At 39.9% G+C, this 72,089-nt stretch overlaps 1 protein-coding gene across 1 annotated transcript; it reads left to right on the forward strand.

Annotated features, from left to right (window-relative positions):
* Positions 1-16,587: 16,587 nt before the first annotated feature.
* CCDC83 (coiled-coil domain containing 83) lies at positions 16,588-56,539 on the forward strand. Its single transcript, XM_021686474.1, has 10 exons — positions 16,588-16,682; positions 24,265-24,349; positions 30,700-30,862; positions 34,110-34,277; positions 40,986-41,077; positions 43,836-43,904; positions 49,239-49,360; positions 52,891-52,970; positions 53,462-53,658; positions 56,378-56,539. Exons 1-10 carry the CDS (start codon positions 16,588-16,590, stop codon positions 56,537-56,539), a joined length of 1,233 nt encoding a protein of 410 aa, XP_021542149.1.
* The last annotated feature ends 15,550 nt before the right edge of the window (positions 56,540-72,089 follow it).

Below are 72,089 nucleotides of genomic sequence, written 5' to 3' on the forward strand. Positions count from 1 at the left end.
ATCACCACTAGAGTCAAGATACAGAACATGTGAAAAGGAATATTTTCAACTTAAGCAAAGATTTAAGGGAAACACAAAGCTTCTTAGTTTCAGAGAAAGTCATGTGCTGTATGCATGCAACATTCAAGCATCATCCCATGAACACACAAAACTGAATGCCATTTAACCTCACTTTTCAAGTTACACAGCTGTGAGAACTTACATTCTTGATTATTTACAGGGAACTTTTGTGACTGGCTTCTCCCTTTATTTTTTATTTTTTTTACAAATACCTCTTTGGTGCCTTAGGAAATAACTTCAAAGATAAAGTAACAGAAGAGGGCTTGTAAGGGAGTTAGATTAAAACCTAAACTATATTTGCATACTGTTTATACTTTGATTCATTCCCTGCAGTGATTCTTCTGTCTCTGACCAGTCCACTGACCTCCTATGGAAAGTGTCACACAGCCCACAAGTTTCTGTCAGCCATGTTGTCTCAGGGCTCCTCCCTCCCAACTTGTCTCCCAGCCTCCAGTCTCTCCCCATTCCATTCCCACCTAAATATTACTGTTCATTAATCTTTCTGAAGTCTTGCTTTTGTGCTGGGAAACCTTCCACAGCTCCCCAGGCTCACAGGATAAGGTCTGAGTTCCCTAACGCCGCCTTCATCTCTGTGTGCCCCACCTGTTTGGGTTCCAACTGTGGGCAGCTGGGAGCCATCTCCAGACAGTCATGGGGCTGAGCCCAGCTGCTGTTGTGCAGGCTGGGCTGTGTATGTTTTATCTTTCCCTACCCCAGCACAACATGTGGAATGGCCTGGGTCTAGAAAAACAGTGTTAGGACTGTATTTGTTGCAAAGAGAAAAAAATTAACCCCTTAAGCTTTATTTAGAAAGCCGAGTAAGGCTTTTAATCAGCTACTATAAAGAAATTTCAGTGACTTATGTGAATGTGGAGATTTAGGTGTCATAATAACTTAGAGATTTTAGGCTGCACGTGTCATTTATTTGTCAAATACAGAGCATGACATGCCTGGGTTGCTTTCTGAAAAGGATCACATTTATTCATTTATCCAAACATTCATTGAATATCTCTTGAGCACCCCTTACACGTCAGGCTCTGTGCTAGGCATCCGCGGTATACTGTTGAAGCAGAGAGATATTGTCTCTAACCTTACAGAGCTAACACATTAGCTGAATGAGTCATTACGAGAGTTAACAGAGCTACAAAAGGAAGGTAAAGAGGGAGCTGTGGTGGACAACACTGCCCTGCTCACATCCCCTCAGCTCTCACCAGGCAAGCCGAAGGCTTCTTTCTGCAAGAGACTCTTGGGCTGAGTGAAGACTTCTCTGGCCCACAGCCGGCAGGAGCATGCCCAGCCCTCGCATGGTGCAGGCCAACAGTGCCAGGAAGTCAATGTCCTCAGGAACAGTCCTCAACCAATGGAGAGGGAGAATGGAGACTTAACCACCCAGCTTCCTCACCTTGTGGGTGGGACAGCTCTGGGGGTGTTCTACGCCGTCTTAGCCTGGGCTGCCATAACAAAATGCCATCCACTGAGTGGCTTAAACAACAGAAGTGTATTTTCTCACAGTTCCAGAGGCTGGATGGCTGAGATCAGGAGGCCAGTATGGGTGGTTTCTGGTGAAGCCTCTCCTCCTGGCTTGTGGGCGGCCACCATAGCACTGTGTGCTCACATGACCTCTTCTATATGTGCTCTCTCAGAAAGAGAAAGAAAGAATTCAGGGGAGCTCCCTGGTGTCACTTCCTATAAATACACGAATCCTACTGTATCGAGGCCCCACCTTTACAATCTCATTTTAGGTCCTCCTTAATTTTTAATTATCTCCTTATTTCCCTATCTCCAAGTCATACTGAGGGTTAGGCTTCAACATATGAAACACAATTCAGGCTATGGCATATACTGTCTCCCAGGGTTCCCAGTGAAACTGAGCCCGTGACCCATCTCCCAATAGCCTGTGCACTAAGGCACTCTGAATAGGCTTCTTTTTCTTCCCTCCTCATCCCTCCATCTTCCTACCACAGCTTCCTGAGACTACCTCCCAAATAAACCACTTGTACTCAAATCCCAATCTCAGGGAACTGCACCAATGACTGGAGCTCATACCAGGGACCTGACATGTGCCTAGTGGGTCTGGATATTAGAAAGCCTTACCAGCTGTGTTGGGAGTTCTTTCCTAAGGGCTCTGTGGGAAGCCACTTAAGGTCTTAAGCAAAGGAATGAATCTCGGACAGAATGTGGAGGAAGGACTCAAAGAAGTAAAACGCTGATTCAAGGCAACTAACTGGGAAGCTATTTCTTCAGTCAAATCAGGAGAAGACTGTGATCAGTGCTAAGGAGGAGGCAGTGAAGACAGAGCCTGACATGGTGCCTGCCTCGCCCATAGTCACTGCTCAACAAGTATTTTTGGATGAAAATTAATGAGTGGGTTCTGTGTACCAAACCTCTAGATAGACTGACAGAACTTGAAGATTGATTACATCTGGGATTTGAGGAAAAAGAGAGAGTCAAGAACAAGTCCAGGTCTTCAGGCTTGAACAGCTAGGTGGACGCCAGTGCTATTTACTGAATACGGATCATAGCCTTGAGGATCAGCAAGTTGGAAGGGTGGGAGATAATGAGTTCTGGGTATGATGTGCCTGTGAGACATCTAATTGATGCTGAGTAGGCAGCTGAGTATACAGGTTTGAAGCTAGGTCAGAGATGCATATTTGCGTCCCACCAGATACAGATACTGAGTCCCGCAAGCCCTCTCCAGCCACATGGGAAATGTGACCAGAAGAGCTCTGGACTGTCTTAGTCCAAATTTTTGTTAAAGAAAATAAGCATCAGCAAAGCACGGTCTGTATCCTGTGTGTCTTAGACTCCAGACTCCACAATGAGCAATTCCCACAGTCAGGTGCATTCACTAGGAGAGTCTTTCAATTTCAGAGTCCCAAGACTATTCTCTCTGCACATCCCTGTTCAGCTAATCTTCCCTCATTTGGACAACTCTCATTCCAAGTGGTCCCCCTGCTGGTGACCCTCTTCTGGTATAGTCCCAACTGAAGTCTCTCAATTTCTGTCTCTGTAGATTTGCTTTTTTTGGACATATCATTTAAATGGGATCTTATAAGGTGGTCTTTTGCAATGGTTTTCTCAGCTAGTGTGATGAATAAAAGGTAAAATATTTAGTATTTCCTCAACACCCAAAACCTCATTGTTTTTATTTAAAAATATAGCACACCAAAAAAAAAAAAATATATATATATATATAAAACACATGATCTTGGATTTGCTAATACAGATACACAGTCCTGAAAATGCCCTAATTATTTTTCCTTCTGCAAACAGGTATTTTTTTTGCAGATCTGCATTAAACTTATACATTTATTTGGAAAGATTAACATTGACATTATTCAATGTTATATATTTTCAATTCCAGGTACATAGTATTTCCTTTCTAATCCAGTCTGTTAAGTCAGAAGTTTCAAGAACTTTAAAAAAATTATTATTTAGGTTTTGAACATATATTATCTGTATTAAACTCTTTACTGGTGTTATTTTTATATGGCACATTTCCCCACGGTCTATTCTAAATCATTATTTCTGATAGACAGGAAAGCTATTGAATTGTGTACAAAATTTTTGGAAAACAGTATTGAGGCTTTTCAAAAGATTAAAAAATAGGACTGCCATATGATCCAGCAATCCCATTTTGGAGTATTTATCCAAAAGAATGGAAATCAGGATCTCAAAGAGATATCTACACTCCCATGTTCACTGCAGCATTATTTACAATACCCAGAATATTGAAACAACCTAAATGTCCATTGATGGATGAATGGATAAAGAAAACATGGTATATTCATACAATGGAATATTATTTAGCTTTAGAAAAAGAAGAAAATCCTGTCATTTGAAACCATATGGATGATCCTGGAGCACATTATACTAAGTGAAATAAGTCGGTCATAGAAGGACAAATACTGCACGATTCCACTTATATGAGGTGTCTAAAATAGTCAAACTCATAGAAGCAGAGGGTAGATTGGTGGTTGCCTGCGGCTCAGGGGAGGGAGAATGAGGAGTTGCTATTCAACAGGTATAAAGTTTCAGTTACGTCAGATGCATAAATTGTAGAGATCTGCTGTTAAATACAGTGCCTACAGTTAACAACAATGTACACTTATTTTGTGAGAGAGTAGATCTCATGTTGTGTTCTTACCACAGTAAAAAAAAAAAAAAATTAACTGGAAAACAATTATACAAACAGTTCTTCAAAGATAGAAGTCAGAATCTATACTGCCTCATTCTCCAGATGTGAGGTAGTGTCACTCCCTATCTTCTAATTCTTTAATATGTTTGTTGGAGGCAGAGTTTCACAGACCACTTCCTGGTGTGGGGGTGGGCATCTCACCTGAGTCATAGAAAGTTCCAGAGATTGGGCAAGCTGATAACTTGAGCCAGGGAGATGAGGTCATTCTTTTTGCCAACCATTGCAATCTTGCAAAAGGCAGAGGTGGTGACATGTTTCCTGGACCAGAAACTAAACCTGTGTGAGAAGCCCTTAGGCAGAAGAAGATGGAAAGTGTGATCAGTGGAGTTCATTCTGGACCCTGTCCCCACCTTGACCTCTCCCAACCCCTCCATACTGTAGCCAGAGTGAACTTTTGTCATGAAAGATGATTCAGAGGACCCATCACGATCTGTCTCTGCTCACTTCTCTCTAGCCTACTGGCTACCTCCTCTCCTCTCTCTGGGACCCAATTCTCTAAGCATTAGTAAATTTCTTTCAGCTCCACAAGAAATCATCATTTTCATTTTTACCTGTAGGCCTTTGTCCATGCCTATCTCTCTGTTCCAGCCCCTTTCACATCCAACCTTCCAAACTGACTAATGCCTGCTCATTGTCAAGTCGCAATTCAGACCTCAGTTCCTCTAGGAATTTTTCCCTGACCCTCAAGACTGGGTTAGGTTGGGGCACCTGGGTGGCTCAGTCTTTAAGCGTCTGCCTTCGGCTCAGGTCATGATCCCAGGGTCCTGGGATCAAGCCCCGCATCGGGCTCCCTGCTCTGTGGGAAGCCTGCTTCTCCCTCTCCCACTCCCCCTGCCTGTGTTCCCTCTCTTGCTGTGTTTCTCTCTGTCAAATAAATAAATAAAATCTTTAAAAAAAAAAAAAAAACTGGGTTAGGTTTTCCCCTTCCAGGGGTTTTTACTCCTATTCTATGGGTTATCCAACTGTGTTGTGATTGCCTATTAACTTGTCTGCTCCTCACTCCCCCTATACTGAAAGCTCCTTCAGACAGAGACAGAATCTGCCCAACATCTGACCTCATGAGATACCCCAAGTTAGAGCTTCCCAATCAACTTGCTCCCAAACTTCCTGATCCATAGACTCTGTGAGACAATAAGTGATTGTTGTTGTCTTGAATCACTAAATTTTGGAGTCATTTGTTATAGAGTAATGGATAACTAATACACTATCAAAACTTAGCAGCTTTAAACAACCGTATCTCAGATTCTGCAGGATAGTAATTGGCAATCTCTTGGTCCTTGTGGCATCAACTGCGGCACAACTCAGCAATACTCAGCTGATGGGTGGGCTTGTTGGGCAGATCCAAGATAGCTTCACTCACAGGTCAGGCACTTTTTGGGCTAGAAGATAGGCTTAGTTGGAACAGATGACCATAGGGCCTACATTTGGCCTCTCCAGCATGGCTGTCTCAAAGCAGATAGACTTTTTATATGGCAGCTGGCTTCCCTCAGAAAAAGTATCCCAAAAGAACCCAGAAGAAGCTGCATGACTTTTTATGACCTAGCTTTGGAAATAATGTACAGTCATTTCTGCTATCTCTCTTGGTTGAAACAGTCATAAGACCACCTAGACTCAAGAAGAGGAAAGAGACCCCACCTCTTGATAGGAGGAGTATCAAAGAATTTGTAGCTATTTTTTTTTAAAAGCCGACTAATTATTAAGGTATAATTTGCATGCAATAAAATGCACCCATTTAAATATGTAATTTGGCAAGTTTTAACAAATGCCTATATCCTGCAACTACCACCACCATGAAGTTACAGAGCATTTCCTTCATCCCAAAGTTCCCTCCTGCTTCCTTGCAGTCAGGCCCCTCACCTCTCCCTCTCAGCACTAGGCAAGTACTAACCTGCTTTCAGGCTCTTCTAGAATTTTATATGATACAGTATATAGTTTTTCACTTTTTCACTTAGCTAAACTCTTTTGAGACCTGCCCTGTTGTTTATTGCGTGTATCAATAGTTCATCTCTTTTTTATTGCTAAGTAGTTGCTATTGTATGGCTATAAACTTTTTGTTTCAGCAGTTACCTGTTGATGGACATCTGGGTTGTTTCCAGGTTTAGATTATTATGATAAAGCTGCTATGAACAATCATTTTCATTTCTCTTGAACAAATATCTAGGAGTGGGGTTGCTGGGTTGGTCATACAAGAGATATGTGTTTAACTTTATAAGACCACCCAATTGTTTTCCAAAATGGTTGTGCCATCTTACTTTTCCAGCAATAATATATGAAAGTCCTAGCTGCTCCCCATCCTTGCTAACACACGGTATTGTCAGTCTTTTTAAGTTTAGCCACTCTAATGGGTGTGTAGCGGTATCTCATTAGGGATTTAATTTGCATTTCCTAGAGGACTAATGGTGTTGAGCGTGTTTTCATATATTAATTGGCCACTGATATGTCTTCTTTTGTGGAGTGTCTGTTCAAATCTTTGGGCATTTGTAATTGGTTGTTTTATTCTCTCATGATTGAGCTTTAGTTGTTTATAAATTATGGATACCAGCCCTTGGTCAGGTATATGTATTGAAATATTTTCCTCCAGACCGTGGCTTGCCTTTTCATCTTCTTAAAACTAATGAAAGAGCAGAAGTTTTTAATTTTTATGAAGTTCAATTTATTATTTTCTTTTTTAAAATTCCTATTAAAAAAACCTATAAACTGGGGCACCTGGGTGGCTCAGTTGGTTAAGCAACTGCCTTCGGCTCGGGTCATGATCCTCGAGTCCCGGGATCGAGTCCCACATCGGGGGGTCCCTGCTCATCAGGGAGCCTGCTTCTCCCTCTGACCCTCCCCCCCCTCATGCTCTCTCTCTCTCTCTCTCATTCTCTCTCTCAAATAAATAAATAAATAAAATCTTAAAAAAAAAAACCCTATAAACTAAAAACTTTGTCTACCCAAGATCACGAAGATTTTTTCCTATGTTTTACTCCAGGAGTTTTATAGTTTTAGCTTTTCTGTTCAGATCTATGATTAACTTTGAGTTAATTTTTTATAGGTGTATAATCAGGTCAAGATTCGTTTTTTTTTCCAGGCATATGCAATGGTTACAGTAGCATTTGTTGAAAATAGTATCCTTTCCTCATTTATTTACCTTGGCACTTCTGTCTGAAGCAACTGTCTATATATGTGTGTATATATATACATATATATATAAAATCAAATATGATAGTCAAATATATGTAAATATATATGTATATATGTTTTTACATATCTATTTCTGGATGTTTTTGTCACGTTCTATTGATTTGTATTTTTCTCTTATGTAGTCATATTTTAAAACTGCCCAAAGCATGTAGCAACTCACTGGAGCTGAATCGCTCCCATGACATCATACACTAACGCCCTCAGGCACAGTCCGTATTAGCTGGCTCAGGCTTCTGGGAGATGACACTCTGGCTCCAGCTTACCGTTCTGAGCTCCTCTCCCTCAGAGAGCACAAAGAGATTATAAAAGTAATTTCAAAAATTAGTTGGGAGGAGGAGGAGATATGTGGGGGGGGGAAGCGATGTGATCTCTTTTTGCCAGAGTTCTGGTCATTCAAGTTAAACTTCGTTTCAAGAGACAGAGAGATGAAGAGATGGGGTAGATTGCAGAGCCATGTCTCCAGCCTAAAAGAAAAAGTCACAACCCTTATAAATAAGGTGGGAAACAATCCCATTTTTTAATATTGAAACATGCCAATGGATGTTAGATCAAAACATAATCCCCTTTATGAGTCTGTCACAGCGCCTGCTTAAAGGTAGTGTAAACTTTCCCTCTCAAGAGAATATTTTACTTCATGACTTTTTTTTTTTTTTTGCCAAATACCTTTTTAATTGTTTCCTGTTTGTCAGGAACAAAGTTTTTGGATAAGAAGTCATAGCAGGGCTTTTCTGTTTCTCAAAAGCAACTTTGTTGTCAGTAAACTTTCTGATTTACTAGAAATTTGAACTGGTTTACAAAGTCAACAGCTCAGGTCTCTAAAAATTATTGAGATTTAATATTAATACATTTAGTTTGATTGCTTTAGGGTCTGTTTGCAGAAAGAGTGATCCTCAATGAAAACAGGTGAACAATTTGAAAAAGTACAAAATGTTTAGCAACTCTGCATACCAAAGAGGTTATTTGGCATTTTGCCAAATTAGACAATATATTTGGTTTTTTCTACCACAGAAATTCTCCTACCTGCATTTCTTTAGGTGGAGGGGTGGATGTGTAAAGGGAGAAGAAGAGAGAGAATCTTAAGTAGGCTCCACACCCAGAGCAGAGCCTGGGCCAGGCTCGATCTCACGGCCCTGAGATCATGACCTGAGCCGAAATCAAGAGTCAGAATCTTGACTGACTGAGCCACCCAGGCGCCCCTCTCCTGCCTGTATTTCTACATCACTCAACATGGCAAGGCTAACAGAAAATCAAAGTCAAATGAGGAAACTTGGCAAATGCTTATCTGGCTTCACTGTTTAACCACCAACTGGCAAATACCATAAGAAAAACTGTACAGGAGATAAATGATAGGGTAAAAGTACATTTTTGACCCTGGGCCCAGGCTCTCATAAAAGCAGTAGGCTAAGATTTATAGGAAATGATTTGGGAATGATTTCAAAGTGCTGAATAATCACAAAAATTGTTTTTCCATTTAACAGAAATAATCCGCTTGCTTGAAAATTTTGGGTGGTAGCTTTTTTTTTTCCCTCCTGCATCTGTACTCTATTTAATAATTTTACCCCACAATCCCACCTGTTGTTATTCTAGGAAAGACCAAGTACCTAAAAATCCTTTATCAGATGTGTAGATCACAGCAAACTGTGGGCATTTAACAAATACATAACACTGATGGAATAAAGGAAGGTTCAAATGAGCTAGAACACATAAATTATCTCAGACTGGTTATTTTTTGTATGACTTTTTACTGATGAGAAAAACTCAATCAAAAGCTAGTATTTGTATTAACTGCTTCAATTCCTTTCTTTTAAGTTCTTAATTTGTTTATTAATATAACACAGAACTAATCAGAAAATATATGATAACCTATTTTTTAATATCTAATTTTTCTAATTTTTAAAAAAGATTTTATTTATTTATTTGAGAGAGAGACACACACAGAGAGAGCACGAGCAGGGGAGGGGCAGAGGGAGAAGGAGAAGCAGACTCCCAGAGGAGGAGCCCAACATGGGGCTCCATCCCAGGACCCTGGGATCATGACCTGAACCAAAGGCAGACGCTTAACCAACTGAGCCACCCAGGCGACCAGATAATCTATTTTTTAAAAATCAAATTCAAGAATGCCAAACAGGTGACTTATGAAGAGTGGAGGTTCAAGAGAGGGCCTCACTTCTGTCTTCCCGGGACAGAGAGAGAACTATTTGACTAGGGTGTTATTAGCCTAAGTAGGTGCTGCCAGGATGTAAGAAATTGTCTTGAGGCAGAGAACGAGGGAAAAATGCAGGAGAGAAAAGGGGAACTTCAAAGGTTGTAGGGGTCTGATGTATTTTCCCCTCAAAGTAGGACAGAGCTGCAAAACGTAGAAAGTGGGGGAAAGACGGAATCGAAATTTGTGTTGGTTTTCTTGAGGTTAGGAGCAAAAAAGTAAAGCGAGAAGCAAAATAGGATCAAGGATCTTTCAGAGCTGGACGTTATCATATAAACACTTAGTCCAAGGGGTTGCAATTCTGTTTAGAGTCAAACCCAAAGGAAGTCTTACACAAAACAAGAGAAGAGAGAAGAAAAGCCTTGGTGGTTGAAGAGCAGAGTGGGGCAGACCCGTCCATGCGCACAAACCCCGTCCTGCGAGCTTCTGGAAAACCACAGAGCCGTCTCTATGTCTCACTTGAAGCGGAAGAAACAGACACACAGATCCAAGTGTGTCTCACGGTCACAGCGCAGAGCCGGATGTCTCGTCTCCACACAACTCACTACTTACGGGTTTGCCATTGGAGGCAGGCAAGGAGGGGGCGTGAGTTTTGTGCAATCAGCAGGCTGAGCGGTGGCAGTGAAAATCGCTCAGGGAGAAGGCGGGAGGGCGGGATCTCGGGGGCAAAAGGCGGCAGCGCGGCCCCTTCGCCTGGACTCTTCCCCTTGCGGCCACCAGGTGGCGCGCCCGGCCCGCGGGTAGCGGTTGCGCAGGGTGGCGGGAGGGGGAAGCCCTCGCGCGCGCGTCGCCTTGGAAACGGAGGGTGCGGCGGTAGCCGCCGAGTGTGTGGGCCTGGTCCGCGGGCCGCATGCCAGTGCTACTTGTGGGTCCACTGCAGTGCATCCGCATCTGGCAGCCGTCCAGGGGAGGTAGGGAGACCGGCTGGACCCCTCGCTCGGCCGCTGACTCCTTCCAGTCTGACTCTTAAGACTTTACATCTCCGCCCCACCCCCACCAGCCCTGGGGCCTGCTCTGAGCCCAAATGGGCCTGGGGTCGCGCCCTCCTGGCGTCCTCCACCAAGTCCTGCTCCTGGACCGTTGGGAACCGCCAGGAGGGGTTCTCATAGGCCCACCCCTTTTCACGCAGGAGATCGAAAGGGAAGGAGATCTTTTGATCTGATCAAAATACTAACCTCTCTTTCCTCGCAGTTGAATCCCCGGATGCGTTGCTTATTTGCCCTTCTAGATCTTCTGCTCCTGGAGGACAGGATCTGAATTTGACTCAGATTTGTAACTTTCATGGTGCCCTCACAGCCTCTCGTACACAGTAGATGCTCAGTAAACGAATCCTTCCATTTGTATGGAGCTTTCTGCTTGACAGTGTTCCCAAATCATTTGAGCTTTCTTGATAACCCTGCCAGGAGGCAGGAAAGATGGAAGAGAACCCAGGGTCAGAGGGGTTTTGAGGCTTGTTCGAGGTTATAAAACTCATTAGTGGAGGAGCTGGGACTAGACTCAAGTCTTGCTCTGCGTAGTGCTCTTCTCACTGCATTCCCAGTCTTGTGAATGCCTTTTGAGTGAAGGCTCACACATCCTGCATCCTTCTCCGGATGAGCACAATAGCCCTCCCGCGTGGGTAGTGCCCTGAGTGTTGTTGATGGCCTCACCCTCACCCTCCCAATCCACAGATTGGCTTCAGCTCCTTGCCCTGGATGCTGCAACATCCTTCTGAACAGGACACTTAGTTTATTTCTTTTATTAATTTGTTAGATTTGTATAGTACCTTGCTTCTTCACCCCCCTTCTTACTCCATGATTAATTTTCTGCTGGGCAAGAGAGTTGAGGAGGTGGTTGGGAGGTGGAATTCAATGGGAGGTCCCATTGAAGAAAAAAATATGTATACACATATATATTTCTGTGAAGGCAGAGAAGGAAAATAACAAGATTGGGTATTTATCACTACGTGTGTGATAACCCCTCATGGATTTCCTTATTGCCACCCCAAGACCTGGCTCCAATAGATTTTCTTCATATTCACCACTGTTCTTTGAAGCTAGAAGCCTTTTTGTTCTCCTCCACCATCAGAGGATGAAAATACTACCTGTAGTTCCATTATGCTCACAATATTTTTTCACGATGAATGTGAAAATGTGACATTTCTAAGCTTGAAAGACAGCAGGAGTTGGGGGGGAAATGTAGTTCTGGTTGCTAGAGAAGTTAGTATAATATAGTGCTTTTCAAACTATGTCATGAGCAATTCTGGATCAGAAGGCAGACCAATTTTTAAGGTAAGAATCCAGTATAATTTGAGAACTGCAGTTCAGAAATGTGCCACTGACCAAAGGATTTGCATTGGTAAAGAAAATACATGGTCATGTAACATAAATCATCAATTAGGCAAGTGAAAGTTAAAAATATCATTTCTCCAGATATTTTATTTATTTATTTATTTATTATTTTTTAAAATATAAGGTACATTAATAATAGTTAACTTTATTTTTTTTTTATTTTAAGTAGGCTCCATACAACTTTATTTTTTTAATTTTAAGTAGGCTGCATACCATGGGGCTTGAACTCACAACCCTGAGACTGAGCCAACCAGGCACTTTTATCCAAATATTTTTAAATACCTTAATTTGAATATATGGTGGTTTAACATATCTCCAAACTGGCTGTGTTTTACATTTTAAAGCTGCTTTGGGCTGTATATACATAATCGATAAAAAAGGAGAACTGAATTTGTTTTAAGCTAACTCTTAGGTGATATTCTCACTACTGAAAAGCTTTAAATGAATTCAGGGTTTTTTAAGATACACTGAAGAACATTTCTAAAACACTTAAAAATTGTATTAAAAGTATGTTTTACCATAAGTGAGAATTTGAATTTGAAAGTAATTTACTTTCAGGACCCCTGGGTGGCTCAGTCAGTTGAGCATCCGACTCTTGATCTTGGCTTGGGTCTTGAGCCCCACATTGGGCTCCATGTTGGGCTCTGCACTGGGCATGGAGCATACTTTAAATAAATAAATAAATAAATAAATAAATAAATAAATTTTACTTTCTAAATTAAGGGTATATACAATATTATGAGCAAATAAATAGGGCCATTGGTAAAGAAAGTGAGTACACATTACTTGCAAGTCAGTCATTCAAATTAAACATTTATTGAACATCCAGTTTGCATCCATGGGAGATGCTGGCCTATGTGCCAACATATATTTTTGAAAACCCAAAGATGGTTTGTTGAAGTGATTAGTTGTTATTCAGTATTAAAGGAGTTGTGTTTTGTTGAGGATGAATGCCATGAATGTTTTCAAATATATATTGCAATTAACACTATAGTGAGATATTAGACATTATTATTATTATTTATTAGAGTTACACATTTATAGCTAGCTAATGGCAGAGTCAGCACTAGATAGACTTCAAGACTTCCAACACCCATATAGAGATCTTTTAACTAAACCTCTGATGGAATCTTATTCAGAACTTTTGCTATTACTAATGTTATTAAGTAAATATCTTCCATTTTAATCTACATTTTTATGTAAAAACATTGGCTAACAAACATCAGAATTCATTCCAAATGTCCAGAAAGGTATCAGGGCAGAACTGCCATCCCTCCCAGACCCCACAAAATTTGAAAAGAGTCATTAGGAGGCTTCTGGATATTCGTGGCTCCACAAAGTCATGAAAAAAGTCATTAGGACTTTCTAGATATTGAGCCAGGATCCTGACAATGCACTCTTTGTTTTTGGGTGATTTTGCAGAGTCAAGTAAAGCATTATGGGGTAACAGCATATTTGAAGAAGATGGCTATTATATGTCCATTTTATCCAAACAGACTTCTTACTTTTCACTGAGAAGCATTCAGGGAATATATTTTGAAACATTTTCTGATGGAAAGTGATTATGGGGTGGTCTCTGAAAAGGCTGGAGACCTGAGTCTTTCAAACCCAGCCTCCTTGCCTGCCCTCCCTCCATGGCGTATGTTATTGAATGCCCAAACAGAGCTGGGAGAGGAAAAACAGCACAAAAGGTCACACTGTGGGCAGAGATCTCCGGAGCCTTCATTACCTGCACAATCTTGCTAGTCTTTTAAAGTTGCTCATTATTTTCTTAAAGTTCTGCTGGAGTATGCTTCTTTCTTCCCATCTGTCTGAGTAGAGACCTTGTCTCTTCCATATTTTATAATTAAGGGCCAGGTAAAGCCATGCACAGAGCTGGTGCTGAATAGATGTTTGCAGTTACTGATAGACAGATTAGGTGTCCCTCTGTCAAGAATTAGTCTATGTGAAACCTGCCTGGAAGATAATTATGTTACTTTGTGAAATTTTTTTTCTATGATGCTCACCCTTTGCAGAGTTAGAAATCCTCTAGATGGTCAGGAACTGTAAATCCTTGTAAATGTTTATGAAACTCCCACTGCTTGTAGGACCGTATCAAATGTAGAAGTACTTCCTGAAGTAAAGTCATGAGCTCATTGCAAAAATACATCTAATAAGAGGGCAAGCCAATGCTTACTAATTTTCTGGAAAGTATGTGAAACAATGAATATTAATAGAGTTTATGCATCAATCATTTGTGCTTCATGGATCCACATTTTCACTCATATTTTATTAAAGTCCTTTTCCATGAGCTGCAGTTACATAACTAATTATACTTTAGGCAGAGAACTGAAAACCTAAGAGCCAGGTAACTGAGGTAATTGAACAAGATGAGGTCATTTTTCCCCCAGCACCAGATGGGTACTGTAGGTGGAAACTGTAACACTTGATCTCTTCCATATGACTCAGAAAGAAAACGAGAGATCAAGGTTAGAATTTGTTTTAACTTTTAAATGAAATATTTATAATAAAAATCACTGTTAAATAGTAACTTATTGTTGTAAAATGAAACACTGGTCAGCATGTTATCTTTTTGCACAATAGTCAAGTTAAAAAGTCTAATTCTAAAATAGAAAATAATATTAAAATTCAACTCTGCATCTAAAACGAAAGCACTTTTTTTCTCAGCTGATAAGTTTCTGTGAACCGTGATGGTATAATGACACATTTTAGTGTGTCGTTTATGGAATTGTTCACAATACTTTCGTATCTGAGAAGATACCACTTTAATATATTATTCTGTCCTAATGTGCTAAGTCTTTCTGTTGTGTCACCTGTGTGCTTTTCAGTGGGAAGGTGTTATAGTGTGTTTGCATTCAGGTATACTCGAATCTGTTAGAATAGAGAGATGAACACCCTTGGCTGGAAAAGTCTGAGACACAAAGACTGAGCCTGGCTCGAGGTCTCGGAAAATGTATTTCATTTCAGAGAGATTTTCCACTGTGGATCTCAGTGATCTATGTGGATTGCCGATTCAGTGACCCAAATCAATGATGAAGGTTGACAATAGCAGACCGCATGGATTAGTTTTTCCACATATCATCATACTTGGCAGCAAGCAGACATCCTCTGCTTTATAGGTACCTGGAGTTTGAAGAAGCATGATCTGGAGCTTTAACCAAATGGCCATAATACTTAACTAAACTCTTTCTGTATATCAGCCACTATGCTAGGTGCTTAAAATATTAGCTTATTTAATCCTTACAATGGCTTTTAGAGTAAGATTTTTGCTCTCACTTTACAGATAATGAAACTGAAGCTCAAAAAGATTAAGTAACCTACTCAAGGTCACATTGACAATAGGTGGTGGATCTGGGATTAAAACATGTCTCCCTGATTCATCCATCCATTTTTTCATTTGACAAGAATTTATTGTGCATCTACTTGTGCTAGGTGGGGAAATAGATTAATGCACAAGAATTATATCATTCCCACTCTCATGGAGTTTCCAGCCATCAAATAAATCATTAAAAAGGCTAAATTCTTTCTACCATACTCAACTACTAATACATTGATTAAAGTTTAGGCACTCATTTTTTTGAGATTAATGGAAATTAGATAAAAATCTGTTACCGAAGACTATATAATCTGAAAAGAAGTACTTTAGTACCTATACAAAATCCATGAGTTATTCCTGCTTACTATAAAAATAGTGGACCTAATTTTTTACTTTTAAAATATATTATTTTTGATAATTTTTATTATTGATTAAAAAGCAATTAATAGCTGATGAGCAGTTACTGTTAATAATAATTATTATTACTATTATTTTTCATTTGTAAACCTCTTAGCCATTTAAAAAACATTTGAATATGTGCTTTTATTTGCTCTTTATAACAACCCTGGTCAAACCTGATCTTTTGGATTCTAGTTTCTTGGTGCCCATAGAAAGTTGTGCTTTTGTTTTATCTTAATTTAAAAAAAGTAACAGACATTTCCTGAGCTGCTACTACATGCAGTGCACTTTGCCAAACACTGCGGAGAAAAAAATTGCTGAAAAAGTTTAGTCCTTGTTCTTAAAAGATCTCGATAGGGACAACAGTTGTAGATGGATAATATAAGGGGATGAGTCTCTCAGAAAGTTTTGGGTGGGGGGCGCCTGGGTGGCTCAGTTGGTTAAGCGACTGCCTTCGGCTCAGGTCATGATCCTGGAGTCCCAGGATCGAGTCCCGCATCGGGCTCCCTGCTCGGCAGGGAGCCTGCTTCTCCCTCTGACCCTCCCCCCTCTCATGTGCTCTCTCTCTCTCATTCTCTCTGTCTGAAATAAATAAATAAAATCTTTAAAAAAAAAAAAAAAGAAAAAAAAAAAAAAGAAAGTTTTGGGTGGGGAAATGCTGTACCTGGCCAAACATGGAACTTACCAGACTCAAGAATCCATTGATTCGTGATGTCCCAGCATTGTGGTGGATGATAGGTCTGGGGACATGGAAATCTGAATGGAAAAAACAGTTTTAAATTAAGTCCCAGCAGTTCCTCATCTTGAGTAAGCACAAGTAGAGGGGCAAAGACGGAATTTATTTACTTTCCCTGTTTCTTTTCTAAACAGGTATGCTTCTTACTAACTAAGCAATACAATGGATAACACAGCGAAAGCAAATAAAAAGGATATTCAAGATGGGCCACACAAAGAAGTCAAATTGCCTACCAGTGAAGCACTTCTAGACTACCAGTAAGCTTAGATTATGGAATCCAAACATTCCCATATGTAAATGGAAATCACTGTTAAGATTCATGTAACTCCAAATGGAAAGTGATGTACTCAAAAGCTGTCAAGAGAGCTAGACTGGAGTTAGATTGGAAGCATAAATGCACTCTTGTGCTATGTGCATCTTTTTAAAAGTTTCTGAAACTTTGACTATAACATATTCCAAGTAGTAGCAATGAAACAGCATTTGTTAATGTGGTTTTGACTCCCTCTCTCCCTCTACTGGTCACTTTCCCACATGCTGTATACGCAGTTTGTATGTAACAGCTGGCTGACTTACCTCTTAAAGTACAATATAGAATAGTTCATGTACATTTATAGAAGAGCAAACGATTTTTCATTTCTAGACATTCCAATGAGTATTATTTCCAGTGGCTGCAGACCAAATCCAAATGATGCAATTATTTTTAATAAAAATATTTCCTAGTGTCTCACTCCCAGGAGCTGGAGACAAAACTAGAGGTAAGATACTCTATGTTTATGTTTTATCCAATTCATAAACAGTAAATCTCTGGAGAGATCTTGAACCTCAGTTTTTGGCACACGGTAGGTGTTTTAATGTGTAATTCTTAGGGAATGAATGAATTCATTTCAGTCTTTTCCACATAAGAATATACTTCATAACCTTCAACAAAGTAGGTTTAGAAGGAACATCCCTCAATGTCATAAAATCCATCTATGAAAACTGCACAGCTAATATCATACTCAGTGGTGAAAAACTGAGAGCTTTTCCCCTAAGGTCAGGTACAAGACAAGGATGTCCACTCTCACCACTTTTATTCAACAGAGTCCAAGCCACAGCAATCAGAAAAGACAAAGAAATAAAAGTCAACCATATTGGTAAGGAAGAAGTAAAATTTTCACTATTTGCAGATGACATAACACTATATATAGAAAACCCTAAGACTCCACCAAAAACCTGCTAGAAATGATAAATGAAATCAAGAAACCCGCAGGATACAAAGTCAATATACAGAAATCTGTTGCATTTCTATACACTAATAATGAAGTAGCAGAAAGAGAAATTAAGAAAAACAATCCCATTTACAATTGCACCAAAAAGAATAAAATAGCTGGGCGTAATTTTTTCTTTTTTTTAAGATTTTATTTATTTGATAGAGAGAGAGACAGCAAGAGAGGGAACACAAGCAGGGGGAGTGGCAGAGGGAGAAGCAGGCTTCCTGCTGAGCAGAGAGCCTGATGTGGGGCTCGATCCCAGGACCCTGGGATCATGACCTGAGCCGAAGGCAGATGCTTAACAACTAAGCCACCCAGGCGCCCCTAGCTGGGCATAAACTTAACCAAGGAGGTAAAAGACCTGTACTTGGAAAACTATTAAACATTGATGAAAGAAACTGTAGGTGACACAAACAAATGCACATGGATTAGAAGAACAAATATTGTTAAAATGTCCATACAACCTAAAGCAATCTACACATTTAATGTAATCCCTATCCAAATACCAATAGCATTTTCCACAGAACTAGAACAAATAATACTAAACTTTGTATGGAACCACAAAAGACCCCAAATAGCTAAAGCAATCTTAAAAAAGAACCACACTGGAGGTATCACAATCCCAGATTTCAAGATATACTACAAAGCAGTAGTAATCAAAACAATATGGTATTGGCACAAAAATAGACACACAGATCAATAGAACAGAATAGAAAGCCCAGAAATAAACCCATGCTTATATGGTCAACTAATCTTTGACAAAGGAGGCAAGAATATCCAATGGAAAAAAAGCAGTCTCTTCAATAGATGGTGTTGAGAAAACTGCACAGCCACATGCAAAAGAATGACACTGGGCCACTTTCTCACACCGTGCACAAAAATAAACTCAAAATGGATTAAGGACCTAAATGTGAGACCTGAAACCATAAAAATCCTAGAAGAGAGCCGAGACAGTAATTTTTCTGACATCAGCAATAGCAACATTTTTCTGGATATGTCTCCTGAAGGAAAGGAAACAGAAGCAAAAATAAACTATTGGGACTACATCAAAATAAAAAGCTCTGCACAACAAAAGAAACGATGAACAAAACTAAAAGGTAACCTACTAAATGGGAGAAGATATTCACAAATGACATATAGAATAAGATATATAAAGATATATAAAGAACTGATACAACTCAGCGCACGCACACACACACACATCCAGTTGAAAATTGGCAGAAGACTTGAGCAGACATTTCTCCAAAGAAGACATCCAGATGGCCAACAGACACATGAGAAGATGCTCGACATCACTCATCATCAGGGAAATGCAAATCAAAACTACAATGAGGTATCACCTCACACCTGTCAGAATGGCTAAAATCAACAACACAAGAAACAATAAGTGTTGGTGAGGATGTGAAGAAAAAGGAACCTTGTCAACTGTTGGTAGGAATGCAAACTGATCTAGCCATGTAGAAAACAGTATGGAAATTCCCCAAAAAGTTAAAAATAGAACTACCTTACAGACTCAGTAATTACACTACCCAAAAAATACAGAAACACTAATTCAAAGGGATACATGCATCCCTGTTTATTGCAGCATTCTTTACAATAGCAAAACTATGGAAGCAGCCCAGATGTCCATCGATAGATGAATGGATAAAGAGGAATGGATAATATATATAGATATGCATATATATATATTTCATTATACATAATATATATAATTGTATATTTATAAAATTATATAATTATGTATTATTATAACTATATCTCATTATTATATATAAATATAAATAATATATAAATAATTTAATGAAATATTACTCAGCCATAAAAAAGAATGAAATCTTAGCATCTGCAACAACATGGATGGAACTACAGAGTACAATGCTAAGTGAAATGTCAGTCAGAGAAAGACAAATACCATATGATTTCACTCATATGTGAGATTTAAGAAACAAAACAAATGAACAAAGAAAAAAAAACACAAGTCAAAAACAGACTCTTAACTACAAAGAACAAACTGATGGTCACCAGAGGGGAGGTGGGTGGGGGGATGGGTGAAATAGGTTATTGGGATTAAGAGTACACTTACCATGACGAGCACTGAGAATGTATAGAATTGTTGAATCACTATATTGTACACCTGAAACTAATATAACACTGTACGCTAACTATACTGGAATTAACATTTTTAAAAAATAATTTTTTAACAAAAACATGTACTTCATGCATTTACTGAACAAGTGCTTGAATGTTTACCAAGTCCAAGGCAAGTGCTGGGGGACAACAGCAAACAGACCACCCAGTTCCTGCCTTGATGAGGCAGAGGAGACAGACATTAGATAAATACTTGAAGCTTTTTTAAAAAATTGCATAGCTACAGTTAAGACACTACAAAAGAAAAGTATAGGGTCCTGTGTAACAGTTTAACTAAAGGACTTGATATGGTCAGAGAGGTCAGGAAAAGCTTGTTTGAGGGAGGTACTTTTGAGCTGATCCCTGGCAGAGGAACAGGTGTTATGGAGACATAGGGTGGAGGAGAGAAAGGCTTATGGAAAGGACGCTGGGGTGAGGGAGAGCTTTACAGAGTCCAGGAACAGAGAGAAGGCAGAGTGCGGGAGAGAGGGTAAGAGCAGACTGGTGGCATGGGTAAGGGTGAGATAAGCCAAGCCCCGTGAAGCATTTGGGATTTGGGACTGGGAAACTATTTATTGGAGGGGGAAAAGGCTGCATGTGCAGAGCTCGTGATGCTGGTGACGCTGGTCTTTAAGAGATTTATTCTTAACAACATTCAGAGAAAATCCATTTCCTTCTCCTTGAGAAACTCCAAATCTATCTGTCTATTCTTTTCAGTGAGTGAAAGAGTCAGAACACTAAGAGAGAAACACGCATGGGAAGGGAATTTTAACAAAGTTCCCCTTTATTTTCTACTTGAGACATTAAGTTATAACCAGAAACCACCTGCCCTCATTTGTCAGCGTAACCGAAAACTTCCCTCGTCTCATCTTTGGAGAGTAGGACAAAAACTCAGGCTCTGTGAATACAATCTGGTCTCTAATTTGCTCCTATGGTTTACGTTGGTGACATCCAGATACAATTGTTTCTTTCTCTTCTAGGTCAGTCAGAGGCCAGTATTTCTGTTCTTTCACAGAGGTTTACAAAGAGACAAACATTTAAAAATTCTCATGATCTAGTGCAAGATATAAATTGAACATCTCATGCTTTTGTTCTCCCTGTTAAGACTAAATAAATAGTCTTGTGGACTGGAACAGTCAAGGCCTTGCTTTACACTGTCACTCTGTTAGGGACACTTGACTCATTGCATGTGTTCCCAGGTGACAGAACTTTTGTCACATGACCAATAGCCAAAACATCCCCTCACTTTCTGAGAAAGGATTGTCCAAGGATCCCCTGGCAGCATCTTATAATTCTCTTATACAATCTCATCTAACAAAGAGCTGGGAGAACATAGTAGGTAGTCAATGATTTCTGAACAACTAAACATTTTTTTAATCTATCCCCAAAAGATAAAGTCATGATCCTCTATGGTTGTTTAAGAGCTGAGACTGCCAATGCTAAATCTATAAAGTAATCATCATCTCTAGGTAAAGGTGGTTTTAATTTCTTCCTTTATACTTGTTTTTCCCCCAGTTTTCTACAATGAGTATGAATATAGAAATAGGTGTGATTATGATTATAGGTTAAAAAATAGATATAAGTATAAATTCTTTTTAAAAATCCAAATTTAGGGTCCCCTGGGTGGCACAGTCATTAAGCATCTGTCTCTTGGTTTCAGCTCAGGTCGTGATCTTGGGGTCATGAGATCGAGCCCCATGTCAGACTCTGCACTGAGTCTTTCTCTCCCTCTCCCTCTACCCCTCCCACCCCATGCTCTCACTCTCTCTCTCTCTCTAAAAAAAAAAAAAAAATCCAGATTTATTTGTTTTCCTTCTCTGAATTTTCAGTGAAATTGCCTGGAGGGAGAAAGTTGACACATTAGTAACATCTTAGTAATACAGAGAGGGAAGGGAAAAGGTGACCTGTTGTATTACTAACCATTTCCTATCACTGTGCTTTAGAATAGTGTGTATCCTTTTCGAACCACATTAATATATATTATCTCATTGGCTTATCATCCCACTTGCTTCAATATTTAGTGTGACATGTGCGTACAATGGCATCTGAGGGAGATCTGAAAAGGAAAAAGTATATAGAAAACAGTGAAGCTCGAATTCCCAAGTGGCTGATAGTGTGGAGTTCTGAAGTTCAGTTTCATCTTCATGAGACCCATGGAGGTTGAAGTAAATTCCAAGGAAAGGCTCAGCTAACTTAGACCTACAACTACCATGTGAGCCACAACTGGAGCAACGAAGCCACCAAAACCTTTAGGGCACCTCAGAATTGCCCCTGAGGCCTGCTGGTGCCACTCAGATCTTTCTGAACTGCTCCCAAGGAACACGAGACAAAGCCCCAGGTCATTTGCTCCTAACTGCTATGAGCGGAGGGGTGGTAGACTTAAGTGTCAGCTTGCCAGGTACAGCAAATAAAATTATACGATGCCAAATTAAATTTGATTTTCAAATAAATGAGAAATAATTTTTTTAGTATAAGTGTGTGCCATGCAGTATCTGGGGTTGGGGCTGGGTGGAGTCTCCAGACCCATTTTTGCATGCTCAGTCATCACCAAGGAAGCCTCTCAGCTGAAGCCAGGAGTAAGTCTATTAACCAGACCACACAAAGACTTGGTCTCCAAGGGACACCATATACTTGAGATTCATTTGCCTGCTTCACCCATGCAGAGAATGAATTAGGTTACCATATTTATAATTGCAGAAATTGCATAATTTTCATACATTTGCATAGGCCTTTCTCAGATAATTCTCATTTACAATATTTTAATTTTTCTCCTTAAAAATGGTAGCTAGAGAAGGCACTCCTTCAGAATTTTTGCACACCTAAGCTTTATTTTTTTTAAGATTTTATTTATCTATTTGACAGAGAGAGAGAGAGAGCATAAGCAGGGGGAGCAGCAGAGGGAGAGGGAGAAACAGACTTCCCACTGAGCAGGGAGCCCGACGCGGGGCTCCATCCCAGGACCCTGGGATCATGACCCAAGCTGAAGGCAGATGCTTAACCGAATGACCCACCCAGGTGCCCCCACATCTAAGCTTTAGGTGAGAAGTAAAAAGATGGTTTATACCTACTACTGTGTGGAAACCACCCTGTTTATAGTAGTCCCTTCCATTTACTACCCCTGTCATAGCCTGCTGTTTCCCCCATAACAATGGGTAAGTAGTATGTTTGGGTGTTTACTTCTTCATTGTCTAGTAAAATGTAAGCTCCTTGCAGGCAAGGGTCATGGAGGTCTTGTTCAACACCAACTCCATAATGCCATAAACAATACTGGGCACAGAGCAGCGGCTCATTGAATCTCGTACGTGCTGTTATGTGTTGTCTGTGTGACTGCATGAAAGGGAACAATGATCAATGTAAACTGCAGAATTTTGGAACTGAAACAGTATCGAGGTCTTCCCCTTCAATTGTCTTACCTACAGAGGAGTAAGCCACAGCCTAACTAGGGTGAGAGTCCTTAGGCAGTTAGTGGAGAAGCAGGACTGATATAAGATTCAAATTCAACTGAAATTTACTAAACACTTACTTTATGCTAGAAACATTCACATGCAATTTCTTATTTTAATCCTTATAGGATTAGAGCTAGGTATTGTTATCACCACTGATAGCTTGGAAACTGATGCTCAGAGAAGTGACTTGCCTGAGATCATACAGGTGAGAAGTGACAGGGACAAGATGGCAAACAAGAGTTTCTCATTCTGTAACGACCTCTCTGTTCACTACACCACAGAGGTGCTGTATTTTTATTTTGTTTTGTTTTAATTGAGGCAAGGTATTTATGCAGAGCTGTTTCCATTGTGTTACTTTGGTCTCAGATTTAAAGTTACAAGATTTGCTGGGTAAAAGAGAGATAGAGATATACTTAGGACTTCAAATAGCTGTCAAACGGCCTATACCAAAGTCTTTCTGCACTGTTATATCTCTCCTTTGTACCTGACAGATGCTCAACAAATCTTGTTGGGTATTAAAGAAATGTGTTTGTGTCAGGAAAGCTTTTATTATTTATAGAAGAGATGGCATACTAACGAACTTGAACCAAAGGTATGCCTCATTTATCTTACTATTTCAAGAAGATGTGCCTGCCCTTATAAAGTCTTTGTTTTGTTATTTTTGTCTGAATTTTTTAGAATTCTAGAAAGCATGTTTTCTGTGTGCGCTTCCCTATGTTCCCTTTAAGCTGAATTATTTATAGATAATTAGAAAGTATAAAAATTATGACTGTGAAATGCAAATGGGGATTGATTTAGGAAAAAAACTTGAAGTTACCTCTCCAATATATATTTTAGTGAGTCAAATATACTCAGAAACACACACAAAAAAATCACTTAAGAAGGTATCTTATCCTTAAATGGGTTTTTATAATATATTTAATACTTTATTTCAATCTAAATAGTTTAATTTTTAAATTTGTTTCTCATTAATTTTCCTTGATAAGTAATTGTAACACATCTTTGTTTATTATCAGCTGTCAAATAAAAGAAAATGCAGTAGAACGATTTATGGCTCAAATAAGGAGACTTAGAGAAAAGAACCAAAAGTATCATGAAAGAGTAAGTATAACATTTAAAGCTTATATCTAGGGGCACATGGCTGGCTCGGTGAGTTAAGCATATGCCTTCGGTTCAGGTCATGATCCCAGGGTCCTGGGATCGATTCTCACATCGGGCTCCTTGCTCAGCGGGGAGCCTGCTTCTCCCTCTGCCTGCCATTCCCCTTCCTTGTGCACTCTGTCTCTCTGACAAATAAATAAATAAAATCTTAAAAAATTAAAAAAATAAAGCTTATATCTAGTTATTAAACATTTACACAAATGCCTTAAAAAATTGTGAATTATGATGACATGTATTCTAGGAAATTCTTTAGTGCTTGGAATTGATTAATTTACAATCTTAGTTTTTGGTACATTTAAGGCTAGAGGGCACTGCTGTTCCTATTATATTAATTACCATGTCAAAGGAAGTCAGCTTGATCTGTGTTATTTAGATCATGATGACCCTGAATCTTGTGTTCAAAATTTTAAGGCTCTGAAATCACATTTATCTTTTAACTTCTTATTTAGCCAAAGTATAAAACATTGGTTCTCCGTTTTTAATTTCTGTATCTTTTTGTTTTTAAATTTTCAGAGGGTGCTTATGTAAATATTATTTGAAAAGTATAATCTCAATTGTTAAAGTGACTCATTTAATGTTTAAGATGATATATTGTTTTTATAAAATCAGATTAAAATGAATATCAAAGCCATGCTGTATATGACCATCATGACTAAAGACTGGCAGAAATACAGTTTGGAAGCAGTAAGTGATAATTAACACAACTTATCCCTTAAGGTGTCTCATAAATGAGGAAATACTGACACTATTCCCTATTAAAGCATTTATATGGACTCTAAAACTTCCACAGTTAACTGTTTTATTTGGCTTTTGTCTAAAATGACTATATCTACAAGTTTTTTTTTTTTTAAAGATTTTATTTATTTATCTGACAGAAAGAGAGACCGCGAGAACAGGAACACAAGCGGGGGGAGTGGGAGAGGGAGAAGCAGGCTTCCTGTTGAGCAGGGAGCCTGATGTGGGGCTCGATCCCAGGACCCTGGGATCATGACCTGAGCCAAAGGCAGACACTTAATGACTGAGCCACCCAGGCGCCCCTATATCTACAAGTTTTAATGGAGTCTGGGGTCAGAGACCTGAGTTTACATCCTGACTGTACAACTTAGTGCTGGTATCATTTTGGCCCAAACTGGTAGGAGGCTCAGTTTCCCTCCTGTAGCATGGGCATTCCTGTCTTCCAAATAGGGCTAATTTGGCCATTCATTCAGCAACATTTATTGGGCCAGACATGCCATGGTGGTGATATAACTGTGACCCTGACATTCTCATGATTCTCCAGGATCAGTCACTAAAGTCTGTTTATCAGACTCAAACAGAAACTCAGGTCTGTGGATGAGAATGGAAAGGGGAACTTTGGTCTAGGTGCTGGGATGCAGTTCCACATGATGAGATCCACAGCATGGGAGAGGAGTGAGCTGCCATCAAGGGACCAATCCACATAGCCCAGGGGTCACCACTGGGACTCCTGGGTCAGCCTTGGACTTCCATTTGGTTGTGGAAAGGACAACAGACCAGGACTGAAGAATTGCTTTCCCATAGCCCCTCATTTGAAGCCAGAAACAAAATTCTTATTTTCATGAGGATTCACCTAAGAATGGGATAGGCCTATGTCTTCTTTTGGGGTCATCAGTGGACCCAGCAGTGAGGAGCATGGAGAGACAGACTCTAGCTCCCACTGTATGTATCTGTTTCTTTCCATTTATGCTGTTACTGCCCCAGTTTAAGCCGCCACCATCTCTTACCCATCCTTCTTTAATTCAGTACATTTTCCAAGGTGCAACCTTTTGAATACTGTAAATCTTTCAGTGCTTAAAACCCTACAGTGGCTTCCTACTGTACAGAAAATTAAATCCATGCTCTTTACTAAAGTCTTTGAGGCCCTACAAAATCTGACCTCTGCTCACCTCTCTAACCTTATCTGTTTACCACTTGCTTCTTTTAAATCTTGGAAAACCCAGTCTCGGGCGCCTGGGTGGCTCAGTTGGTTAAGCGACTGCCTTTGGCTCAGGTCATGATCCTGGAGTCCCGGGATTGAGTCCCGCATCGGGCTCCCTGCTCAGCAGGAAGTCTGCTTCTCCCTCTGACCCTCCCCCCTCTCATGCTCTCTCTATCTCATTCTCTCTCTCAAATAAATAAATAAAATCTTTAAAAAAAAAAAAAAAGAAAACCCAGTCTCGCTCGTTATTGTACATTTATGCAGGCTGTTTCATCTTCCGGGAATGCTCTTCTCTTGGCTAGCTCCTTTTCATTCCCCCAAACTAAGCTGGAATGCTACATACAAATGTTATTATTAATTTGAAAGCACTATTATTAAACTGAAAGCTCTTTAGGCAGCAGCAGTCAAATCTTACTTACCTTTGTTTCTCCAGAAGGGCCCAGCATGTGTGGGTGTTCAATAAATATTTATTGAGTTGATTCACACTAACACCAGTGGAAGGAAAAATTTTTGAGGTCATGGATATTTAATTGCTAAGTTAAACATGACTCATTAGCAAGACATACTTTTCAGTTAGGGCAAAATCAGAAATACCCCTCTTCCTTCCTACATATCATCTCTTCCTTTGTATGAGTTTTATTTGGACTGTTCTGTTTGCATTCACTGCTCCACTTACCTCATTAGACATTTCATAGTTCACTGTGTCCACTTCCTTACCTCTGGTTCATTCTTTCACTCCTGTTCCACCACAACTACTAGGGCAGAAGTTATTAATGACCAAGTAGCTGGGTCCAATGGCCTCTTTATAGTCCTCACTTTACCCCTCCGGCCTTCAGCGGTCATCCCTGTCATCTTGAAACTCTCTTTGGCTGCCAGGACATCACTCTCCCTTAATATTCCCCCCTATTCACCAACCATTCCTTGTTTTTCACTCATTGCTCTTTTCCTGGACCCACCCCTAAATTAGTATTTTCCAGGGTTCTGATCTCAACTCTTCTCTTTAACTCTAAAGATCTTACTTAACACCACAACTTCAAATGCCATCTATATGGTGGTAATTCTCATATATACATATATATGTGTGTGTGTGTGTATATATATATATATATATATATATATGACAAATTTTCATAATACTTATACCCACACAAGAAAATTAAAATGAGCACATGTAAAAACTGAGGAAATCCAAATAAAGTCTCTAATTTACTTAATAACATTGTACCAATGTCCATTTCTCCGGTTTGATAATGTGCTGTGGTTATATGTCATTGTTGGGGAAAGCAGGAAAATAGTAAGGGAGAAATCTATGTACTATCTTGGCAACTTCTGTTCTTGCTCCTGTGAATCTTAAAGACTTAAAAAGGTAAAGTTCATGAGATGGCCTTATAACAAAACAAAATCAGTCCTTTCTTTGTAGTTTATTTATTGAATCTCCTTTCTTCTATTTGATAGTGTGACAATTATTCTTACTTTGGATAAGAGTTGTCTACTTTATAGGATAACTGTCTCTTCTTTAACACATTGGTGAATATAGCTAACTAAACTGTATTTCAATATATCACTCAAAATAATTTTTCAGATATAGTGAATTTTGTAACATGTTGTCAATCACATTTCCCATCCATTTGAAATTCATTATGAGATTTGGGAAGTTTAATATGGATGTTATTAAATTTACATATAATGCCAATTGTGATTTAGTCATATTTATGCAACATTCAATTACATTTTTAGGACATATGATACTATTTTAATTTACAAATGAAAATATTATATGTTTGAAAAGAACAGTCAATGGGCGCCTGGGTGGCTCAGTTCGTTAAGCGACTGCCTTCAGCTCAGGTCATGATCCTGGAGTCCCGGGATCGAGTCCCACATCGGGCTCCCTGCTCGGCAGGGAGTCTGCTTCTCCCTCTGACCCTAACCCCTCTCATATGCTCTCTCTCATTCTCTCTCTCTCAAATAAATAAATAAAATCTTTAAAAAAAAAATTAAAAAAAAAATAAAAAAAAAAAAAAGAAAAGAACAGTCAATGTGTTAAAAGTTTGATCAAAGAGGACTGCATTCACTTTGACAAGTATTGTGCTAAGTATGGAAAGTAAGAGAAAAATTTGTTGATTGATTACACATTATTTCTTTATGTAGTGGTTTTTAAATGATCACTATCTTTGGATTTTTTTGCCTATTTTAGAGCTGGAGTTGATTTTGAGGTGATTGTCGCCTTACTACCATTAGCTAACATAAATAAAATCAGATAAAGATTTATTTAGTATTCAGATTATACTTGATAAAGGAATTTTCCACTTCTAACAAAAATAAGTGGAAAAGTCCATATGTGGAAAAAGTATTAGTGCAATAGTTTGGCAAGGGATAGTTCCATTGGTATTATTCAAGTTTCTACAAATATTTCATTTTCAAATAACTCTTGTCAAGCCAAAGTAATTCAATTTATTTATAAGGAAACAAAACTTGAATCTATTCCATTCAAGAAAATGGAACATTTGAGAATTGATGAAAGAGCAATATATTGTTTATCAGTTGCTAATATTGATTGACCTTGATTTTTTAAATTGAACTTTTTTGAAATAATTATCGATTGGCATGCAGTTATAAGAAATAATACAGAGATCCTGTGTAACCATAACCTGGTTTCCTATAACATATTACAGGAATATAGTATAATATCACAAGTAGGATATTAACATTAACAATATTGACATTGATACAGTCAAGACACAGAACGTTTCCATCAATATAAACATCTCTCATATTGTCCTTTTACAGCCACTCACTCCCTCCCAATTCCACCCCTTCATTAACTCCTAGCAACCATTAATCTGTTCTCCATATTTATAATTTTGCTGTTCTAAGAATATTATATAAATAACTTACTAGTAATTAATCTTTGTAAGTAATCTTTGGGGATTGACTTTTTTCATTCAGCATAATTCTCTGGAGATTCAGTTTGCTGCATGTATCATTAGTTGGTTCCTTTTATTCATTTTTATTTTGTGATATGGATGTACCACAATTTATTTAACCATTTACCTATTGAAAGACAAGCGAGTTGTTTTCCGTATTTGGCTATGATAAATACAGCTTTTAGAAACATTTGTGTACAGGTTTTTATGTGAATATAAGCTTTCATTTCTCTGAGATAAATGCCTAAGAGCTCAGTTGTATGGTAAGCAAATGTTTATAAGGAATGTTTATTATTTATCAGCACATTATCAATTTCTCCCTTACTATTTTCCTGCTTTCCCCAACAATGACATATAACCACAGCACATTATCAAACCGGAGAAATGGACATTGGTACAAAGAGCTCAGTTGTATGGTAAGCAAATGTTTATAAGCACATCCTTTTTAACAGAGTAGCTGTACCATTTTACAAAGGAGCCAACTTTCATGGGGATGACAGAGAGGGAAGAGGGATAAGGGGGGAAGAAGGGAGCAGAGGAGGAGAGGGGATGAGAGAGAAGGCGGGGAGAGCAGATTTTTAAAAATTTGAAAAAGCTGAGATCCAACAGCACGTGAGGCTCTGGGCCAGGTGTAGCACCCTGCCTTTTCCTTTTGGTTATGTGAAAAAATTAACATCCTCTTCATGCTTAGGCTACTTTGGGTTAATTTTTTATCTTTGCAACGGAAGCATCCTTTTTCTAAGGCTATTGTCCCCATGAGGCTGGAACTCTGACCATGGACACCCCTCACCTTACATCCTTTTAACCTCAAAATGGAGACAAAACAGACATGTTTTCCACCAGTTTCAGTGTATTTCCAGGGAAGGCCTCTGAGCATGTGCCTAGCTTGAGACACATGCTTCCCCTGGACAAAACCCTATGGCTAAGAGAAGGGGCCACTGTGTTTTGTATATAGTGTTCACTGATGTATTCTTAATGTCTAGATGACCGCCTGGTAGATGCTTCATAAATACTGACCAAATGAGTGACGATCGCTGGAGAAGAAGGTTTTAGTGGGAGACTGAAGAAATCAGCCTCCAAGGTCTAACTTTAATGTTCACTGTTTTTTAAATGATCACTATCTTTGGATTTTTTTTGCCTATTTTAGAGCTGGAGTTGATTTTGAGGCGATTGTTGCCTAGGGTGATAGACTGGGAGGTTAATAACACAATTTTTTAAACGTAACTTTCTATCCATCCGTTACTGTGTTGATGGGTTTAATTTTACTTTGCATCTTCCATGTTCCATAAGCTCTTAGAGATACTGTATAAACTTATTTCATTAAATGGTTTTTTCTCACTTTGCAAGCCTCAGTGTGTGAATCGGTTTTGAGGCAAGTCAAGGTAAATACTTGAGCAGATGCAGTTACATACTGTTGATTTTCACGACAGAACAAACGCTTGAAGGATGAACAGACTTGGCACATACGGAACCTACTAAAGGAGCTGAGTGAAGAGAAGTCAGACGGGTTACCAGTTGTAACAAGAGAAGATGTTGAAAAAGCAATGAAGGAAAAATGGAAGTTTGAAAGAGACCAGGAAGAAAACTTGAAAGGTGACTTAGGAACTTAAAGTTATCTCTTGAATGTGTTCATGCTTTTGTCCCCTAATATGTTCAGATGAGAGCATTACCACCGCAGGCACACACACGTGTGTATAAATGGGCAGGAGAGGGAAGTAACAAGTGGGCAGAGCTACTAGAGCCAAGTGAGGAGGAAGAAGAAGGGCACTGATCAAAAACAAGGCAGAGGAAAACCACCTGGCTCTTGACACCAGACAACAGCCTGCCAGCTACCACCCTGAAGTCCTCACAGGGGGGATTTGTTCTTTCTTTGGGGAAATTCTCTTGTCTGGCAGCTTCTTTGGCTTCCAACTCAGTTCAGACTTGGGAACAGGGTGAATATTGCCATGAAGCTGCCCCCCCCACACCAGTATCATTAAGGGAGCTAAGCCCCCCATTTCGGTGGGGGAAGAGGCATGAGAGTTGGCAAGGGGGAAGGTTGGAGCACATGGACAGAAATGATGGTAGGTGCAGAAGATGAAAGAGCATGACCTCTCTTGCCATGGACTTAGGAAATACCACGGTCCCTTGGGTTAAGTCATACATCATTTTAACACATGCATTCCTTTAAAAAAAATTTTTCATTCCTTTATCCTAAATTTGCTGCTAAGATTTCCCAAGCCACTTTTGCCAGGACCTCTATACATACCATCTAGCTAGGAAGCCGGAAAACTTGGGGAAGAGATGTGAGTGTTCTCAGGAAGCAGTACTAGGAGCTGGGAGTCAAAATGAGGACCAGATTCCCTGAATTTCTCCAAGTAGTTCAGAGAGCCTACCGACCCAAGCACTTTACACAGAGCAAGCACACCATCTGTAAATATTTGTGGTTTTGAATGAAATAGTTGCCAAGGTCAACCATCAATCAGCAAACTTCATTTTTAGGGGTCTCCACAACTGTTCCCAGAAGCCTGTTCTGGCCCGTCCCTTGATGGGCAGCGGTGATGTCATGAGGTGGTAGATACTGTATTTTGCAGGGCGCCTCTCCAGGAGACTTCTGTTTATGTTTGGAAGGAGGACTTTAATAAGTCCCTTGAGATGGGAGTGAGACCACAGAGGATACTCAGATGTGCTCACTAAACTGCCTTTGCAGGGAAATAGGCCCAGCTAGCCGAGGTGTGCCTGTTTACAGTTTGGGCTGAGTGCTGGGACGTGTGTGTCATGCACAACTGGGGCCAAGCTGGGTGACTGAGCACAGCAGAGGAGGCCTGGGCATGTGCAGTGGCCCAAGGACAAGAGGAGTCCACAGATGCCGAGGGAGGGAGGGAAAGCCGGAGGACAGGCGGATGGGAAAAGGCTTTGTGAGGCTGTTCTGTTAGTCCCAGGGAGTCACTGTAACCTGACTGGGTTTGGGGAGCAGCGGCGGCAGCTTCATTTGGCAGCTTGTTGCAGTACAGAATCTCAGGCCCATCCAGGTCTACTGACTTAGAATCTGCCCTGGGACAAGATCCTGGGGGATTCCTATGCACAGGAAGGTTCGAGAAAGACTGATGTAACTGCTTTTTTTCACCTTTTATTTAGGACTCTTCAGTTGCCTGGATAAAAACTTAACCCAAACTAGCCTAAACATAAAGAGGGTGTTAATTTTTTCATAAAACCAAACAGAAAAAAGGCAGGGTGCTCTGGACCTGGACCCAGAGCCTCACGTGCTGTCAGATCTCAGCATTTTTCTTTTTTTAAATCTCCTCTGCCTCTCCCTCCTTCTCTCCCCCCGCCATCTCCCTCCTTCTCTTACCCCTCTTCTCTCTCTGTCTTGCCCCTGAAAGTTGGCTCCTTTTTCTGAGGCTGTTGTCCTCATGAGGCTGGAACTCAGACCATGGACACTTCTCACTTTACATCCTCTTTACCTCCAAATGGAGACAAAAGAGACATGTTTTCCACCAGTTTCAGTGAATGTGTGTCCAGGGAAGGCCTCTGAGCATGTGCCTAGCTTGAGACACATGCTCCCCACTGGACAAATCCCTACAGCCAGGAGAAGGGGCCACTGTAATTGGCCTACGTATTTGACAAGGGGTAGGAGAAGGGGCGGGACATGGGCTCTGGCAAAGTAGAACAACAGCCACGACATGGACCTCTCTTTCAAAGACTTCAGTGACAGTAAGCAACCCTCCCTCAAAGGCTCACTGTAGTACAGGGCTGAGACAGCAGCCGTCTAAGCAGATAGGAGGGCAGCTCATCAGGCAGGTTACGGCAGTATTCATTGTTTAATGGCAATAGCAAGTGTCATTTATTAAGGGATTTAAAAATACATGATCTTATTTACAGCCTTGGAAAAAGACGTGTCTGGAGTCCTTCTGGACTCCTCTATATTCAAGAACATTCCCCCGGCCTGATTGCAATGCTTCAGCCATTCCATAAACATTTATTGAGCACTAATTGCCAGACTCTGTGCTAAGTGCTGGTTTTGTTGAGAAGAATAAGATGTGGTTTTGCCTTCAGGGAGCTCTCAAACAAGATGGTGTGTGGCACTGAGCCAAAGGGCCATTAAGTTCAATGTACCCTGCTCCTTGTAGTACTTCCAGTTCCAAAATATCTAGAAGCATGAGACCCAGCCTAAAGATGGAGTAGAATATCATGTTTAGCAAGTGCCCCAGGGCAAACTGAAGGTTTATATGGGTGACACAGCTCAGTATTTGTCATTTTTTACTAGAGAATTTATCTTTCACTCTGAAGGCGTTTGTAAGCAGGGACCAGGGAAGACATGTTGAGATTACTGTTGTATGGTATCATCTCACACAAGGGAATGTCCTGTCCCAAACACTGAACTTTAGATGATGGAAGCAACCTATTTATTTACAAAAATGGTTGCCAGGGACAGCACAGGATATATATTGAACTCGCTTTGCCCAGAGGCACAATGGTCAGAAAAGTGACAATTTATTAATAAAAAGTCTATGTGATATAATGTACAAAATAGGACACTTATCAAGCTACCATGGGAATAATTTAAGCTTGTGGGTTCCTAGGCATATGGGTAGTCTATTAACCTATCAGTCACAGCCTAAAACCACACATCTGTTTTATAATTGGAAGCTTAATTTTACTTGGATTATGCATCATGAGGGATAAACAATAGTTGAAATAGTTTAGATTTCCTTTCATTGTAGATAAAAAATTGTATTTATGAGTTAACAGCATTTTAGTAGCAGGCCTTTCAGACCTTAACTTCATAAAATCGGATTGCAATGTATCATGGTTGCAAGAACAATGGCAATGACATGGTGTCTTGATTTTCTCTCAACAGATATGCGCGTGCAAATAAATAACGCCGAGAAACTATTTCTTGAGAAACTCAGTGAAAAGGAATACTGGGAAGAATACAAGAATGTAGGGAGTGAACAACATGCTAAACTCATTACCTCCTTGCAGAATGACATCAATAGAGTTAAAGAAAATGCAGAGAAAATGTCAGGTCAGTTGTGACAAAGCTAGTTCAAATTCAATAGAAAATCTTTGGAGAGCAGCCCTTTTGTAGAAGAGAAAAATGTGTACTCCCTAAATCATTCTTTACTCTCTATCAGCACAAGAAACTATGAACCTAAGGGTAAAGGTGGAGAGAGGAGAGAAACTCTCCCAGGACCACCAGTGGAACTGAGGAGAAGTAGAAGGATGCAGGGGAGGGGCAGTGGAGAATCCCTGAGACCAACTGTCTTGGAGAAAGAAAGAAGCTTCATTCAGTGGGTGGTGTCTGCATGCTCCCATACCTGCGTCTGGGGCAATTCCCCCGAGGTAGGAAGGTCCTGGGCCGGGGTTATATTGAAAAGAAATTTACCTTAGGCAAGCTAAAAACAAATTAACCAGGCTGTAAAACCAGAATCATTGTAGAGAAACGCCCAAGTAAACGCTAGGTTATAGTCAGAAAGAACTGAAGAACAAACACAAGACGGGAAATGGAGAGAGTATGGAGCGGGATGGCATCAGGTGTGATGAAGCTTACCAGGACTAGTTCTGGGAACCATGAGGCCACCTGTCTGTCACTGTGGCTAAGCACAGTGGCTTAAAAAACATTAGAAACCCAGAGACAGGAAAGTCATAGAGTAGAATAAATGGAGAAATCTGATGACTCAGAAGAACACTGGCCAGATGACAGCTCTGAGCCCGGCTGGTGATGGTGCCCTGAGTGGTGGAGGTGTTCATGTGGGGTCATTTCCATTATCCCCTGTGGGGGCCCTGTCGTAGGATATTCCACTGCTGGACCAAGTTTTCTGTAAGTTTCTCAGCTCAGGGCTTCTGCACCACAAAGGCAGTGTAAATTTGGCTCCAAATCAGACTGGGTTTAAAGTTCCAATTTTTCTAAAGGTTTTCCTCCCCAGAAGAAAAGTAGAGAATAAAAGGGACATCTTCTGGGGCATCTGGGTGGCACAATTGGTTAAGCGACCGACTCTTGGTTTCAGCTCAGGTCATGATCTCAAGGTCCTGAGATCAAGCCCGAGTCAGGCTCCACGCTTAGCAGGGCACCTGCTTGGAACTCTCTCTCCCCCTTCCTCTGCCCCTCCTTCCTGCCCCCTCTCTCTCTAACAATAAATAAATAAATCTTTAAAAAAAAAAAAGACAGAGGGGACACCTACCTACCCCTGTCTATCTCCCAGCCACTCAGATCCTCTCTCTAGATAAAACCACTATTACCAATTTCTTGTGTAATCTTTATCAGAAATATTTTATATCAATATATACAAAGCATGCTACAAATACAATTTTGTACTTGCTTTTTCATGTAACAATATGGACATTCTTATAGATCAGTATATATTAGTACTTCTTCATTCTTCCAGTGACTACTTTGTTTTGTTGTAATATACTTTTTTTTACAAGTCTCCTACTCGTAAGCATTTAGATTGTTTCCTATATTTTACTATTACAAATAATGCTGCAATGAATTTTCTTAAATACCTCCTTTTATTGCAATGAATATCCTTGTATTTATATAATTTCACTTTTGTGTATCTCTAGGAAGGAATGGCTGGCCCAAAGTGCCCATTTATTTATTGTTATTTTGATAGGCATGGCCCTCCATAGAGCTTGTACCAAGTTTACTAACCACCCCCATCCCACCCCCAACCTCTCCCTATGTTCCTGCATCTTCAACAACAGGGACGTTAGCTAACTTTTTGTTCTTTGCCAGTCTTAAAAGTAGAAAATGGTATCTCATTATAGCTTTAATTTCCACTTCTCTTATTATGTGATAGTGAATATCTTTTCATAAGTTCCAGAAATGTAATAGGAAATATAGCTATATTTCCTTTTCTGTGAACCATCTGTTCACATCCCTTGCCCATTTTTCTACTGTGTTGTAGAGCTCTTTACATTTTAAGGAAATTAGCTCTTTAACTGTGATACAAAGTACAAATATTTCCCCCATTTGTCTTTTTTTTTTGTGGAGTATATTTATGGGGACATGTTGAAGTTTTAGAGTGTCCAACCTAGATTTTTATTTTATGATATCTGAGATGATAAATTGTCCAATATTTTCTTCTAGAATATTTATGGCTTCATTTTAATATTTACGTCTTTGATTTTTTGCGTGTCTACGAGGTAGGATACCAATTTTATTTTTTGCCAGATAGGTTTTCCAGTTGTCCTAACATCATCAAATAATTCATTTTAACCCTACTGATTTAAAATGCTGACTTTATGATACTTTAGTTTCCCATGTGTATTTGGGTCTCTCCCTATACTTTCTATTCTGTTCCACTGACCTATGTATTTGTGCACCAGCACTGTACTTTTAAAATAGTTATTGTTCAGGGAAGTTTAAAATTTTTAAATCCCCCCAACATTTCTTTATATTTTTAAATTAGGAGGAATCACCTTCTCAGATAAACTTATTAACCCATTATCTTGATCAGAAATTTGGATGATTTCTTTGAGTTGAAAATTGTCATGCTGTGTATCCAGCTTTGGGATGGTGGTAATGACATTAATATATTGAATTACTTGCTGGTTAAACCTTAGTCTGTAGCTGAGTTTAGGTGTCATAGGAAAATAGTTGTTATGGGCTTTTCTTATTTGTCATTGGTTTTAGGCATTTCTCCTAACCATGCCGGTAGCAGCAGCAATCTGCTCAGGGACGATTAAAATACCCTGGGGGCCAGTAATTGGACAATGGATATGAGCAGGACACTTAAAGCGATTTATCTGAAGCCTTACTATTATATTGCCCTTTTTCCTCCCTTCTTCCATGATTTCTGTAGAATATTCCTCTCACACCCACGATCATGGAGTTTGTGGTAATTAGACTGGTTTACTTGCAAGGAACAAGTATTTTAGGGATAGGAGTGGTTATTGAAACAGGATATTAAAGTAAAACTTTTTTAGTCTCAGTTTAAACTGGGGTGGCTATTTAACAGACACCACATTTCAGAGTAAACTGAGATACTGCCATGCCGATGAGACAGAAAACTGAATTCCAGTCTATAAAAGAAGTTGCACAGGTCAAGAAAAGATTGTTGGAAATTAGGGGACAGTGTTTAGAAAGAGATCTTGGTGTGCTGTAAGTCCCATGCTGTCCCACAAAGGGGCAGGTGAAAGGTAATTTCTTCCATCACCTCAAATCAAGATGGAGAATCTTTAAGGAAATTCCTCAGATTGTTCAGTATGTGCCCTCTGCAGTTTGGGAGACATGGAGGTCTAGTTTATGACCCATCTCTGGGAAATCTAGGGGATAAGGGACTGACTAATCATTCTGACAGCAGAGAAAAGGTAAAGTGGCCGCTGCCCTGAGCTAGGCCTGTGTCTTAGTCCATTCAGGTTACTATAACAAGATACCTTAAATGGGTGCCTTATAAACAACAGAAATTTATTTCTTACAGTTCTGCAGGCTGGGAAGTTCAAGATCAATGCCAGCAGATTTGGTGTCTGGTGAAAACCCACTTCCTGGTCCATAGACAGCCATCTTTAGTGGAAGGGACAAGCGAGCTCTCTGGAGTCTCTTTTTATAAGGGTGCTAATCCCATTCATGACGGTTCCCCCCTCTTGACCTAATGACCTCCCAAAGACCCCATCTCCAAATACCATCACACTGGGGATTATGTGTCAACGCATGAACTGGGGGTAGGGGGGGCACAAAGATTCAGTCTGCAGCAGGCTACACTCTCAGAGTTTGTCACGGCAAAGCATGAAAGTGTTTCCTACGAATCTGCTATGAGAGCAAGCTAGTACACAGTCCTGTTAGATCTCCGTGATAGGGTCCCTAACAGAGAAATAGGAGCCTGCATGTATGGGAGGGAGCAATAGATTGAGAGCCAGAGGCCAAAGGAAAAGTTAGCCAGCCTCAAGGACAGTACAGCCCCTGCATCAAGGAACCACAGGTGAAATAACTAGCAATGATGAGGGTGGTCCTCTGAAGAACCTATAAAACAGCCCCATGGAAAAGGAATCAACCCTAAGTGCCAGCTAGAACTAGAAAGTGCCACATTAGCTTGAGACAGTATCTGTCAAATGAGAGCTTTCTTACCCCTTTCCATGCTTCTCTTCAACCCTGAGGGAGGAGGCATAGAAACTCAAATCAGAGGAAATAGTTGTATGTCCAGGTTGGGAAGGGAATAGCCACAGCTTTGAATGGAGTTTAAAATTTTAATTATTACAAAAGACTGGATACATTAATTACTGGTTGGAGGGCCTCTTATTATCACAAAGGATCCAGAAAAGTAAGAAATTTGCCATATATCTTGTTGAGAGAGTTACTAGCCTCACAGTATGAATTTTAAAGGGAAGAGATAAAGCTAAGTTTGTTTGATGTCCCATGGTCATGTTTGGTGAATATAACACTTGCAGTGAGGAATGGGAAGACTGAAGATGGAAACAGAAGCCCATCAGATCAGTGGTGGCCCTAGAGATGGCCCCTCTCTACATTTGTCTTTTATGGTCTGTGTCCCCTTCATAGTGCCTCTGTTTTGCTCTGTCCCATCCTCATTCTCTTCTTTTTTCCCACACACCAGTTCTTGCAGTTTTCTCCAGCCCAGTTTCTAAAGAGCTGGTGTCATCACCTACCTAATGAAGATGAGCGAAGACGTTTGTCCATGCCTCCTCATGGGCCATCAGTCAGCCATTCTGTGGTCAGCTCTCCAACCCTGCCTTATTCAGGAACATCCCTGAGCTCTGGGGGGAAGGGGAAGGAAGCACCTAGAGCTGCTTCCCTGAACTTTGGCTGGGAGATTTTGGGATAGTGGGTATAGGAAACACAGTCACTAATCCATCCAAGACAAGGCTTTATCTCTCAGTAAAAGGAAAGGGGACCTTAGTGAGGCCCAGCAATACATAAAGTGTGGGGGTATGATAAGTCATTAGATATCAGGGTCACAGAGCATTTTTACTTTTGTCCTTCACCAGGCACACAGGACAGGAATCTCTAAAATTTCTTTGTACACTAATCGTGAGTTAAAAGATTTGGGTTCAAATGCACTTACAAAAAAGTAACATTACTTCTTTGAACATCAATTTCTTCATCTGTAAAATGGGAGTCCCTTGGTGATCTCCAAGAGAACTCACAAGAGAGGCTACCACCACCCTCCCCACAGAAGAGGGTCAGCACAGTGAGGTCGTGTGACACTGACAAGTGGTGAAAAGTGGTCAACAGACTCCCAGGAAAACTGTGGGGAAGCAGAGCAACACGGAGCCAGACACAGCAGGGAAGGCAGAACAATGCAAAGCAATCTTCAGCCCACGTGGCTTTGCCATCAGCTTCTGAGAAGTGGCCACATTAGACAGGGGTCCTAGCAGCCAGGACTTTAAAGGCACAAAGCCAGAGTCTCCCGTGCTCCCAGTAGCAACGTCTCCAACTGTTATGAGAAGGAGACATTTCATACTCCCAGCTTCTTTGGCTGTATTCACATGCATGGTTAACAGTTGTTTCTGAAAGCAGCAGGTGAATCACAAAAACTAGCAATGAGATTTTTACATCCTCCCTTGTGCTGGTTACTCTGCTCTTCAGAAGATAAACAGTCCATAGAATTTTATATGGAACTTGGAACAAGTTGGGTATTTTTATTGCTTTGTCAGTGTTAATGTGGCACTAGAGAGAGCTATAACTTCAGTTAGAGCATATTTGATCATCTATTTTTTATGATTTGCAGCAAAGAATTAATATTTAATCTAATCAAGTTCCAGGTTAATGGTTTCTTTCAGATGCTAAGAATGAAAAATCCATTATAACTAAACTCCTGATCCATTGCAACTTTTAGATTGCCTATTGTGTTTTGTTGGGTAGAAGTTTCCAATAAACATCCAGCCTTAGTCTAGTGGACTAGGTCCTGAATTGAAACAAATTCTATCAGAAATGAGATTGGAATGATTAAAATATCCAAGTGATGACTCTGAATGGGAAAAAGAAGTATACAGATTGTATGGATGGGCATATGTGGGTTGGAATAACGAAGACTTCCATTTTCTTACTCTCCAGATGTCAAGTTAGACTAGTTTTCTTCCTCTCCACTCTCTACAGCAGTCTTAATGTCACTATACCTCACTTTTCCTTAAACAGAGGTGTTGAGGGTATGATCACTAAGCATCTTTCAAGGCCTAAAATTTTATGATCCTTTGCTCTCTCAATCCTGACTATGATATCAGAAAATCTGGAGAGAATAAAGAATCCTGCACTTCTTTATATCTGTCCTCCTCTCTTGCCCTGAGCCCAACTCAGAACCAGAGGCTGACTTTCATGGCCCCTTCACCCCTCTCTCCTTTTCTCACTCTGTCTTTCCTGCCCAAGAAAACGCCTGCCAAGAATACTGGAAATTTAGTTAGATGGAGTCAGAGGTATAGGATGCTTCTCATGCAGATAATCAAATCTTTATATTTCCGTTGTGGAATCAGAAGTGTGTGATATGCAAGGTAGATGGCTGCCCTAAAGTATTGGGAATTTTCCCTTTGGAGAGACAATCCTTTGAAAATACAAATATTCTTAGGAGAGATACCATTTTAGCTAATTCACATTAAGGTGTTAGTAAATTACTGGAGCATTTCTTCTAATTGGAGGTACTAGATACTTCAGTAAAAATTTACCCTGAAAATTTGGGGAAAAATATGTAGAAACGAGACGAGAGGATCATGGAAATAAAATTTACAAGCAGCATAGCTTTACCTAGGATTAGTCTTGTTAAAGCTTCTAATTTTCTTTTTAAAGAACACTATAAAGTCACTCTGGAAGATGCTAGAAAGAGAATAATCAGAGAAACTTTGTTGCAACTGGATCAAAAGAAGGAATGGGCCACACAGGTATATTTCAGTTTTTTAAAAAACAAACAAAAGCTGTTCCTTATTTTTTCCTGTGGTATATTATCATGATTAAGAACTTGAGTTCTGAAGTTCGGCAGTTTAGTTTAAATCACGGTTCTTCCACTTACTGGGAATATAAACTAAATTTGTTACTTGACTTTTCTGGGCTCCAGTTTCCTAATTTTTAAAAAAAGGGGCAATGATGATATTTACCTTTAAAGAATAGTATGGGGATTAAATGAGATGATTTAAGTAGCATAGTGTCTCATAAGGAACAAGAGCTCAGTAACTTATTATTCAGTTATTTTTAAGTAATAATAATGGCTACAACAAATTATTAAATAAAAGTTTTGGATGCATTATAGAATGAAATATGATTTGTCTAAAAAGTACTGTCATAGGGGCACCTAGGTGGCTCAGTTGTTAAGCGTCTGCCTTCAGCTCAGGTCATGATCCCAGGGTCCTGGGATCGAGCCCCGCATCGGGCTCCCTGCTCCGCGGGAAGCCTGCTTCTCCCTCTCCCACTCCCCCTGCTTGTGTTCCCTCTCTCACTGTGTCTCTCTCTGTCGAATAAATAAATAAAATCTTAAAAAAAAAAAAAAAGTACTGTCATATATATCCAAACCTAAAAGAGTACACTTTACATGGCCAGAGCTTTAACATTTTGGGATATAAAAAAATCTTTGAGGGACGCCTGGGTGGCTCAGTCGGTTAAGCATCTGCCTTCAGCTCTGGTCAAGATCCCAGGGTCCTGGGATTGAGTCCCGCGTTGGGCTCCTTGCTCAGCAGGGAGTCTGCTTCTCCCTGCGCCCTGACACTCCCCCTGCTTATGCACAAGCACTCTCTCTGACAAATAAATAAAAATCTTAAAAAAAAAGTTTGAGATATAATTTCCAACTTTATATGTTTTCTAATCCCTTTGTTTTCACTCTCCTTCCCTGTCCATAGACTATCTCCTCGGTTAGTGAGGCCCCCACTGGGACTGTCTCTTCATCTAGAATCTCTCTTCTTCAGAATCATAAACATCTGGTCTTCTCTAAAGTTCTTCACTGAATTTCAGTTGCTATTGTTTGTTGCTTAACTGTTAGTTCAGTTATTCTTTCAGTTACTATCCTACTGCATGATTTTTACTGATTTATACAAATATAGAGGACTACGGAGAACTGACCAATAGTTTATCTGTCCATAAAATTCAGCCCCTTTGTGAGTGAATATGACTGAATGGTGAAGTCAACAATAAAATGATCTGAACATAGTTAAGATGATTAAAAATGCATCAGTAGGTCAAATATATTTCAAATATACATATTCAATATATAATGAGGACTGTTCCAGATACTGTTCTGAGCATTTTACATTTATGTCTCTCAACAATCCTATAAGGCAGGGACTTGCTAATGAGAAGACTGAAGCACAGAGAAATTTTTGTGGCTTTCCCAGAGCAAGTGGCAGAATCGAGATTCGATTCTAGATGTCTCCTTCAGATCATTGCTCTTAATCACTACCCTATACATTTTCTTTTCTCTACATAATGCCGAACACTCACACGCGTGAATGAATTTTCCCCATTTTATCTAGCTATTTTAGCATATGTTTCGCTTCTGATAATCCACTGTTGTGCAACCTTGGCTGCGTACTGGAGTCACCAAGAAATTTGGTTAACTCATGTGGTGCCTCAGAGATGCTCATGTAGTTGGCCTGCGATGTCACCTTGGTTTCTGGATTTGTCCAAGTGTCCAGGAGATTCTAACATGCGCCCAACATTGAAAACCCCTGCTCCACTGTTAGTAAATTAAGCCATTAGCCAACTTCAGTTATGAGCTGTGTCCTGCTTTCGTTCAAATGAAATTCTGTGTTCCAGGACACTTTAGAGTTACCAGTTGCAGCTGCAGTATAAAAGTTCCTGGTTCCTAAGGAATGTAGGCGCACCCTTAGTTTAATTAGCATGATTTGAAGAAAAAAATTATTGCAGATCTTCCCACTCGTTCAAGACTTAAACTTATTCTTAACATATTTTTCAGTTATTTCTGTCTGCCTTTATGATCTATAAGATTTTTCTTAATTTCTCTTCCTTAGGTTGTGCCCTTTAGTTACTGAATGTGGAATTTGTAATGTGGTATCCATATAAAAGTACCTCACAGATAAATACAATCTTTCATCCTTTATAAAGTTCCCTTAGGGAAAACTATAAATAAACAAGAATTGAAAATGAATTTACATTTTATGAACCTATTGACAAAGTAATGCTTTTCCTGTTTTCTTCATCTAAAATGCCTTTTTCCAGGAAACTGTCCAGCTACCCTGAAATTATTTGCTATTAAGTTTGTAAATACGTATATTGTTATTATTGACATACAGAAGTCTTTCTAATTAAAAAGGTTGTAATAGAATCTATTCATGCTTTTACTCTATGTTGGATTATGTCCAACATAGACCAAAAACATGAAGAATATTTGACCCCTGCAGTTCAGCCACCTTAATTATGGAGCAGATCACTTAATGATTGATTTCACCATGGCAATCAGATTAAGTCACAATGGAAGCCAAACTGAAAGGATAACTATTGTCCAGTTCTCTGAATCACCTGTATTAGGCAGTGTGAATCAGCAAAAAATAATATGAGAATAAAGAAAAACTGAAGCAAAAGTTCTTAGATATGTTTCCAAAGTAATTGCAAACCATAATGTAAAATGATCAGATAAGTTGATTGTGAATTGCAATGTTGCAAGTCTCCCTTAATACAGAAACTTTCTTTTAGAATGCCATACGGTTCATTGACACGGGCAGCTACCGAGAGATCTGGGAGAATGACTGGCTGAAAAGAGAGGTAGGTGGAATTTTAAAAAACAATTTCTTCTTTCTCATTTTTTTGAACTGGAAAGGACTTTTATTTATGAGCTGAAGGCATGGGAAAACATAGAATTGTGACTAGCTGAGGTAAAGTAAAATTCAAGTGGAATCCTAATCTTATTACAAACCGTTACTCAATGAATACCATCAATAATTTCAGTAACAACCAGAAATCATTTTTGGCATCCTAATTCATGTAATATACTCAAATATATGAAGCTTCTTTATATCCTAAAATTGATCTGGTCTTCTTCAAAACTGTACTTCCTTCTGGGTGGTGGGAGGAAGGCTAAAGGATCATTCTAACCTCATTCTCTGCTGTTTTTAAATTGCCTTTCGGGATGACACGTGGTCTCCTTTGCATAAATGTTCAGTCATTTAGATTTCCCTACTTCCCCCTGCTCTTCTCCAAGATGGGCCCTACTGTATAAGGAGGTGGGGCTTACATGCCCTCTTGTGGGGCATGTCATTAAAGAGGGCTCAGATCTGTGGGTTTCCTTTGGATCTTTGTTCCCTCTGCCTTTCATCTGTATAGGACGTGCCTTTGTCTGCTCCCTGCACTGGTGACTTCTGAATGGACTGCTCTGGCCTTTGGGACATCGTGTTGCAGCCAACACTGAATCCACAGTTACAGCCATTTGTCAGTGGTCAAGATGCCCCTGCCCATTGCAGTCCCGACGTCCTCTCCTAACTTGGTCATCAGGCTCTCTTCACACCTCCTTCTGGAGAACATGTGGAAACGAGTGGGCCCCGTGTGCTGTCTGAGACTCAGCTCCCCTGTCTCCCTACACCAGCGCTGCAATACTGCTCTCGCTGAATGTGGTCATGGCAGGACTTCTAGACCTTATGAGGCACTGCCCTGTTTTCCTTACACTGTACAGACTAGGCCCTCTGCCTTCCCTCCTTACACTCATCTACCTGGAAAACTCCAACTCTCCTTTTAGGCACAGACTTTGATGATTAATTTCTTTCTGAATCATTTTGTATTTCCCCCAGAAAGTCTTGAGTCCTTTTCCTCAGTGCTCTCTTGTTTCATAACTCTTGTTAAAATATGTTGAAATTGGATGTTTATGCATCTGTCTCTTCATTGCACAGAGCAGGCTATGCCTTTTCAATTATATGTCCATGAGAACTAATAAATAATCTATGTTCATAAATAGTTATTGAATGAAAGGATGTCCATGAGTATATATATATTCATTGGAGAGATTAATCAAGTACATGGCTTAGCTCTTGGGTGAAGTGTGAGAGCATGTTATTGGATAAAAGAGGTAGATAATCTTTGGCCTAGATGTTACAAGGGTGCTACAGAAGATGTGCAAAACTCACTACTTTGAAATTCCCTTTATATCCAGACAAGTAGTCACCCAACCTGTGCTCAGATACTATCTATGAAAGAAAACTCACTATCTTTTGAAAGAATTCACTTCAACTACACACAGCTCTTGTTAGTAAGTTATATACATGTACATGATTCTCAAATGCACATGTTCAGCACTAACATGCATGTCCATAGCTCTAGACCTATATTTTTATTTGCCTGCCAAATATTTCCACATGGATGTCCCAAAGGCACTCAACATCCCTAAAGCAGAATTCATTAAATTTTTCCTTAAATCTTCACTTCTTGCATCTCCTTTTTCACCATCTGCTCAGATACCTGAAGTAAAAATGTCACTGTCACCTTCTCTTCTCTTTTCCTTGCCCCCTATTTATAGGCTGAATAGAGTTGGTGAGTCTAGGAAACAAGGAATTTAAAAATTAATGTGCTTTCTATGATATTGACAATTATCTTTAAGCTGCCCTTACAAAGTCATGCTAAATAGGAATCCAAACTACTTCGAAAATAAATCAAGATGAATCCCCACTTTTAAAAAATGAATATTGATTTAAAAAACTCAAGGTGAGCAGGCGCCTGGGTGGCTCAGTTGGTTAAGTGTCTGTCTTCAGCTCAGGTCATGATCTCAGGGTCCTGGGATGGAGCCCTGTGTGTTGGACTCCTGCTCTGCAGGGAGTCTGCTTCTCCCTCTCCCTCTGCCCCTCCCCCTGCTCATGTGCATGCACCTCTCTCCCTCTCTCAAATAAATAAATAAAATCTTAAAAAAAAAAAAAACTTAAGGTGAGCTTAACAGTTAAAGAATATTAGGGAGGAGTTTAGTTTGGTACTTTTATTGAATATAACAGCATAATCCTAATTATAATAATTTAACAATTCAAATCTTAAATCTTATAAGATGTCATAGATATTAGGTTCAGAGAAAATAACTGTAAAAATTTATATCTGACTGATAAGAAAGGCTTTTTTGGTGTCTTGATCCTTCCTACTAAAGCCACAAATTACATTCTGTTTCATTTTATTTTTTACTTCTCATGATTCAGTAGAAATAAAAGACAAGAAAAAAATGTGATTAATTAAATCATGTGATTAATTAAAATGTGATTAATTAAATCATGAGCAAAAGAGCTTAGTAATAAAGAACAAATCATTTTAAGGAAATTTAATAGATTTAATTTCTCCTTATTTCAATAAGTATTTATTTTAGCATTATTACATTTACTCACAAAATTAATTAAAACCATCTCTGGTTATAAGTATTATCACAAGAATTGAAAATTGCCTGGAAATGGAATAATGTATGTCAATTAATTTCTTTGAGGAAGGTTTAGAATGAGTAACAAGGGATATTCAATAATGGACCTCCTGAAAGTATTTCTCCATTTAACTATCTTTCAACAATAAGCAAAAACTTAGACCTGTGGGAAGGCTATGAAACGTCCCATGCATGACTTCCATTATCTGGTTTTATTTAGCATGCTTATTAAGGAAATGAAGAAAACTGAAATTTCCAAATGACTTAGACTCACTCAACAAATAGAAAGCCAATAAAACTAGACAAAGGGATTCAACGAGGTTAGCAATCAGAGTTTCAAGTGTGAGGAGGCATGAAACTAACTTGGATCTTGCAGGGGTAATTTTCAAGAGCACACATTTAATTCAGGATCCTAGGTCTCTGACTTATAATAGTTTAAATTATCTTTCTCAATTTCTAAAGTACGTTTCTTGGGTATCTGGGGAGAAGCAAGGATAGGGAGGGAAAAGCAGTCTTCTCCCTCCTCCTTTTTACTTTCTTACCCTAGAAATTTAAAGGTATTTATATGGCTATAAAAAAGAACTAGTTTTCATTTCCCTAATATTTCAAAAGGCTAGAAAGGAGATAGTAATTGTTGAGAACCTTAGTTAGTAGTCCAAAGGGGTAAGTGATGCCACAAGATATCCTTAGCTTGAAAGATTGGACTTAAATCCCCGAAAGGGCCCTCTTCATTCCCAGCTTTGGAAGGAGACCAAGAACTGTGTGTACTGCCTCCCAAGCATGCCAAACCCTTGGGTCAAACATTTCCAAATGTTCTATCAATTCCTTCTGTTTACAAGCTCTAAATATAATTTCTTTCTCATTCTTTGACATTTGAAAATTATTAACTTTTCCTTAAGGCATTCAAGCCTATAATCAAGCTGATTATCTCCCAACACACGAGATGCTAAAGCACCAACCCCTTGCTTTCTAATTTAGTATCATGGACTTAAATGGTTTGCTAAGTAGTTTAAGGCAGGTAAAATATGCTTTTCTTTCAAACTCCAAGCCACCAGCCATATTTGAGCCTTTTCTATGGCACTAATATTATTTTATGTTACAGTTATTTGTGTATTTGTTCACTGGATTGTAAACCTCTTTGAGGGAAACTTTCCATGCCTTATTCACTTTTGTATCCTTCTATGTCTCACACAGAACCTTGCCCATAGTAGGAATTCAAGCACTTAATACATGACTTACGTGATAGAGATATGCATGTGGTAATTTACAGACTGTTTCCAGATTCCAAAATACAATAAATAAATTTCAAGTACAAATAAAAAATGTTAGTTATCTAAGTTCTCATCTCAGCTACACTCTTGGCAACGCCTAACAAGAGATACTGAATCTAAACCCCTGAACCCTTTTGTTTCATCATATTCCCTTGATATACTTACTTTTTCCAGTTTATCTCTATTACTCCCATCAGCCTATCACTTTCTTTTTTATACTCTTTTTTAAAAAAAGATTTACTTATTTATTTATTTATTTTAGAGACAGAAAGAGAGAGTATGCTTGGGGGGAGGGGCAGAGGGAGAGGGAGAGAGAATCTCAAGCAGACTCCTTGCTGAGCCCAGAGCAGACATGGGGCTTGATCTCACAACCCCGAGATTATGACCTGAGCTGAAATCAAGAGTCAGTTGCTTAACCAACTGAGCCACCCAGGTGCCCTCTTCTATACTCTTGCTTCTAATTCTTCTATCGTCCTGACCTCTCTCCGTGAGCACCTCTCAATGCAGCACCTGAATATGTATATGTATATGTATATGTATATGTATATGTATATGTATATGTATATGATATGAGGCAGGCAGAGAGGTGAGACGGGAGTTTTGTCTAGTAACGTCCTATATATCTTTCCCACTATCCAAGGCTTTTTAGATAAAGTTTCCAAAATACACTTCTTAACGACTGATGGGAATTCCATCAAGAGAAGCAGCAAATTTTGTTCACTTTTAATTAAGTTAGCCATATTTCTTTAGTAAACATCAAACCTGCTATGTCTATCCATGACCTTCCATCATCTGCAAAATAAAAACCAGACCCTTTAGCATTATTTCCCTAATTGTCCAGTTTCTCTCCTACTTCTCCCCACTTCCACTTTGTATCTATCTGCACCAAAATAATTGTGCCTAACATGTGGTTCCTTCTGCCTAGAGTATACCCCCTTTTGTTGCCTGGAGAATCCCAACTTGGTCTTCAAAATCCAGATTAGATGTCATCTCCTCTATTAATTCTCCCTTACCCCCTACCCCAGACCTACAGTGAACTTCCCACAGTACCTGAGCATCTTCCATTATGGTTTGATCATACTGCTTTTTGTTTTTATCACCATCTTCCCCATTTAACCACAATGATAAGTTAATTAGTCTTATTTTCATGTTTATCTCTACCTCCAGCACATAGAGAGGTCCAGGGATGTTTCTGAAGGGTAGGAAAGGACAATTCCTGCCATTCACTAATAACTGCCTAACCATGCAAACAAGTTCTGCAAACAATCTGGAAAAGAGACCCACCCATTCCTTCTTGGAGAGGAAGGACAAAGCAAACCCAGTAATAAATAATACAGGATAGATCTTCCCCTCAGGCAAATGGATTTTTAGGAGTTGAATTTCTTACAGAAGACTAGGTAGAACTAAGTCAACAAGTACCAACATCCCTCCATTCTCTTCTGAGAACAGATTGCAAATCACAGGAAGGAAGTTGAAAAATTGGAAAATACTATTCATGAACTGGAAGAAGAAAATTTGGTGCTTATTGATCAACTATTCAACTGTAGACTTGTGGATCTCAAAATACCCAGGTGAAAGTCATTAGCATATCTAGAAAGTAGTTTGTAAACATTTGTATCTGTAAAAAGTTATTTTTAAAAGATGATTTAATTTTTTAATGTTCTAGCTGGATGGCAGTAGTTGCAAAGGAAGGGACTCACAAAACGGCCATGGTGAATGTCAACTGTTGGTACAGTGCAAACTTTGGCTTGCTTTTTTTAACAATGCACTATAGTCTTAATAACAAACACTTAACAGGAACATCACAACTGCTGACCTTCAAAAGCCTCCAGGTCAGCAGGGAAAATGGGCATAAAAATAAAAGCATACCAGTGCAGCAGAAGATGGATGAGGTGTGGAGTTAGCCCAAAGGAGGAAGTGATCAGCTTTGTGGTAGCTTCCTGGAGGTCTTCTGGGCTTCCCGTTACCTTGTGGACTGTTAACATTGTTTCCTTTGATAGTTAGTGGAAGAGTCAAACTACCTTTGAAGTAGAGAAAATAGCCTGGCATTCCAAGTCACATTTATTCCTGCACAAGAGAAACCAAATGTGTATTTTAGGTTCTCTCTTTTTCTGACCTGACAAAAGAATTCTTAACACACCAGTCTGGAGGAAAACTAGGGCCCTGGAATATGGAATTAAAATTCAGAGTGGTGATGATTATTTGGGCAAGTCATCAGAAACAAGAACCAATCCGAATAGTAGCATGTTTAGGAAGAGAAGAGAAACGGATCCCACTAATGCAGGGTGTACATGTGGAAGATGAGAAACAAATGTCTCGGTCTAGAAGTTAAAGCAGAGAAATTCAACGCGGTGAAAGGGCCACAAAAAGTTCCTACCTGAGTAGTTCCTGTCACCTGTGTGGCATGGAAAAATACTGTTTGTGACATAATAGAGTATCTTTTGTTTACAAACTTCCCGATGTGTTCCAAGAAGGGTAGCTACAGGTAAGTTGTGGAGTTCCGTTTGCTGGGCTAAGAGATACAAGGATGGAGAAAGGGAGATAGTGCAGCTGCATTACAGGTTGAAAGTCCCGCGGGGCAGGACAGACAAGGGGCCACCAGCTCCCCTGCACCATGTCCACATGCTGCCCTGGAGAGGCAGACACCAGTGCAGAGGCAGCGGGCAGTTGGGCTGAAGGAATCGACTGTTGACTGGACTCCTGAATTCCCAGTCTCTTGAGCTGATGCCCTCGAGGAGTCCTAGGGGCTGCGGGCCTCACTGTACCCCCAGTAGGCGATGCGCTCTTGCCAGCCCTCTCCTCTCTGATCAGGTGTCCAGCTCCAGGCTCCTGTGCTCCAGCTGCTGCCACCGCCTCTTAGCCCACGGGTCTGATCTCTGCAGCCGCTGCTGGCGCGAGGGCTCACAACCGCGGCTCTACCTGCCTCCACTGTCGTCCTTCCTTCGTTTCTGAACAGGCCCAACCTTAGGAAGGAGCTACCCTCCCAAGTGCCAACCCCACTTGCCGCTTTGGTGGGCTCAGTCCGCGGTATCTGGTTTGGTGCTGCCACGGATGGGAATGGCTAGTTATACAAAGGGGAATCCTTTCACTGGCCAGAGAGAACTTGGCAGTGACTGGCAAGGAGACGAGAAACTTTCAATGAAGTTTTCGTGAAGTTGTTTCATGTTTAACCCCTAGCCCCCCAAAAAATCTTCAGTAGTACTGACAGTATTCATCAATGCCTTGTGGGTTGGTTTTTTTTTAGTGAGAGACCTGAGTGTTTAGTCTTGCTTCCGAGTTGGGAGAGATGAGTTCAAAAGCTGACCAAGCAAAAAGAAAGCATGGCGATGTTCATGAGAACCAGGTTAGGAACCCCTGTATATGCTTCTATAACACCCTAATCTTTTCTTTCATGACCGGCATTTATCACACTCGTGATTACTTATTTAATGTCTGCTTCCTTGCTAGATTATAAATTCCTTGAGGCAAGTATTTAGGAAATTTTAGAAAGATCTGCATAAAGGAACAGAAATGTGTAAACCCTCAATTATCTGTTACACTACTTCTCCAGAAGGATAACTTTGAGTGTATTCAGGAGCTTTGACTATAAGCCATTTTCAAGTCAAAGAAATATAGTACATATTGCATATTTTATGGCAACTTCTCTTTTCATCTTTCTGTTGAGAACTCAGTCTCATAAAATACTAGAAGGGGGTGAGAAACAGACATAAACTGTGCCCAAAGGACATAAAAAGCTGTTTTCCTATTTGGCTGAAGAATGGGGTATTTTAGCTAATAGAGTTACTACCTTTCCCATCCAATGCTCCCCAGTCTTCTCCCTTCACAACTCACATAGAACATCACAGTATCTGTTAGACACAGGAGATGAGGTAAATGTCCACCACAGGTGACTGCCCAGGGACCCCAGCACCACAGAACTGAGGCTAAGTGGACCAATACCTACAAATCTAACACAAACTTCATAAAATAACATTCTTTAAGTATTTTCCATATCATCAAGTGTTGTTGCCCTATGGTGGTACAAAAGCGACAATAAATTAATGGTTAAGAGAGAATCCAGATTTATGAAGTGTATGACATTTAATACAATCATAATAATTCAAAACAGAAAACCAGGAAAGAAGAGAAAGTTCTAAGACCTCAGACATGTCTACCTGCAGACCAGAGCTACATGTGAAAGTGACCTTCACTGAGTTGAACCTTAAGAAGCTTTTACAAACAAAAATATTGTATGCAGTTATATGATTTGTTGGAGACTTAAGCATTTTGAATAATACTTTACTCATGTTCTTTAAATAAGTGACAACCTGTAATCCAGGGGCTTCACTCCGATTGCTGAGCTGCTAAGCATGGGGGGTAGTTTGAATATCTGCAAGAGTCCGATTCATGCTGTCTTCAGGCAAACTTCATGGAAAAGCTATAGGGAGCTTTCAAGACGTCATATGTTCTGGTTGAAAGTTCCATGGGTGCTGAAAAGCAGAGCACAGGCTTACACACATGCACAGAGAGCTGTGTTGGCAGACGTACACGTAACCAGGCATGTGACTGAAACCTACCCCTCAGCGACAGCTGGAACCTCCCTGTCATCTGGGATTCCTGCTGCTCGCCGTCTTTCTCTTTTTCTCTTCTTTTTAAAACCATCCATTCAGGCCACACCTGTTCCTCCCCTGGATTACTACAACAGCACCCTAATGGGTGTCATGCTCACTTTCATTCCCGGTGTGTTATTCCATTATCACTCACTGCCCTTCCTCACCCCAAGCCCTTCCCTGGCAAAGAGCCCCTGGTTCTTCAAGACTCAGCTCAGGTACCATCTCCTCCTGGAAACCTTCCCTGACCTCCTAAAGCTCAATCAGGTGCTTCTTCTCTTTGTCCCCCTAGCATTTTTCACACTCCACCACTCACCATCAGGGTAGAGACCATCACCCTAAAATACTGTAAGCCTGTCTGCCACCCCACTGGGCCTCATGCTCCTCAAAGGTAGAAACTATGTCTCATTTTTCATCTATGTGTCTCCAACACCTACCAGAGAGATAGACACCAGTGAGCAGATGGTATATTTGTGGACTGACAGACTGCTTTTCTCATTTGTTCTTTTTAGGCAACTATATCTTACTCAAGCTGCTGGACTGACAGTGCCACCTGAAGTGCCTTTGGAGTTGCCAGATATAGATGAAGGTATTATTTTATTTTAATGGTGATAGGGTTTTTTAAAAAAATTTAACAAATACTTATTGAGCATCTATTATAGACAAGTACCTCATACCCAAGAGCTATTTAGGGAATGGATACAGGCTAGCTTCTCCATATTTCTCTTCTTGCAGCTTTCTATAGTCCTATTTTCAAATTGAAGTCACCATGTTTCACAGTGAACTACATAAATACTGGTGGGGAGGGATGGGGTGCTGTCTACACTGGTGTGTTTTTGGTTCCAGTTCAGTCAACCAACCAAAATACCAACATGCACATAAGTTACCATATGATTACCAAAAGCTATCCGCTAACAGAAGGGAATACAACTTAGATAGAGATTCTAAACATGGGACTCACTCTCACCTTAATACATAGATCCTACATTTCTCAAAGCTCTTTCAAATTAAAAGTGTGACAAAGTGTGTAATGTATTTTCATTTTTATCTGTCCCCAAATAACCAATTTCTTTGTATTCATCCCAACATTGCAACCTGCAGAAGTAAAAGGTAGAGACATCACAAGCTCATCAGTGGAGAGCGGTGCTTTATATGTCAGTCATGAGCATGGTATTGGATATGCCAAGCAACTGAAGACAGATGAAGAAAACAACTCATGTGTAGACTTTGGGACCTCTGATATGAAATACTTACCATATGAGGATGAGCAGGATTTCAAGGTAAGATTCATGAAAAAAAATTTTGAGTACTAAGAGAATGCCGTTTTATTAATTAATAGAGAAAATTAACCTAAAACATCGATACTGAAAAATTCTATTTGCGCTTATTAGTAAAATTTGCCCACCATTCACATCTCTCATTAGATAGAATTTTCACTTCTACCCTTGTGCAATTTGCTACATATATTCATTAACAGAGTTACATTCCTAGTATACCATGTAAGTTATCTAATGCTGTATAACAAATTACCTCCAAACTTAGTGGCTTATAACAATTATCATTTATTCTCTTCCATGGCTTCTGTTGGTTAGGAATTTGGGAAAGGCTCCAATGGACAGTGCTCACTTGGGCCCTCAGGCAGTTGCAGTCATATGTCAGCAGGGGCAACAGTCATCTGAAGGCTTGATTGGGGCAGGAGGATCTACTTCCAAGGTGGCTCACTCATGGCTGGCAAGTTAATGCTGGCTAAGCTGGGAGCATCTGTTCTTCACATGGGCTTCTCCATGGGTTGCCTTTATTGTTTCTGTTATGGTGTCTGCCTTCTCCCAAAACAAGCAATACCAGAGACCATGGTGAAAGCTGCAATATTTTATATGACTTAGATTTGGAAATCATACACCATCCTTCCCTCATATTCTATTGGTTGATGTAGTTACAAAGTTCCACCCAAGGGGAGGGAATGTAGCTCCTGCATCTGGAAGAGGAAGGAGCACCACATTGTAGGAAAGGCATGTGGGACAGGATATCTATTAGTGTGGCCCTCTTTGGAAAGTACAAACTGCCACATATACCATATTAGGTGAAAACTGGAGTATCAAGGCTTTTTAATTTTAAAACCTTTTTGGTACATTCCAATTACTCCCATATCCACCCCTTGACATTTTCATTCTTGGTACTACCAGTAACTTTAAAAATTCTCCTAGAACTTAAAGTCTGGTAGGAGAAAGAGTGCTGTATGAAAACAGAAGAAACTGAAAAAATCAATAAAAGCCATTTTAGATAACCACAACTCAGTCCTGCTAACATCAAGTGACAATTTAAAGACTAAAGTTTTAGTCTCTATGGCATTCAAACACCCCCATGGGGGTCTTGAAATCATGACACTTGGTATGTTATCATGACCTCAGGCTAGTGGACAGTTGTCTACAAAATTCCAAAATCGCATACCATTTGGGTGAATGAAAGACCTTCTTACTTTCCATGGAGGTTTTTGATGGTGGAAATGGCACTGTGTATGCTATGGACTGAACTGGATCCCCATCCCCACTCCTACACCCACCAAATTCACATGTTGAAACCCTAACACCTAATCTAGAGATAGGGTCTTTAGGAGGTAATTAAGGTTAAATGAGGCCAAAACGATGGAGCCCCAATCTGATAGGACTGTGGCTTGTAAGAAGAGGCTCTGTCTTGTAAGGACACAGCGAGAAGGCAACCATCTGCAAGCCAGAAAGAGAACGCTTACCAGAACTCAACCATGCTGGCACCCTGATCTTGAATTTCCCAGTCTCCAGACTGTGAGAACTAAATGTCTGCTGTGTAAGCCAGTTGGTCTATGATATTTTGTCATAACAGCTTGAGCAGACTCTGAAATATGTTGGAGACATCCATCAATTTGTTTTTCTCCTATCTTACATTTATTGCAGCTCTATAATTACATATTTTAAAAACACAGTAAATAAAAAAAAACACAGTAAATACAACTATACGCATTTTTGAGAAATAAAACAATGCCTTCCTTTTTCATTCTGTGATTTTCCTAAATTCTAATAAATGTTTCTCGAAAACCCCACAACATGCCAGGTACTTGTTAGATGTTTGGGAATTTATGGGGAGAACAGGAAGAAATGAAGTTTCAAAGATGCCTATATGGCAGGCCCTCCCCTCAAATTGTTTACATGCTAGAAGACAGATTAGAAAATCAGTAATTACTGTACAAGAGGAATGTAGCACCTGTATCTGTCTCCCTGACCAGTCGGTCTGTGACCTTATCATTGCACCTCAGCACTTGGTTACAGGGCCTGGTACAAAGTGGGCACTCAGGAAAGGTTTGCTGAAATGTTGAAGGAATTCAAAAGAGAGAGTTATGGCTTGAGGAGGCTTCTAAGAGGAAGGCATGCTGGGTAGGGTCTGAGCTGTTTCAACCCAGTATTGGGTTGGCTGGTATTTCATGTAAATTACATTTCTAATTCCATTTGCTGATATCTTAAACCATAGTTAGTTTGGCAGAATATGGTCAGTTTTACCTATACAGTAGGCAATGGTCCTGTGAAAAGTGAAAAATTCATGGAGAATTTGCTTAATATTAGAATATATATATAGTCAAAGTGATGTTTACAAATCCTTCCCATTGTTCTTGAATAATATAGAAAAGTCTGCTGTGGTTATATCCTGGCCAGCAGAGGGCTACATATATACAGCTAACACTTTCTTCTACCAATTAAAGACTTTGAGAGAATGTATTTCCCCACTCTAATTGGTGCCCTCCGCCCTACTCCCCAAAAGACAAGCCTGTTGGCCTTGCTGCTTGCTCTTTGGGAGATCTTGCCTACCATACCCCACTGGGTATATAAACATATTTCACATGTTATTCAGGCAATTAAGAGGACAATGAAATCTGTCAGATAAAAGCCAACTATAATAAAGGAAACCTAACTATTAAGACTGGTAACTTGTTGGATAACCTCTCCTATTCTCTTATGTGTCTGTTCACCATAGGATTATGTAAACCTGGGTCCCTTGCAAGTGAAGCTCATGAGTGTGGAGAGCAAGAAAATGCCCATTCATTTTCAAGAGAAAGAAATTCCAGTCAAATGCTATGAAGATGTCAGGAGCCCAGAAAGCCGCATCACATATAAAATGATGAAGTCTTTTCTCTAAGACCAAATGCTGCAAAGTAAAAATAACTTTTCCTTATAAATGTTCATTGGGAACTGAAGTGTATTATTTGCCCATTTTAATTACACTTTGGTTTGTTTTTAAGCCCGTTGTTATTTCTAAAGGTCATAATGGCATTTAAAATCAAAGTTCCAAGCTGTTCATTTACCTGCATGACAAAAATGAGAGTACACTTTATTCAGAAAAATGATAATGGGCCCAAGATGAGTCTCCTTACCACTTAAAATCTGCTGCTTCATATATGGTTCCAATATGAAACAGTTCAGTTAGAAGCTTTCTAAGACAAATTCAGAGACCTATATAGCACTGACTATACAGCTTTGCCTCTGAGAGTGCTGAATGATAGACAGCCAGTCCACAATTCAAGCCTATTCTTCTTTAACCTAACACTATTTATAACAAATATAAAGCACTTTAGAAACAAATGAATTTGAGAGTGGTAATTTATTATATAAAAATATTCCAAGAGTGAGATCCCTCTCCTCTCAGTTCTGTTAAGTCTAAACTGCTGGGGGCACCTGGGTGGTTCAGTTGGTTAAGCGGCAGACTCATGATTTCGGCTCAGGTCATGATCTCAGGGTCCTGTGATAGAGACCCATGTGGAGCCCTGTGTGGAGTGCCGTGTCCAGCCCCACATCAAGCCCCACATTGAGCCATGCGTTGGGCTCCAGGCTTGGTAGGGAGTCTGCTTGGGATTCTCTCTCTCCCTCTCCCTCTGCCCCCCAACCCCCTCTCTCTCAAATAAATAAATCTTAAAAAAAAAAAAAAAAGTCTAAACTGCTGAGTCCCTGTTCAAGACCATTACCACTTCCTCTTATGAGTGCCACAAGCCAAGGCTATAACTGTGCCTGAATTTGACATCAACCTTCCATTTTAAAGCTACATTTACTTATAAAGCTTTCTACAAGGAATATCTTTTAAATATAAGGCCAAAGATAAAGAGAAAAGCAACAAAGCCAAAAGCCAGTTTGTAGGGTTAATTAAAGTTGATAACCCCTAGTAAGACTAATCAAAAAAGAAAACAAAAAACAAATGAAAAAGGAAATATCACTACAGATTTTACTAACATTATGAAAAATATCGTAAGAGGAAATTAAAGGAAAAAACTTTCTCAATAAAGTTGACAACTTTGATGAAATGGAAACATTTCTTTTTTTTAAAGATTTTATTTATTTATTTATTCATGAGAGAGAGAGAGAAGCAGGCTCCCAAGGAGCAGGGAGCCCGATGCGGGACTCGATCCCAGGACCCTAGGATCATGACCTGAGCCGAAGGCAGATGCTTAACCATCTGAGCCACCCAGGCGCCCGAAATGGAAACATTTCTTGAAAAACATTTCTTTCAGGAGGAAACAAAAATTCTGAATAGTCCCCAATCTATAAAAAAAGATCTAATCTGTACTTAAAATTTTCCCACAAGGAAAATTTCAAACCAAGATGGCTTGCTTTACTGGTGAATTTCTCCAAAGATTTCAAAAAGATGTAGTAGCAAACATACACAAACTCATTCAAAGAATAGAGAAAAAAGAAACACTTCCAAATCATCCCATGAGGCCAATATAATCCTAACACCAAAACCTGGCAAGTCATTACAAGAAAAGAAAATTACGGCCAATATCTTCATGAATACAGATGCAAAATCCCCATAAAATATTAGCTTATTGAATCCAGTTATACAAATTTCATGAATAAAGAATGCAAGGTTGGTTTAACATTCAGAAATCAGAGTGGAAATACAAACAGAACCAGTGGATTAAATCAATGTCAATATCCTGCTTGTGATATTATACTATAATTTTAAAAAATTACATAAATTGGATAGAGAGTACATGCTATCTGTTCATATTATCTTTTTTTTAATTAACATATAATGAATTATTTGTTTCAGGGGTACAGGTGATTGATCACTCTTACACAATTCACAGCGCTCACCACAGCACACACCCTCCCCAATGTCTATCATCCTGCCACCCCATCCCTCCCACCCCCGCTCCACTCCAGCAACCCTCAGGTTGTTTCCTGAGATTAAGAGTTTCTTACGGTTTGTCTCCCTCTCTGGTTTCATCTTGGAAAAACGTTCCATGTTCATGGATTAGAAGAACAAATATTGTTAAAATGCCTATGCTACCTAGAGCAATCTACACATTTAATGCAATCCCTATCAAAATACCATCAACTTTTTTTCACAGAAATGGAACAAATAATCCTAAAATTTGAATGGAACCAGAAAAGACCCCCGAATAGCCAGAGGAACGTTGAAAAAGAAAAGCAAAGCCAGTGGCAACACAATTCCAGACTTCAAGCTCTATTACAAAGCTATAATTATCAAGACAGTATGGTACTGGCACAAAAACAGACACATAGATCAATGGAACAGAATAGAGAGCCCAGAAATGGACCCTCAACTCTATGGTCAACTAATCTTTGACAAAGCAGGAAAGAATGTCCAACAGAAAAAAGTCTCTTCAACAAAGGGTGTTGGGAAAATTGGACAGCCACATACAGAAGAATGAAACTGGACCATTTCCTTACACCACACACAAAAACAGACTCAAAATGGATGAAAGACCTAAATATGAGACAGGAATCCATCAAAATGCTAAAGGAGAACACAGGCAGCAACCTCTTCGACCTCAGCCACAGCAACTTCTTCCTAGAAACATCGCCAAAGGCAAGGGAAGCAAGGGCAAAAATGAACCATTGGCACTTCATCAAGATAAAAAGCTTTTGCACAGCAAAGGAAACAGTCAACAAAACCAAAAACAACCGACAGAATGGGAGAAGATATTTGCAAATGACATATCAAATAAAGGGCTAGCATCCAAAATCTATAAAGAACTTCTCAAACTCAACACCCAAAGAACAAAGAATCCAATCAAGAAATAGGCAGAAGACATGAACAGACATTTCTGCAAAGAAGTCATATTATCTTTTTAAATTTAATTTAAATTCAATTAGCCAACATATCATTAGTTTCAGATGCAGTGTTCAATGATTCATCAGTTGCGTATAACACCCAGTGCTCATTACATCACGTGCCCTCCTTAATACCCATTACAATTGCATGTGAATTTATATCTCAAAATTTAAAATCAAGGGTATTATGAATGGAACAGAGGTAACTCATATGATCATCTCAATAGGTACAGCATTGGATAAAATTCAATACTGTGATAAAAATTCATAATAGTATGATAAAGCTCTTAGCAAGCAAGGAATATCTTTAAAAAAACTATAGCTAACATTGCACCTAATAGTGAAATATTAACCTTTTCCCATTGAGGTCAGGAACAGGACACATATTTTCACTATCATACTTCTATTCAACAGTATTTAATGGAACTTGAAGTTGTAGCCAGTTCAATAAAGGCAAGAAAAAGAAAATAAAAGCATAGAGATTAGAGGGGCGCCTGGGTGGCTCAGTCGCTAAGCATCTGCCTTCAGCTCAGGTCATGATCCCAGGGTCCTGGGATCGAGCCCTGCATTGGGCTCCTTGCTCTGCGGGAAGCCTGCTTCACCCTCTCCCACTCCCCCTGCTTGTGTTCCCTCTCTCGCTGTGTCTCTCTCTGTCAAATAAATAAATAAAAGCTTTAAAAAAAAAAAAAGCATAGCGATTAGAAAGGAAGAAGCAAACTCTACTACTTATAGATGTCAAGTTTCTGTATGTAGATAATCCAAAGTAATCTACAAACTAATAGAATTTATAAGTGAATTTTAGCAAAGTCACAGGGTACAGGTCAAGAAGATCCATTGTATTTCTTTGTACTAGCAGCAAACAATTGGGAAAAATTTAAATCATTTGTAATAACATCAAAAACATCAAAATCAAGAAATACGTCTAATGAAATATGAGCAAGAAGACTTCTATGTTGAAGACTGTAAAACATTGTTGAGAGAAATTAAAGACTTAAATAAATGGGGAATAGAGACATACACCATCATCATGGATTGGAAGATTCAAAAGAGTTAAGATGCAAGTTCTTCCTATATCTGTAGATTCAGTGCAATCTCAAGAAAAATTCCAGCAGGTTTTTGTTCATAGAAATTAATAATCTAACATTATTATGCTTGAATTGACATCTATATCTGGTAGGTGGGTAAATGTGGATTTGGCTGTGCTCCACATGCCCCCTCCCCCAAATCTACTGCTTCCTGTGTCACCTACTCCCTGGGGGGGCGGTGGGGGAAATGCCATAAAAATCACTAATCATAAACTGATAAATTGAATTTCATGAAAATTATAGTCTCTTTTCATTAAAAGATACCATTAAGAGTCAAAAGGCAAGCCACATCTTGGGAAAATATATTTTCTATACATATATCTAACAAAGAAATATCTAAAATATATAAAGAACTTTTACAAATCAATAGGAAAAAAGATAACCATTTTAGGGAAAAATGAGCAAAAGATTTGAATAGGCACATCACAAAAGAGTATATCCTAATGACTAATAAGCATAAAAGAAGATTGATATTATTACTCATCAGGGAAAGGCAAATTAAAACCATGAAATACAATTATACATGCATCAGAATGGCTAAAATTAAGTTAAAAACAGCAAATATTGACAAACAAGTCTTGTTTTTCAGCAAATATGGAGCAACTTGAACTCTCATATAATCATTGGTGCAATCATAAATTGGCACAAACACTTTGGAATATGTTTGGCAGTATCTATTAAAGCTGAACATACATATATGTCATGATTCAGCAGTTCCACTCTTGGCTTAATATGGAATAAAAATGAGTGCTTATGTCTACCAGAAGACACAATAACAATATTCCTAGCAGCTTTACTGATAGTAGTCAAAATCTGAAACAACCCTAATGGCTGTCAGTAGCAGAATGTGTATATGTACACATACGTACACATACGTATTTATATATATAAAAATCTATATATAGAGTCACACAGTGTAATACTATACAGCAATGAAAAAGAATAAACTAGTGCCAAATATAGCTACATAGCTCAATCTTATATACGTAAGATTGAATGAAAGAAGGCAGACACAAAAGAGCACATATGGTATGATGCCATTTACACAAAACAGGACAGGCATACTAACCTTAATGACAGAAGTCAGGATAGTGGTTACCCAAGGGCTCAGATGCCCAGACGATGCTCTTTTCCAGAACAGATGGGCCCCGAGCCTGGGTGCAGCAGCGGGGGTGGGGTGGGGGGCAGCCTTCAGCTGCAGCTCATACCCCACCTTCCCCAGACTTACACTGGGGTGGGACTTGGAGTGATGGGAAGGTTTTTAAGGGCCAGGGATGGATCTTTTCTAAATGTTATTACTTGTAAATAAAGTCTATTTTTCTCCCCACCCCCCAGAAAAAAAGAATAGTGGTTACCTTTGTGGTAGGGAATGACTAGGATGGTACATGAAGGAGTTTTCTGGTAATCTTGATCTGAGTGGCAGTTAACATGGATGGTTCACTTCATAAACATTAAGCAGGACACTGAAGATTTGTATACTTGACTGATACATTTTATACTTTAAAAAGTTACCCCCCGGGGCGCCTGGGTGGCTCAGTTGGTTAGGCGACTGCCTTCGGCTCAGGTCATGATCCTGGAGTCCCGGGATCGAGTCCCACATCGGGCTCCCTGCTCAGCAGGGAGTCTGCTTCTCCCTCTGACCCTCCCCCCTCTCATGTGCTCTCTCTCTCAAATAAATAAATAAAATCTTTAAAAAAATAAATAAATAAATAAAAATAAAAAGTTACCCCCCAAAATGTCCCCCAAATACCTATCTTCCAATCCATTCCATAAAGTGACAGAGTGGAAAGGCCATGCTTACATCTTGCAGAGTGAACAGCAGTGAGAGTGTTTCCTGACAGGAAGGCAGACTTTGTTAGGGTGGTCTTTCAGAGGTCAACAGAAACAGAAATGTCCTTGGAAAAGTTAGTAACAATATGGAGCAGATTTGCCAATTTTCTTTTTAAGAAAGAAAGGTAAACTTTTTATAGATAAGATTTATCTTTACTTTTCTCAGATAGAAAAAAAAAAAAAACTTACTGCCTTTCCACTGGGACAAATCAAAGACCTTCCAGTAAACCAAAAAACAGAGGCTATGTGACAGCCCACTGGTTTTAGTAGGTCAGCAGAAACTGACATTGTTTTTCTCTCACTCTTGGAAAGGTCAGACCATGAGATTATGAAAACATGGTAGGATTCCAGCACTAACTTGTTAGTTGTGGCAGTTTTTACTTCACAATGTGAATTTGAATCGGAAGAAAATATCAAATGGCTAAAAGTCTTGTTTGTTGCCAAGAAAATGTCAGAGAAGAAAAGGCATCCTTTGGAAAAGGAAAGGGAAGAATGTTCTTTCCTTCTGTTAATATCATTTCTTGTGTTTAGAATTTGCAGAATGGGGGTGCCTGGGTGGCTCAGTCAGTTAAGTGGCTGCCTTCGGCTCAGGTCATGATCCCAGGGTCCTGGGATCGAGCCCCACATCGGGCTCCTGGCTCATCGGGAAGCCTGCTTCTCCCTCTGCCTGCCACTTCCCCTGCTTGTGCTCTCTCTAATAAATAAACATTAAAAAAAAAAAAAAAGAATTTGCAGAATGGCACTGTCTCTAAAAAAATCTGCAGGGTTTTTTTAACAACCCAAATTCTAAACAGTGTAGGGTGGGTAGCTTTGTGAGACATTACAAAGCAAATCTCAACAAATTGCTGTACCACTGTGAACTTCCTATCAGTGTTACTCACTTGAGGAAGCGTTTATCAAACAAGTCCTTCCAGCCAGGCACTGTGTGTAAGGCATCAGGGAGGCAAAATGAAATTGTCCTTTTCTTCAAGATGCTAATGGTCCAGTAAGAGAGCCTGGTGGCTCTATGAAAATTGCTTTCGCTCTTCATACCAGCAGCAAAGAAGGAAGCAAGAACGGGGGGAGAAGGCAGGACAAGATATTCTAGGTGTGGCAGGTGGTTGTATTTAACTTGAAATATTCTATTTTTAGCACCCTTAGTGATAAGTTTGGAAAAGAAATTTAAGATGAGTTTGGAAGGATTTTATGTAGTGGTTTCAGTTTTCAGAATAACCAAGCATGTGAGTTTCATATGCTGCCATTCAAGATTTTGGGGGCGGAAGGGTAGAGACTGAGTGTCAGCAGCTTTAGCCTTAGGCTAGGAAATTGCTTATTTGGGGCCAGGAATTAGATAAATTTGAAGAAATTAAGGAGATGTAACGAAATAAGGTAGAGTATGGGAAAACACATTTTGTGGAGTCAGGCTGGCTACCTTGAATCTTGGGCAGTCACTTAACCTCTTTTAAGCCTGGTTTCTGCTTCTATATTACATGAACCTAATTCTCACATTGCAGGATTTTTTCAAGGATTAAAAAGAGGACATGTGGGGCGCCTGGGTGGCTCAGTCAGTTAAGCATCTGCCTTCGGCTCAGGTCATGATCCCAGGGTCCTGGGATCGAGTGCCACATCGGGCTCCTTACTCAGCGGGGAGCCTGCTTCTCCCTCTGCCTCTGCCCCTCCCCACCGCTTGTGCTCTCTCTCTCTCTTGCTCTCTCTTTCAAATAAACAAAATCTTCAAAAAATTAAAAAAAATTTTTTTAAAAGAGGACCTATAACCTGCACACACTAGACATGCAATGTATGACAGCTGAAATAATGACTGGCATTTGACAGGAGTCTCTGGTGGTAAGGCCCAAGATGTCTGGTTGTCTCTGTGGTGCACTCACGTGAAGGTACAGAGAGTGCCTGTGCCCCATCCATCACATGCTGTGAGGCGCTGACCAGTCTCTGAGGACGGCTGTATGAAGGGGTTCATTCTGTCCTGAGCTGGCTGGGGGAGAGGCACTCAGCTGCCGCCTGGTGTGAGGGCTCTAAGAGGCCTTACCCAGGATCTGCTGATCTTACATCAGGCTGTAGGGACCAGTAGTAAACCCAATTCCAAAATTCTTACGAGTGTGGGGGAGGCAGGGCGGACACCGCGTGTCAGTGGTAACATTTTTGTTTCTTTTTGAGTCCTATAGCCAGACACTAGAGCGATTCAGGGAACAGGGAGGCCAGGGGATTTTTGTGGCAATAAAGGGCTGTTTGTTAAAGGCCTGCTTGATCCTTCCTTGTTTTATTAGAGCTCAACACAACAGTTCTCTGTATTTTTCTTGGAATAAAACTGGCTTTAGCACTAGATGCAAGGAAATGTGCCCTCAAGCAGCAGAGGCTTTCTAAATATTAGTGACTTTAACTAGATTAAGTATTTCCATTTCCTATTCCTGTGACTTTATGAGGCTCAAGTTCCCAGAAAGGCTGCTTTTTCTTTCTTTCTTTTTTTAAACTATTGACTCTTTCGGTTGGTTATGTTTTCGGTCATTCTGTTCTTATGATCTGAGTAAGCGCTAAAAACCTTCAAGATGCTTTTAAAGATTCTTCACGTAGAAATGTTTTCAGGTTTCCAGCAGAGTGAATGAGTTTGAAAGGGACTGCAGATTCAGATATCCTCAGATTCTTGGTAAAAAGTTTTGTCAGCTGGGGTGCCTGGGTGGCTCAGTCGGTTAAGCGGCTGCCTTCGGCTCGGGTCATGATCCCAGGGTCCTGGGATCGAGTCCCGCATCGGGCTCCCCGCTCTGCAGGGAGCCTGCTTCTCCCTCTCCCTCTGCCTACTTGTGTTCTCTCTCTATCTCTGTCAAATAAATAAATAAAATCTTTAAAAAAAAAAAAAAAAAAAAAAAAAAAAAAAGTTTTGTCAGCATTTCCTTCCTCAAGCTGGGTGCTCAACTCACTGACCTCTTGCCTTCTTGGGTTTGGGCCATCTTTTTGTATAGTCTCAGCTATAAAAATATGCTAGGCCTTGCAACATTTCCCTCCTAAGAGGAATGAAAATGAACTATGCTGGATTCCCCTCTGTATGACTAACTGAGGTCAGCAAGGCATTTTTACCTTAAAGCCCTCAGACACCAAATCAGAGGGATGGCGTGCCCTGGCTTCATTTGAGCTCATGTGAGCTTCACACGGCCCAAGTGTGAGATTCACTTCAATCTTTGATGTCCTTTGACTGTCAGAGTTCATCTTTGCATCAGTTATTTTCTCCTAGCCACTTAAGAAGTGACTTCCGTGACTTTTGTGCTATATGTAAAACCGTCAACGTGGACTACTGCTGGGCCTAAAATCTGGGGGAAGGTGCACATTTCCAACACGTCTGCTAACACATACTGAGCACTAGCAGTTTGGATTTGCTTCTTTCTCATTTTTAAGCATTTGATACTTTTTAAATTTAATTTCTTTGAACTATTTCCATTCTAAAACTATAAGCTATTATTCTTCTTTTAGTATATCTCAGATCTCAACTTACAATATGTGGCATGGGAAGGTTTTAAAGTCATTGATCAGAAAAAGGCTCAAGAAGTTAGCAATTCTTTTAATAAAAATCGTATGACTATGACAGTGCCTGCTAGTAGGCCTTCAAGATCTCCTGTCCCCCTCCCACTATAATAATGCCTTGGTTTAGCCATTTTTAGCTCAGTACATGATCACTGAAGTTAAAGACTACTTGCCATACTCCCTTGCAGCGACATGACAAAGTTCTGGCCAATGGAATGTGAGAAACTGCGCACAATTTCTGGGTCCTGTCTTCCTCTCCCTTTCTCCCCACGTCCTCCATCCTGCTGCAGTGGATTTTAAGATGCAAGGAGCGGCCTCAAGGGCTATGGAGCAGCAAGACACCTACCTGTACCTGAAAGTAGACACCTGCCAGTCCGGTGAGCAAAGCGGCTATGCCGGCTCAGACTTCTATGTGAGAGAGAAAATAAATTTGTCCTGTGTCAATCATTGTTAGTGTGAATTTTCTGTGATACACAAGCCAACTCTAATCCTAATACAGGGACAAACGTGAATATTTACCTCACAAGAAGTCAATGCTTCCGATAGGAAAACATAGTCTCTAAGACACTAAGCAAAACTTAGGTATTTATGTTTTGTTAAAAAGAAAAAAGTGGCGGGAGGCGGCTCCAATGACTTTAGAAAATGCTTTATCTGAGAGCATCTAAAGCTGCTGACCTAAGTACGCTCAAATGAGTGGGGCTGGCTGTTTTCAAAAATGTGTGTCACACCAGACTCTAGATTTACTTCAGCTGCCGTAGAACCAAGGACTCCTGCTTGTGTGAGGACGTGCGGGGTTAGAGGTTCGGGATTTTGCTTTGGAATCTGCTCCAGCTACCTCCAGCAGAGCACTGGGCTGATATCAGCACAATGCAAACAGGGCAGGGTGAACAATCCCAAACACTGACGTTTTAAAAGCCTCTTCAGTAATACTAACAATAGCAAACACTTAAATGTGCTTATTATATGCACTTCACGTATATTAACCTAGTCAGTCCTTCTATAATCCCATGTGATGGGTCTACAATTATTCTCACTTTACCAACAAGAAACAGGCAGAGGGAAATTTAGTCAATTTCCCAAAGTCCCCCAGCTATTAAGTCAGAATTTACACAGATTTTTACCCTCAAAACATCCAGGCTCTTGACCACAAGCTAGTCTGTATCCCAGTTAAGTGTATTGAAACTTTATCACAGGATGTTCTAAATGCCTCCATTTATTAATCTGTTAGCTACAACAGTCCTGTGAGGTAAGTATCATTATGCCATTTTACAGATGAAGACACTGAGGCACAGGCAGAGTATATAAGCCGTCCAAACTCAGGTTTACACCTACACATGGCTGCAGGGTCCCCACTGTTCCCACTGTCTCATCAAGCAGCAGGGGCCTCACTCAGTGGTGGAAATGCTCTCAGAAGAGAAGAATGCTCTTCATCGAGGAATCTCATGCAAATTGTCCTCTGTGTATGTTCCTACCCCAGGCTCTCTTTCCTCACTTACGCCGTCTCATCTCCAGTCCTAACCACTCAGCATTTCTCTTGCTCCCGCTGATTTTGCTGCTTAGCTCATTGTCTCTTTTTTAAACGTCCTTAACTTCTACTCTAAGGAATTAACATTACTAGTGCATCCTCTTTTATCCTTGAGGTATAACTGACAACATTTAAAACTAAAGTATACGATGTGATAGTTTGATATATATATTCTTTGTGAACGGATTCCTCCCAGAGTTATACACACATCCCTCACCTCACATATTTACCTTTTTGTCGGTGGCGGGGAAGAACATTTGACTCCTATTCTCTTAGCAAATTTCGATTATATGAGACAGTGTTATCAACTACAGTCACCATATTATACATTAGATCCTCAGACCTTATTCTTCTTTAACTTAAACTTTGCACCTTTTTACCAACCTCTCCTTATTTCCTCAATCCATTTTGTTTCTATTATTTTTCTATTCTGTTTCTATCGGCTCCCCCTGCCCTCACTTTTTTTTGGAATCCACATATAAGTGAGACCATGCAGTATTAGTTTTTCTTTGTCTGGCTTTTTTCACTTAGCATCCATGTTGTCAAAAATGACAGAATTTTCTTCATTTTTAAGAATAAGTAATATTCCACTGTGTATATATACTATAATTTTAAATCAATTCACCTGCTGATGGACACTCAGGTTGCTTCCATTCCTTGGCTATAGTGAATAATACTGCAGTGAACAGGAGAGTAAGGTATTACTTCAAGATAATGGTTTTGTTACCTGCAGATATATACCCAAAAGTGGGATTGCTGGATCCTAGGATAGCTCTATTTTTAATTTCCTGAGGAAACTCCATTCTGTTTTCCATAGTGACTGTACTAGTTTACATTCCCACCAACAGCACACAGGGTTCCCTCCTTCCCCACATCCTCACCAGCATGTTAGCTCCTGTCCTTTTGAAAATAGTTAATCTCCAGCTCTGTTCTTTTCCTGGTCTCCATTAATCCTTTACTAGCCCTTAAAAATGGAGATATTCTCTGGGGACTCATCACTGAACTTCCCCTTACTTCATGGTTGTTTCTTTGGTAATCTCAATCACTTGTGATGGGTATTTTTCCACATAAACTGTTTTCCATACTTTGGATTAATTTCTTCAGATTTCCAGAAATGGAACTACAAAGTATAAAAGCATTTTTATGACTTTCTGAAAGGGCTGTCCAATTCACCAATGCCTCTAAAAATGAACAGAGATGCTAGTTTTTCCCTACCAGGAGTGACAGTACTCAAACAGGCAAAATAGGTAAAAAATATAGAGACAAAGGGGCAGGGAACTCCAGAATTCTATTAAGAGACAGTAAAGAGAAAAAGTCTGAGCAGAAGTTTCAAGAATGGAGGTGTGAGAAAAGTTGGAACTGTTATAGGCCCTGACCACATGGTGAGCACTGAGCCACACAGGTACACTGAAGGATTGCAACAAAGTGCAGGGTTGAAGGGGAGCGCTGCAGCCAATCAGACACACGAATCCCCATGTGATGGATCACCCATGCTACATTTGGGGAGAAAATTACCAAGTGTAGAAACTTTGTGAAACATGTATGTTAAGGCTTGCAATTATGAAACTATGTCTGAGAAGCTGCTTGATAAATGTGAAACTAAAAATGCCTTGTGGGTCCTCTAGTTTCCCTTAACACAGGACAAGGAAACTGGAGAGTTCCACTTACCTCCTAAATCTTCTAGGACAGTAAAACTCATGTTGATGAATGTCAAGCCCTCTTCTCTGTTGGGTGACTGGTAGAGAATTTTGTTCTCCTAAGCACCTTGGACCAGTATTCCTCCTGTCTTCAGTGAAAACTCCCTCTCTCCACCTCATCACCAGCAGACAAACCCTCCTGAGGGGGAAAACAGCTCTTCCTACTTTTGGTTGGCCTGGGAATTGGCACAGCCTGGTAGTGTAGACTGGTTTTTAATCTGGAATGATAGCAATAAAAATCTGCACTGAGTCTCTAATTGTCTACTATCCGCTGATGTAAACCGACCCATGAGAGCAAGGTTGTTTTGTTTCACAGATGGTCTCAAGGTATGGCATCCTACCTACCAATCTGACTTGCTATTCTTCAATATGGGCAATTCCTGATTTTAAACTTACGTGCTATGCAACAATTCAAGGCAAGTTCCCTAGCCAAGACCCCATCCCCAGGTTATTTCCCTGGGTAAATTTCCTAAAAGTGTAATTATTGGATCAGGGGTAGAAACTCTCAAGACTTCTGACAACTCTTAACTTCCATCCAGAAAAGCTGTATAGCTTATACTCACCTCAGCTTTAAATTAGCAATCAGACCCCATGCACTCCTGCCTGTGCTGTTATATAAATGCTTTCTGATAGGCAAAATGGCATCCTCCTACACCAGCATACAGCTAAGTGGTCATGAGCAGACCTATAGCCAGACCACAGAGGCTCAGGATTGCAGCTCACTTAGTTGATAAAGATCACACAGTGAGGTACTCTAGGCTTTAGTTTCCTCATCTATAAAATAGATATAACAAAGGTACCTTCTCCATAGACTCGATTAAATGAACAAATACATACAAAAGCACTGAGAATGTCCTTACACTTGGAAAGCTCTATTGTTCCCATTTGAATTTTCTAGTTACTATTAATTTTTTCATTGATCATCAGTTCTTTGATGAACTGTTTTTATCATATCCTTTCCCTTCTGCTATAAGACAGTCACCTATATTTTTTTCATCTTTCTAATTCTTTACATTTACCCTCTTTAACCCATTTGGAATTTATACTGGTATATGTTGGAGGGAATTCTGTCACCCTTCCCCAGATATATGGTGTCAGTTAAAACCACTTATTAAATAGTCCATCTTCTTATCTTTACTCTTCTGAAATGCGGTCTCTACCACATGGACACCTCAGTTACTAAGTTTACTAAATGCATGAGAAAAACACTTGTATTTCTCTTTTACTCTCGTAAAATACTTCTGACACCAGACATGTGGATTTCCCACACCAAATAATTACAGGACACCAGCTGGGTACCCTAGAATTCAACTCTCATGCTAACTAGAGTTGGTGCAGACCCCAGAGGTGAAGGGCTCAGTCCTACAAGAAGGCCCACATTTCCCCAATGCCCCAGATCCCAACTTCAAGTCCAGGTGGTCACCTGTACCTCTCACTTACTAGCTATAAATGAGGGTTCCTGTGGGTTTGGCAATTTACTTGAATGGCTCACAGAATTCAGGGAAACACCAAATGTTTGCCAGTATTATAAAGGATATAATAAAGGATAAAGATAATGGCCAGATGTAGATACCTAGATGTAGATACCCAGATGTAGATGTAGTCTGAGAGTAAGCTTCTGTCCCTGTGAAGGTGGGGTACACCACCCTCCTGGCAAGTGGATTTTTTTCACCAACCTGGAAGCTCTCCAGATCCCTTAGTATTGGAATTTTTATGGAGGCTTCATCAACATATGCATGTTCAATCATTAACTCAGTCTCTAGTCCCTCTATTCTGAAGGATGTGGTTGGGTTGAAGTGCAAGCTTCTCATGACAGCTTGGTCTTTCTGGCGACCAGCCCTCAACCTGAAGCTATCCAGGAGCCCACCAAGAGCTGCTTCATTAAAAGACACCCCTGTCACCAGGGAAATTCCAAGGAGTTCAGTAATTTTGTATCAGGAACCAGGGTCAAAGACTAATTAAAACAAAAGACGTTCCTAGTGTGGTCTTAGGAGCTCTATGCCAAGAACAGGGGACAGAGACTTTTATATGTTTTCTATCATTTCTTTATCCTATTGTGTTCTTGTTTTTTAGGCCAGTATGACACCAGTTTAACCTCTGTTAAGATAAACTGTCATATCTTTCATTTCCACTTTGGACCCACATGTGATATAAATTCTGTCCATCATAAATTAAGTTCTGCGTATCAGAGCAGTTATCAAAGATTAGCTCCTAGCAATAGGTGTTCTGAACACCAAGCACTGGGCACAGCCATCCTTGCTGGACTTATCTGGCATCTTTCCCCTCCTATTGCAGTGCCTCGACCTGCCTCTTCCTGGCCCTTTGAGCCTCCTTTAATATGTAATCACATGGAAGCAAAAAGCTTTTCAGTTCTTACCCTACTTCAGGACATAAATGACCAACGAAGTGCAGATTTCATTTTGTGCCTTTTAAGATGGCCACTAAGTTAGCTGGCAGCGCCAATGTGGTGTGCCAGATGCTTCCATGTAGTGTTCCTGAGAGGCCAAAGAAATCAAATCATTAAGTTCTGCACATTAGTGCAGTCTGGAGTCCAGGTGCATGGTGGGGAGTGGGGATTGTCTATTTCTCTATTGATACTTTCTTCCCTACAGTCCCAGTCAAGGGTCAAGGGCATGATAACCCAGAGCTTGTTTAATTGGGAATACAGGGCAGCTGCCAAGTGCCCAGGCTCAAGGGAGACAGGGAGGGTGCCTGACTGGAATGCTCAGACTGGGTTAGGGTTAGCATCCCGGGTGATTCTCACACAGCAATTTTTATTTCAAAACCAACCTTAAAATTATTTTTGGTAGCAGATAAAAGAGCTATTTTAAGTAAGAACTTACTAGAAAATGAAGCTTCTATAAAACTTTCCCTTTTCTTTCATAGCTGTCTACTATCAGTGTAACCTATTACTCTGCCTGAAGACAGTCATACCTGCTCTGTCCCCCAATACCACAGAAAGAACTTTACACA

Source organism: Neomonachus schauinslandi, chromosome 11 (assembly GCF_002201575.2).
Source record: "Neomonachus schauinslandi chromosome 11, ASM220157v2, whole genome shotgun sequence".
NCBI lineage: Eukaryota > Metazoa > Chordata > Mammalia > Carnivora > Phocidae > Neomonachus > Neomonachus schauinslandi.

What these genes read in the sequence shown, in the direction of transcription:
- CCDC83 (XM_021686474.1), top strand. Translation starts at nt 16,588, where the DNA reads ATGGATAACACAGCGAAAGCAAATAAAAAGGATATTCAAGATGGGCCA. An exon ending in GAAGCACTTCTAGACTACCA is followed by an intron (nt 16,683 to 24,264) that starts GTAAGCTTAGAT and finishes GTTTATTATCAG; the next exon opens with CTGTCAAATAAAAGAAAATG. An exon ending in AAATGCAGAGAAAATGTCAG is followed by an intron (nt 34,278 to 40,985) that starts GTCAGTTGTGAC and finishes TTCTTTTTAAAG; the next exon opens with AACACTATAAAGTCACTCTG.